Source organism: Carya illinoinensis, chromosome 2 (genome assembly GCF_018687715.1).
Source record: "Carya illinoinensis cultivar Pawnee chromosome 2, C.illinoinensisPawnee_v1, whole genome shotgun sequence".
Lineage (NCBI taxonomy): Eukaryota > Viridiplantae > Streptophyta > Magnoliopsida > Fagales > Juglandaceae > Carya > Carya illinoinensis.
The window spans coordinates 9,426,263-9,498,351 of NC_056753.1; the positions used below are offsets into that span (position 1 = coordinate 9,426,263).

General features: G+C 38.0%; 2 protein-coding genes across 2 annotated transcripts; both read left to right on the forward strand.

The window, feature by feature from the left end:
• Positions 1–26,695: 26,695 nt before the first annotated feature.
• Positions 26,696–27,128, forward strand: LOC122301688 (auxin-responsive protein SAUR32-like). Its single transcript, XM_043113083.1, has 2 exons — positions 26,696–27,022; positions 27,123–27,128. The coding sequence occupies exons 1-2, from the start codon at positions 26,696–26,698 to the stop codon at positions 27,126–27,128; spliced, it is 333 nt and encodes a 110-aa protein (XP_042969017.1).
• Positions 27,129–70,752: 43,624 nt separating this feature from the next.
• Positions 70,753–72,006, forward strand: LOC122294383 (auxin-responsive protein SAUR32-like). Its single transcript, XM_043103079.1, has one exon. It carries the CDS (start codon positions 71,176–71,178, stop codon positions 71,545–71,547), a length of 372 nt encoding a protein of 123 aa, XP_042959013.1. The 5' UTR covers positions 70,753–71,175; the 3' UTR covers positions 71,548–72,006.
• The last annotated feature ends 83 nt before the right edge of the window (positions 72,007–72,089 follow it).

The window sequence follows — 72,089 nt, forward strand, 5'->3', positions numbered from 1 at the left end:
GTATATGCATGTAGGTAACCATCTGACACGCACATGAATAGACTGCATGAAATGAGTATGGCATGGAGTCTAGGTAAGTATTACGTTCATACTCTTCTAGATTTTTCTAAAGATATAAAAATGAAAATGAAATGCTTTTCCTTTACGATGCTTTACGAAATGAAATAGACAACGTTTTATGAAACAATCCTAAGTATAAGTTTTCAAGTACACGTATGTAACGGCCCTCCTTGGCAACTCCTTTTTATGCACCCATAGTATTAAGTATATACATGTGAATGGATGTTATACATAGTAAGTATTGGATATATTTTCATGAAATTAAATGTGAGGCTGACACATCATGCTTTAATCAATGCTTTAAAGGACGCGAAGAAAGTGTTTTATGATGCCCCTATGAAAGATTATGCTTTAAATAATGCCATGAATTGATATTTTAAATGATGCCATGAAAGATGATGTTTAAGCTCATGCTTTTAAGTGACTTTTATGAATGAATTGACTGAAGGATTGAAAGAACTGAAAAGGACTGAATTGAATCAAAGGACTAAATGCTATGAAAATACGTAACGGCCACATAAATGTAGAATGGGTACCAAAAGACTGGACTGGGCCGATTGCTATGCCAGGTAAGTAGTACTGGTAGTGCACTCAGTGCTACACCCTAACAGAATGGATTTCTAACCCGTGGCTACGAGCGGAATCAAGGTCCAAAAGACCGCTAACCCTTGCACATGGGTCGTAACAGTGTACTACGACCAATGAAAGTGAAAAGAAAGAATATATGCATGTTAAAAAAAATGCATGTATGCTAAGACTCTTTAAGAAATGAAGGTACGAGATTTGGGGAAATATTTTACAAAAGAAAATTATTTTTCAAGAAAAACCCTGCCATGAAATGTTTTAATTGAACAAATGTCTTAAGTAACGTATGTATGGAGTGATGAATGCATGACTGAAAACCTATATTATGATATTTTAATTGTATGAAATAATGCTTACGAGTCTTTGACTCATTTTATTTTTTATGTGTGCCTTCACAGGGACAAGATGAATGGTACGAGTCAAGACGGACATGGCCCAAGGGGAAGAGCACTAAAGCCTAGGCACAATGTTTTATGCGAAAGACTTTTAATTATATAATTTAATGTTTACCACTGTAACTCTCTTTAAACTAAGAATCACAATTTATTTTATAAACATGGAGTAGTTTGTATCCTGGCATGGAAAGAAAAAGTTTTAAACAAACGGTAATTATGGTCGTCCTTCTTAAAATCATTTTCTAAAGGTCCCACTACAAGGACGGTTATTACACAATGCTCTCTCCCACATCTTAAAATGGTCACCCCTACACATTTCATCTAATTCTCTTTCACCCTACATATTTGTTAACAAAACGCATGGGACGTAGGGTACAAAGAACCAGATAACTTCAATATGACTTCATAGAAAAGCCTAAAAAAATCTACAAAAGTATAAACAACCTCCCAATCATCATCAATATGCTTTCCTAATCCTCCGTGCTCATTAAAGTATTTGACATATTGAATGTCATCACCCAATAATTGAAACATCACCTTATATTCTTACCCTACCTTCAACATCAATAAGGTTGAGTTCCATCTTGTAGGAACATTAGTACAAAGGCCTTTGTTATGCCTGCATTCTTCGCAGCATCCCTAAATTTCTCCAATCTAATAGGAAAAGATCTCACAAACCTCACAACCATTCTGACTCGTACAACTGAGTCATTAATATCTTTCAATCCATCAGTCATAATTAAATTCAAAATATTTGCAAAACACATCTAACATGCACAATCTTTTTGTGGCCTCCAAGGCCTTCCCAACCGTCTCACTCTTGTAAACAAAAATTTGACAAAACTTCACAATCCTTTTGTGTAGTGTCCAATCACAATCAATGAAATGCACAGTCGAAAACATATAATTAGAATTTTGGATGGATGTCCAAGTATCAATAGTGAGGCAAACTATCGAACTCGCCTGTTAGGGGGATTTTTGTCATAGGGCCCAAAATGATTCTCAAGGTCCAGCCCATCAAAGGGTCTTCACTAGAGGACAAAAGGGGGGAAAAAGAGGAGGGATGTAGAAGGAAAGGAAGGCAAGGTGCCGTCAGGATGTCAGGAGGAAAAGAGAGGAGGGGACCTAAAGAAGGGTAATGTGACATAAAGTAAGGGGGCAAGAGATTAAAGGGAAGGGACTTATGACTTGGGGGGATCGTCTACTTGGCTTTTGGCTAGGCTTTAGGGGCAAGGCTTCTTTAACCTCCAGACAGGGGTTCTAGCTATAGAGTTGAGACCTCAAAGAGAGACCTATAAAATCTATTGTACAATGAGGATGAGAGACTATATATCAAGCTTATGATAGTGGATTATTCCCTCTCCACGCCCCCGTGGACATAGACTCAGTGCTAATTCACATAAACTTATGTGTCTATCTCTCTCTATTTTCCCTATCTTTATCTGTTGTTCACCATCATGAATACGCACTAACACCGTATAGCCGCACTGGATCAGCTAGGGCCCCAACCAACACCGATCTAAGCCCAGCGCATCAAGGGCCCGCACAGCATTGGTCCAAACCACCTTCACCTCAATGCACCAGGGAGGTTTCCTTCTTCCCTCATGCTAAGTAGTAAAAGATTTTGGAGTTAGGATTAGGCAAGACATGGGGTTGACTTCACGAAGTGCGAGCGCATAGCTCGTCTCTGAGGGAGATAGGCTTGACCGAGCAACATGCAAGTGCCGAGCTTGGCTATACGAGAGATAGGCTCGACCTTGTAAAGTGAGAGCGCGAAGCTCAGCTTTACAGGAGATAGGCTCGACCCTGTAACAAGAGAGTGCAAAGCTCGGCTATGCGGGAGATAGGATCAATGGCATAACGTGGGAGCAAAGGATGGTTGGGCAATCAAGCGACCTACCAGCCTATTTGGGCGGCTAAGAGGTCGGGTGGTCCCTAACCTTTCTCGAACAGGTAGTGAGCACATAGCTCGGCTATGCGAGAGATAAGCTTGACCATGTAATGTGAGAGTGTGAAGCTCAGCTATAAATAGGCTCAACTGCATAATGTACGTGCCAAGAATGGTCAGGCAATCAAGTGACCTACCCACCTATTTGGGCACCTGGAGGTTAGGTGGTCCTTGACCTTTGCCAAACAGGGTGCAAGCACAGAACTTGGCTATGCATGGGATAGGCTCGATCTTGTAATGTTTGCACGAAGGATGGCCAGGCACTCAAGTGACTTGCCCACCTATTTGGGCACCTGGGCGATCAAGCGACCTTTATTGAACAGGGTACGAGTACAGAACTTGGCTATGTAGGAGATAGGCTCGACTACGTAACGTGCGCGTGAAGGATGGCTGAGTAGTCAAACGGCCTGCCTCCCTTCAGGAGCCTAGGAGGTCAGGCGATCCTAACCTTTCCCACCTGCTGACTTGTTCAGAGGTGGCTAAGAAGTGTGTTAAGGCTAAACTCGCTCTGAGTCTTAAGAGGAGGTCAAGCTGCAAGTGACAGTGGGGCTCGCACTAGACCTTTGGTAGAGGTTGAGTGGTGCGTAAACCTAGCTCGCCTTGTTAACCCTCGCGTTAGCGAAAGGGGACCTAGAGGCATGTAAAGCTGGGCAGGCCTAAATACTCTCATGGAGGTCAAGCGGTACATATGACCAGGCTCACATCATTGACCTTCACGCTTAGCAAAAGGGGCAGAGTGGCATGTGAAGTTGGGCTCGCCCGAATACTCTAACGGAAGTCAAGCGGTATGTATGACAAGGCTCACCTCATTGACCCTTGAACTTGGCAAGAGCGGGTGCTTATCGATGTTGAAAAGGTCAAACAAGTTAGTGTAACTAGTCACTGAAGTTTGCAAACCTGAGCTGTCTATCTAATGTGTAGTGAAGATGCTTGTTTGTCTGAGTGTCTATGTGATGTGTAGTGAAGATGCTTGTTTGTTTGAGCTGCCTGGCTGATGTGCAATGAAGATGCTTGTTTGTCTAAGCTTCCTAGCTGAAGTGCAGTGAAGATGCTTGTCTGTCTGAGCTGCCTGGCTGAAGTGCTATCGGGTAGCTTTAGGGCTGGACCCGCTCTCATCCGAGGGGGAGGTCAAGCTAGCCTGAGGCTAGTCCCACCTCTTGATCCTAATGTGGAGGTAGTCTATATGAGCAGTATGTCAGAGTGTACCTGCTCCCATACTTTGGTAACATGGGGAAGGTAGGTGAGGGTTGGGCCAATGCCATTCCCATTCTTTGTCATGGCAAGACAGGGTATTGTTCGGGCGGCCTCAGGGCCTGGTCCACTCTCCTCTGGGAGGGTTGAGATGACCTCTGGCTCATCTCCCCTTTAGCATACCGTGAAGAGGAAGTCTATTCGGTCAATCCCAGACTGGATTCACTCCCGTCGATTGCCTGCTTTCTGCCGCAAGAGGGATAAAAGAACCATAGGCATTACACCCATCACTTGGTACCCCGTGGAGAGGTAAGTATCGGAGGGCTGAGGGGCATCCGCTTCTTCACTGTGACAGTGATAGGGTAATGTTCAAGCAGTCTCAAGGCTAGACTCACTCTCCTTCATGAGGAAGGTTGCGCTAGCCCGGGGCTAGTCTCGCCTGTTGACCCACACTTGGAGGTAGTTTTTTCGAGCAATTTGCGATTGTACCAGCTCCCGCCCGTTGACGTCACAGGAAAGGTAACTAGTGGAGATTCCGTTTAGGGAGATTTCTTTAATGGTGTCTGAGCAGTACATAGCTAGCATTCCACTTCACAAGAAGCAATCATGTTAGCAAAAATACAATTCACATAAGTTTTGAGGAAGAAAAATTGAAGTATTTTGGTTGCTGTAGCCAATTTTTGCTCAACCAAAATTGCACACCACTGGTGTCACCCATTTTCTTCCTCACATTTGCTTTGCTCTTTTTTTTTTTTTTTTTTTTTTTTTATCTTCTTCTTTCTTCTACTTTCTCCTTTTTTTTTTTTAAATGCACGCTTGTCCCTGGTCTGAGTATGGCGACTGATGTCGATTGCTTGCTTGCACCTGGTAGGGGCTAAGCTAGTCCAATGTCACAAGGCAGTCAGTGTACATGCATGTGTCATGCTAAGTGGCCGAGGTCATCCATGTGGTAGCCAATCAAGTGAGGTAGCTTGCTATGAGCCATGGAGCACATTGCATAGTCCATGCAATGTGACTTAAAGGTGGCTTGCACCAAGTTAGTGCGGCTCATGGCTGCGGAGTGGCTGGGCGAGGTGCACATGCTTTTGGACGATGCCATAGACAAGCTTCTGACGAGTCCTTCATGATGGTGCTGCTGCCCATGAGCCTTCACGGAGGTCCCACTCGTGTTGCCCACAAGCTTTTCATGATGGTGTTGCTTGCGTTGCCCATGAGTCTTCATGGTAGTGCTTGAATTGTCTGTAAGCCTCCAAGGTGCCTATGCTTGGGTTGTCCATGAACTCATCCCACAGTCATCATGTTGCCCATGAGGTCTTCTCATGAGGTCATTGTGTTGTTCATGAGCTTTACATGGTTGTGCCCGTGCTGTCTATGAGCCTTCTCGGTGATCCCGCTAGTACGTTGTGTGCAGGCTCTTCATGATGGTTGAGGACCACTCTCTGTCTAGCAAAGGATGCTAGTGCCCCAAGAGATGGCCGTTGGTGGGGACAGAGGGCTCATGATAGTCTGTCGTGAGACTCCCGCCCAGCATGTGCAAGCCACAGGGCAGTGTGGCCATGGGACAGTTTGCTCCAGCCGTGGTTGTCAGAGGGAACACTAATGGAGGTAGACAATGTTGGTGGCCACCTCGCCTGCAGCACCATGGTTATGCTAGGCTGAGCAGCCCCTCGGGTGCAATGCACGTGCACCGAATGGGCAAGGCCTTCGTGAATGGATGCCATCTTTGCATGGACAGAAAACAACGACAGTCCATGTGGTGGCTACCAATTCCTCTCTCTGGGCTCGTGGCTGCGAAGCCTTAGGCTCACGCTGCACCTTGGCTTCTCGCTACGTGCACCATGTGCATTGTTGGAAGGTAATTCGAGTCCATAGCTGTGGTCAGCGACCCAACCAACAGAGATAAACGATGCTGGTGGGTCAAACGGTGGCCGTCGGCCTCCTCTTCCAGTTGCACCATTGGTGGGTGGAGCTGCTACCCCATGTGTACGACAAGGTGCACACGGGGGTGCACTGTTCATGATCCCCATGGACGGGGGCCGCCTAGGCTGCCTCCAGAAAATGCCAGCAGTTGAGGGTGGACCATCGGTGGGTCATCTGAGCTCATGCTCTTAGCCATTCATAGCCCATGCACAAGGCATGGCCCTGTAGGAGGGACACCACCCCCAACCCCCACTGGACAGAAACCTGTGGTCCATGGCACAATCCTAATGTGCATGGGTACTGTATGGTATTGTGCCAGGTGCACAGCCTGTTGCTCTTGTACTCTGTGTACCTTTGCATTTCATGCAGGTATTCAACACACTCTAAATGCATAGTTTTAAGTTGCCAGGAGGTTTGGGCTCCCAGTCTCTACACTATGCATAGGGCTGAGCACCGATTGAACCGGAGTCGGATTTGGCCTCCTCCGACTCCGACTCCGACTTTGTCAGAGGCCGAATCCGACCTCCGACTCTGACTCCGCTTACACCCTACTCCGCTCCGACTCCGACTCCGACTTGTCGGAACGGAGTCGGAGTTGGGCTTTTTGTTGGGCTTTTTTATTGGGCCTTTTTTTAGACTTTTTTCTTTAACCCAATTAACATTTCAATTTTACAATTTGCAACTCTAATCGGATTTGGACTTCTATATCAATTTTTTTTTAAAAATATAATTTGAGATTTCTAATTTATCTAACCAAAATCATCACATTAGAAAATAAAACTAAATTCAAAATCTATCACTATAAAAAATAAAACTAAATTCAAATGTGCAACTAAAATTAAAAACTAAATTAAAACTAAATACACACATTAAAATTACATAACCAAAATTACAAAATGTTAATTAAAAAATACATAACCAAAATTAAAACTTAAAATTAAAAATACATAACCAAAAGTCCAAAATTACAACCTAAAATTAAAAATACATAACCAAAGGTCCAAAAAATGTAATTTTTCAACTTGTGCCTGAAAAAAAAAAAATTAGTAAAGAAATAAGATATCATATAAATTTATAAAAATAAAGAAAGCAAAATTGAAATAAGATACCAAAAACAAGATTGTTAATCCTCTTCACGGAGTATGCTGGCCATAGAATTGGCTAATTCTGCATTAAGATGTTAAAGTATAGGAAATTAGTATTACAAAATGTTAAAATCAACTCATATAACAACTTAAAAAAAATCTCTAAATACATTACCTGAGTCTAGCTTATAACTCTCTGCATCATCAATGGCTTCAGAATAATTTTGACTCAAGCATATGGGAGTAGACTTCAACCAATTTTGCGAGCACACGAGAGCTTCTACAGTTCTAGGAGCCAAAGAGCTCCTAAACGGATCCAGGACACGGCCTCCTGTGCTAAATGCTGACTCAGATGCAACGGTGGTGATAGGAATGGCCAAGATATCTCTTGCCATTAGAGCAAGAACTGGATACTTGGTAGAGTTGACTTTCCACCAAATTAAAATATCGAAACTCCCCGTAGGAATCTCAATATTCTCCAACAAATACCGCTCTAACTCTGACTTACAATCCATCAAAGATGCTGTATGCTCTTTATGGAACTCCCTCAAAAAATCCAAGGGATCATAGTCTGTAACTGTACTACTACTCCCCATTGATGCACTAGCTTCACCGCTTTGAGTTTTGTTAGCACCAGTTACGCACCCACCACCAAACTCTACATATGCCTCATACAAATATTCCATATCCCTCTTGAGGAGTGCAACAAATTCCTCACCCTTCGCCTCACCCAATGTTTTCTTGAACCAATATGCTTGAGTAACCAATTTAAACCGCGGATCAAGAATAGCAGCAATAAACAACAACCGATTTATTTTTTCAAGATCACCCCAATATTTATTATACTTTGTCTTCATTCTGAAAGCCATTGAACTCAAACGTCGATTACTATTGTCACAAAAATTATTCAAGTGTTTATGAATGGCAATAAGCTCCTGGACATAATTATTTGATGTGACATATAGTGTACCAGAAATGCGCAATGTAACACCATAAAATATTTGAAGAAACTTCGAAAAGTTTCTTATGGTCTCCCAATCATCCGGCCCAGGAGCTCCTAGACCCTTTCTCCCATGTCCATCCTTAGACAAATAAACTCGTGAGTAGGGATCTTCATCAAGCAAAAGTTGGAAGGCTTTTTGATACTTCTCAGCCACGTCCAACATAAGAAAAGTCGAATTCCATCTAGTAGGCACGTCAAGAGTCAAAAAACTAGAGCATTGAACTTTTGATCTATCAACACAAGACTTGAAAGTGGCAAGTCTTTGGGGAGAAGACTTCACATACTTAATCAGATTTCGGACCCTTACAATTGAGTCATCAACATCTTTCAAACCTTCACTCACAATAAGGTTTAAGATGTGTGCCGTACACCTCATGTGAATAAACTCGTGATTTGCTATACAATCCGCACTTCCTATTTTCCTTGTTCTCAACCAATCAATAGCAGAGTCGTTAGAGGTAGCATTATCCACTGTAATTGTGAGGATTTTGTCAATGCCCCAATCAAGCATACACTCCTCCAACTCCCTCCCAATCGTTGCCCCCTTATGGTCGCTAATCCGAACAAATGAAATGATCCGCTTATGCAACTTCCAATTATTATCAATGAAGTGAGCGGTCACACACATGTAATTAATATTTTGGATAGAAGTCTAAGTGTCGGTGGTTAGGCATACTCTTTTTTTGGTGGTCAAAAACATTTTCTTCAAGCTATCCTTCTCTCTTAAGAATACCCTCATACAGTCACGCATTACGGTAAATCGAGAAGGAATAGGAAACCTTGGATCAAGGGCTTTAACAAATTCCCGAAACCCTTCTCCCTCAACACATCTAAATGGTAGCTCATCCACTATCACCATCCTAGCAAGGGCAGCTCGTATTTTTTTCTCATTATATTTGGCCATCCCTAAGGTCTTCTCCCCTTCCCCTCCTTCACTTCTTGCTTCCGGGACCAAGAATGTTTGACTCTTATCCAATTTACTCTTACGGTTTTTGGGGCAAAGTTGGATGTGTGTTTTCATGGCCGAAGTGCCTTGCCTTTTGGGATGGCATTTCCATTGCCTATGACAATGATTACAAGTAGCTATAGGCTCTTCAGGATCACAATCGGGCACTCTTGTGAAGTGGGACCATACCTCAGACCTATTCTTAATATTTCTACTACCAGGTGGAGGGCGAGGGGTAGAATGAAAGGCACTAGGAGTACCTACTGAAGAGCCTATTGGTCTGCTAGACTCATCAACTATTGGAATGGGAATATCAATCGGTTGTTCTGGGGCTGGAATGCCAGGACAAGATGCACCTGTGGATGTAGGAGTGTTTGTGCCTTCCATATCCATTATTTAATAACTAGAACTGTAGAGCACAACAAATAAGATAAACATAAAGAAAATAAATTCATGAACTAATGTAAAGATTACTCAAGTAACTTATATGATATACATATATACTTATATAGTAGTAATGAGAAAAAATGTCCTATGAATCTATAAATGTGGTTGCATCGCTCGACCCTCGCTCGACACTTCGCTCGAGCGAATTCAGGCAGAGTAATTCGCTCGACCCTCGCTTGACACTTCGCTCGAGCGAATTCAGGCAGAGTGTGCCGCTCGACCCTCGCTCAACACTGAGCTCGAGCGAATTCAGGCAGAGTGTGTCGCTCGACCCTCGCTCGACACTGAGCTCGAGCGAATTCAGGCAGAGTGTGCCGCTCGACACTGAGCTCAAGCGAATTCAGGCAGAGTGTGTCGCTCGACCCTCGCTCGACACTGAGCTCGAGCGAATTCAAGCAGAGTGTGCCGCTCGATCCTCGCTCGACACTTCGCTCGAGCGAATTCAGGCAGAGTGTGCTGCTCGACCCTCGCTCGACACTGAGCTCGAGCGAACTCAGTGCTTACTGGGTTAAAAGCTTCTGCGAATCTGCTTAGTGCTTACTAGAGGAATGGGAAAAAACAAGTAATAGCATTTCAGATCATCAAGGGCTACTGAAGGAGATTGATCCTAACAACATTTAGTGTATTTCATAGTAGATCCTAACAACAAATTCCAACAAATTCCATACTTCAATAAATTCTAAACCATTTGTACATTTAAACCCATGACCCCCATCCATCTCTCATGAAGAAAACCCATGGCCTTTCATAAATAGCACACAACAATCCTAAAATCCACAACTATCCAACGATTCCAGCACACAAACAAACCTAATATCCACAACTATCAAGAAAATGAACAAAAATAATGCAAAAATAGTTAAGATATACAAATTATAGAGAGAGAAAGAGAGAGAGAGGCACCTCGGTTTTGCAAAGAATGGGCTTTCAGAGGAGTGACGAAGGTCGGAGGGGCGACGACACGGCACGGGTTCAGATGAGAGGTGAGGCAATGAGGAGTGAGGAAGAAAATGATTCAGAGTCTCAGACTTTCAGTGAAGCTGTGAAGGCACTAAACACTGAAGGGGGAGGGGAAGGAATCGGGGGGGGAATGAAAAGTGGAAAACCCTAATGGGTTAGGCTGAAACGACGCCGTTTCAACCTAACCCATTAGGGTTTTCCACTTTTCACTTTTAAAAAATTGGGAAAAAAAAAAAAGTTAAAATACAAATTAATAATTTAGTAAAAATAAATTAATAAGTTAGTAAAAATATATTTAAGTTAGTAAAAATGTATACTAATAAATATATTATATATTAGTTATATACTAATACTAATACTATTAGTCTATTAATATATAGTAAATTAGTAATATTTATTAACTTATTTACTATGGTCTAATAACTAGATAGTCTAGATGTAATAATTAGTAACTAATAATATCCCTTTCAAAAAAAAGTAACTAATAATATCTAATAACACTAGTTACACTAGTACTGATAGATAATAACTTAAAGATACTAATTTAATATACATATAACTAATAGTATACTAATAAATATATTATATATTAGTAATGCACTAATACTAATACTATTGGTCTATTAATATATAGTAAATTAGTAATATTTATTAACTTATTTACTATAGTCTAATAACTAGATAGTCTAGATGTAATAACTACTAACTAGTAACTAATAATTTGTCCATAACACTAGTTACACTAGTACTAATAGATAATAACTTAAAGATATATATTTAATATATATGTAACTCAATAGTATACTATTGAATTATATTAGTAATTTACTATATATTAATAGTCTAATACTATTAGTCTATTAGTAAGTTAGTATATGGACTATGGTATAATAGTAAATTAGTATATGGTATAATAGTAAATTAGTAATATTTATTAACTTATTTACTATAGTGAATGGTCTATAACAAATATGTAATAACTAGATGTAATAACTAGTAACTAATTATATGTAATAACACTAGTTACACTAGTACTAATAGATAATAACTTAGAAGATATTAATTTAATATATATTAACTAATAGTATACTATTATATATATTATATTAGTAATAAACTACTACTAATACTATTAGTCTTTAATATATAGTAATATTTATTAACTTATTTACTATAGTCTAATAACTTATAACTAGATAGTCTAGATGTAATAATTAGTAACTAATAATATGTGATAACACTACACTAGTACTAAATTACTAATAGATAATAACTTAAAGATATTAATTTAATATATACAACTAATAGTATACTATTATATATATTAGTAATTTACTATATACTAATAGTCTAATACTATTAGTCTATTAGTATATAGTAAATTAATAATATTTATTAACTTATTTACTATAAGTTTATAACTAATAACTAGTGTTAATTGCTAGTATATTATTGGATTTAACTAATGATGTTACTATATTTATATTTATATGATTACTATATAGAAAAACACATATTTTTTACCAAACATGTACACTAGCGGAGTCGAAGTTGGAGTCGGAGTCGGAATAGGGAGTCGGAGTTGGAGTCGGAGGGGCGGAGCCGGAGTCGGAGCGGAGTCGGAGTCGGATCCGGCTGGACTCCGACTCCGACTTTTCTCTAGAAAAAACTCCGACTCCGACTCCGACTTGTTGGAGCCAGAGCGGAGTCGGGGTCGGAGTCGGATTTTCAGATTTTTGCTCAGCCCTAACTATGCACATAAAAGATGCAATATGCCTAGTTGACTGGGAGAGGGAAGACTCACTAGCCCATTCACTGTGGGAATATTGTTCATAAAAATAAAAGAAAGAAAGCCGGGAACACTCATCTGGAGAGCTTTATCTGTTCCTTTGGAGATTTATTGAGTGTGTCAGAAAATCCTCTTTCTTTCGCTGCCAGTGTAAATGGTAACTCAATCCCACAAACGGCGCCAACTGTTGATGCCATTTTTTGGCCCCTCAATAAATCTCTCTCTTTTGTGTAATGTTTTTTAATATCCTATGCCATAGTGTGGTGATAAGGAATATTAAATCTAGGTTTCAATGTATAGAAATATTCTTAGAACCATTTCCCCTCCACAAATTGGAAAGGTAGCTCGTCCATAATAACCATACGAGCTAACCTTCTTCTACACTCATTGGGATTATACTTAGTATACCCCTTCAACGTTGAACCCCCACAACTCCCATTCGCCATTTTTTTAGTCTAATCTCTAGTCTAGATTGACTCTTATCCTGTAAGGATGTTAATATTGAACTCTTCTTGCATTGTTCTTCTAAGTGGGCCTTTTAACTGTGATGTACTGTGTTTCCTATAATGACATCCATATATTTTATCACAGTTGTTACACTTTGCTGGAGGGTTATTGAGGTCACCACCCTCTAGTATGGTAAAGTGAGACCAAACTATGAAAACAAGTTTCTTCCTTTGTGTGGGCTTGGGGGTAGGGCAAGGTGTAGTATCCGTAGGATTAGGAGTAGGGTCAGTGGGGTTAGTGCCAGATGTAGTGTTAGGTGTTGGGGTAGAAGTAGGAGAGCTATCATTGAAATCTGCTGGACTAAACATTTCTGATTCTCTAACACAGTCAAAAATCAGAAATAAAAGCAAAACAAGACACAAGACATAAAAGCAACACAAGACACAAGACATTAAAGCAACACAAGGCACAAGACATTAAAGCAACACAAGGCATCTAACATGAAACCCACATGAAAGCAACATGTAGTGAATACTCTAAGGTTATAAATTTGAATCCCCCCCCCCCCCCCCCCCCCCCCCCGGCAAAAGAATAGGACATACTGCTGCTGATCATACTTTGGAGAAGTTGTATTTTTTTTTTTTTAAATTTATTTGGGTACTTTCCAGTTTTGAAAGTGTTCGATCTTTTTATTTTGGTGTTGAGGAGGTCTAGATTCTTCCATTAGTTTTGTAGATATGAAGGGGATAAGTGAATTGAAGAGATTTAGGAGGAGATATAAGATTATAAGCAATATTAAGGGCTAAAAAATATACGTCTTAACATTAAAAATGGAAGATTTTTGAGTTTAAAAAATAATGTTGAGATGCTTCTTTCCACCAAAAGACTGCAACGGATCTGTTATTGAATAACGAAAAATCAGCTCCTCTACATTAATTGTGTGAATTTCAAATAAATTTTTAGTTGTGGTACGTTACTAAGAACCACCAAAAGTACTGGAAGCCAACAAATTCTAGAAGGCTCCCTTTTGTGATGGAGTGTAAATGCAAATTGGAGTTTAAGATAATTTTAATATATATTAGATCCAGCTCAAAGAATAACTCAAACCCAAAAGCTTTATTTTTTAAGTTCAAATAGTGAAGTTCCAGTGTGCTACACCAAAATTCAATCGAAAAGGTTAGTGTTAATTGTAAAATTAGTATGTGGATTTTTTGCTCATTTGCAAAATGCCACATCAGATTTTAACATTTGCACATTAAGTTTTTTTTTTATAAATATTTAAGTACTTACTTCCATTAGTCTCCCATTGGAAAACATTGCCATGTGTCATTATATTAATGCTAAGTATCAACTAATAAAAAGTTGATAGACATAGTAAGTCAGATTAGTATTACAAAAAATAGGTTTAACAAAAGTTCTTTTAAATACTTACAATATTATCAAATATGAAATAGAGAAAAGTAAAAAAGGTCAAAAACCAAAAAATAACCAATTCAGCTCTAATCAATTAACATTGAAACCCTAAATCAATTCAATATTGAACAAAATTAATTTAGGGTTTCGGATTGAAACCCTGAACTAATTTAGGGTTTCCAATCTGAAACCCTACAAACTCACACATCAAAAATTCAAAATCACACAATCCGAAACACACAATCACACATCAAGATTCAAAACACATGAACAATCAATTCTCCATAGCACACAATTCACAAATACAATCTCGTCATTCCTCCAATCTCCATTCCATAAATCAACAAAAATCAAAATAATTGGACGAAGAGACACAAGATTCGATTCTTACCTTCGGCGACATAGATGCAAACAAATGGCGATGGCAACAAGTGACAGTGATGGAGATGAGAGATTGAGTCACTCTGAGAGAGAGAGAGAGAGAGAGAGAGAGAGAGAGAGAGAGAGAGAGAGAGAGAGAGAGAGATTTGAAAGATATGTGAAGGGGGGTCACGGGGGAGGAGGGATTCTTAACTCCCCAGGCATAAAACAATGTCGTTTTGTCTATGAGAAAAAAACGTCGTTTCATTTCGTCCCCCAACTCTACTAGAGGCCCCAGATACGGGTAAGGTCACCCGCCCCTGCATTTGCAGCACGGATACCCCACCCTGCATGGGTGGGGGCGGAGCAGTGGGGTGCGGGGCCCTGCTGCCCACCTCTAGTACTACTTTTATTTTTTCACTACCCATTTCCTTGACATTATTGCATCTTTCTTTCCACTATAAAATTTGGTCCCCAATCATGAGAAATCATAACTATGATAGTAGAGAACAAGGTCAACTATCCCACAAAGGTATCGAAGAATCCTCTTCAATGCTTGCCAATGAACAGGTCTTGGGTTACTCCAATAACAACTAACCAGTCCAAGTGTAAAGTAAATGTCAGGTCGTGTACACAACATAGCATGCATCAAACTTCTAATTGCACTTGCATAAGGAACTAAGATCATTTTTCTCTTTTCCTCATCATTCTTAGGAAATGTTCTAGGCTTACTATATAATCCTTTATCAAATGTTGTGTCTATGAGTTTGGAGTTGTGTATATGAAATCATTCTAGAATTTTCTTAATGTAAGTTTCTTGATACAAACAAAGAAACTTCCTATATCGATCCCTTAAAATTTTAACTCCTAACACATAATTTGCTTCACCCATATTCTTCATGTCAAAAGTAAAGGACAACCACTCTTTTTTTGTGACAATTATCTCCATATCATTTACAGCTAATAAAATGTCATCCACGTATAAAGAGAAAATTAGAAAGCTCTTCCTTGTACATTTGACATTTACACAATGGTCTTTATCTAGCATCTCAAAGCCAATTGAAGTAATGGCCTCATGAAATCTAAAGTACCATTTTCTAGATGAATGTTTAAGGCCATAAAATTGAACATTTCAGCTGGCATACTTTGCGTTGTCCTTCAACTGCAAAACCAATGGATTGATTCATATAGATCTCCACGTCTAGTTATTCATTGAGAAATACAATTTTCACATCTATCTAGAAAAATTCCAAATCTAGATGTGCAACTATAGTGAAAATGAGGCGAGTGAAAGCAAATCTCACCATAGGGGAGAATGTTTCTTCATAATCTGTACCCTCTCTTTGAGTAGCCTCTCACCACGAGCCAGACCTTTTATTTGGCAATTGATCTGTCTACCTGACACTTCATTTTTAAAATCCATTTGTTTCCAATACACTTGCACCAAGTTGGAAGATCAACTAACTCCCAAACATGGTTCTTTATAATAGATCTAATCTAATCTCTCATAATAGCCAGCCATTTATTTGAAACAAGTAAACCTAGTCTTCCTCATAAGAAGAAGAATCATCAAAATCACACGAAGTACACATGAAAGATTACTCTTCAATATCAAAACGATGACGAAGAATGGTTCCACGTTTACTTCTATGTAAAAGAGACTCTTATGAGTACTTTCTTGTGGCATAGTCCCACTAGGAGGAAAATCAATCCCATTATCTTTCACAATTCTTGGATGTGATAATTTTTTACTTTCATTAAAAGATACTATAACTCCCTTAAGTTCTTGCAACTCAAAAAGTCATTCTCAATAAATGTGACATCACTCAACTCTATTTCTATCGTTCCTCTGTTAGGATGTTCACTATGCATTACATAATCATTTGAGCTCTCTGAATATCTTATGAAAATATGCTTATTTGCTCTAGGGCCATGTTTTCCTTATTTATGGGGAGTGGTGTAAACATAACCCGCAGAACCCCAAGGCCGTGAATGTTTCAAATTTGGTTTTGCAATATTTCATAATTCATATGAGGTTGAATGAACGGACTTAGAAGGCACACAGCTCAAAATGTAAGCAACAGCTAGAAGATCATTCCCCCAAAATGATATTGGTAGTCTAGCTTGCACAATCATTTGATCGAACCATTTTCAATAAGGTTTGATTCCTCCTTTCAGCAACACCATTTTGTTAGATGTACTAGGAATCGTTAATTGCCTGTGCATCTCCTTTTGCTCACATAGTACCTAAAACTCTTTAGACAAGTACCAAGCATTGCCAACGTTCAATAAACACCAACACTAGTCCAAAAAAAGGCCGCTACTTCATTAACAACGTTTTTTTGCCCACGTAATCATACGGCGGTTGTGGATGGTGGCTATTTATATGTCTCGGTATTTGTTCAAACGCCGAGACTTGAAAATCTCATCTGCGACGTTTTTATAAAAGTTAGTGGCATTTCTTGAAATGCTGCCCCATTCCCTTAACTAATGGCGTTTCTCTAAACACCACCACTAATTTGTTGCCATCGCATTACATAAAATAGTGGCGTTACAATAAACGCCCTAGCAAGTACGTTGCCGTTACATCATATAAATTGGTAGCAATTATATAAACGCCACCAATAGTACATTGGCAACACATTGAATAAATTAACGGTGTTGATCAAAACTTGTTTGTTGCCATCCTATTGCATAAAATAACAACGTTACAATCAATGCCGCTACAAGTACATTGTCAGCACATCATATAAATTGGTGGCTTTTAAATAAATGACACCAATACTACGTTGGTGGCACATTAAATTTATTAATAGCGTTTATCTAAATGCTACCACAAGTACGTTGCCATTGCATTGCATAAATTAAAGGCATAATATAAAACGCCGCCACTAAATCGTTACTGACACATTTTTTAAATTAACTACGCTAATATAAACACCGCTACAAATACATTGATGGCTCATTGCATTAATTAATGTTAAATGAATGTTACCACTAGTATTTTGACAAAGTATTATATTAATTAACGGCATTTATCTCAATGCCACTACTAGTATGTTGCTGACGCTATATATAAACGTCACTAACTATATTTTCTCCCGTTAGCAGTTTATTTTATGTCAACGTTTATAATGTACACCAATAAAAAAATATAATATATAAATTAATAATAATATAATATAATGGGTCATTATTCATATAATAAAAGAAATCACAAATCAAATCACATGAAAGTTCTTCTTCATAGATAATTATTCTTCTTCACATTGTATTTGTTGATATATTTAATTTCTATATAAGTTTTGTCATGTTTGTACTATTATTTTTATGCTAGTTTGTGTTTAATTTTCTTATTTATTAGAGTTTTTATTTATTTTATTTAACTTTAGTCAGGAATAAATAAATTGAAGGAGTCATGGGAATTAAGGAGAAATTTTCCTTTTCAAATTCAAATTCTCTTCATCAAGAGTCCAATAAAACTTCCCTTTCTTGAAACACTTCAGTATTTTAAGTATAACTTTTGGTTGAGAACTCCAAAAAGGGCAATTTGAGTATCTATGTAAAGCTAAGACAAAACCCTACTATAATATATATTATACTACATATACTATAATATATATTATACTATATGTACTATATAATAGTATAATATGTAGTATATAGTGATATATACTATATATCATATAGTGATGTATTACATATATATACTAAACATATATATACTATCCTATATAATACTATAATATATAATACTATATTATAGTGATATATGATATATTATACTATGGTATATAATATATGATATTATAATACCATATCATATAATATACTATATTGTAATTATATAGTAGTATACTATATTGTAATTACCATTTACTAATATATATCGTACTATATACTAATATACTATACTAATATACTATATATATTATAACATACTATATTATAATTAGCATATACTAATTCTATATATTATACTATTTTTATATGCAATCACTATGTGATATATCATCCATAAAATATTATATAGTATATAATATATTAAGCATAAAAAATCTATTAATTTACTAAATTTTAAATAAACAACATTCGAACGGTGAATAATAATGTTCAAACAATGAGTAAATAACCGTTCGAACGTATAATTTACCGTTCGGTTTTGTACATATAAGGTATCGGGAGAGGCTTTTGAACACCATTGTCGACCTCCATAACAAAATGTCAAAAGTTAGAAAACTCCTTTTCAAATGTAACCCATAGTATATCGAATACCATCATCATTGCCATTGTCAGCCACCATTGAAGTCTCTCTCTATCAAGTGGTACGCTCTCTATAGTCTTTTTTTTTTACTATTTATAACATTACAATTTGTTATATTATTTGTAAAAATTAAAAAAACTATATGTTTCCATTGATAGGCTCCATAGGTGGCTGGAAATCCACCGTCAATTGTTTATAATTGATTGTTTAGATGTGATTTGTTGAAGAACAAAAAGAATCGGTGGATTTCTTTGGTTTTCATGGCCACTGAGTTGACTCAGTCATGGCTGAGTTCGATCCAGATATTGTTCGAATGGTGTCGTTTTCTTTCATACAATATGAACCCAAACGTCAAACATTTGATCGGTTCACTATACGTTCGAACGGTATTTAATATCTACATTTTAATGTATGTAAATCATGTTTGAACGATGATGCAAAAATTATCACCTTTGAACAATTATGGATTCGATCGAACAATTTAACAGAAAACAGTTTCTCATTGTTTTAATTAGTATATAATTTTCTGAATATTTATTTATTATATTTTATAACTAATGTTTCATATATATTTTATTTTTTAAATTTCCAGTTGATAATGTCTTGTAGGGGATGTTAGTGTGGCAGATCAGGACATCCTATGATCAAACCTATTTGAGAGAGGATAATTTTATTAAAGCGTCAGGTAAAAATTTCTAACTTTCTAACTCTTGTCTAGGAAGGTCATTCCTTGGCATCAGTTTTCACCGATCGTGGTTAGGAACCAATCCTATATTAGAAGGATTAGGCACAGGACTCCGTGTCTTATATTGACATCGTCTCTGAGTTCTATAAAGAGCTCGGCGGTGCCAAACTAAATGACGGAAGGGCATACACAATCTCACTCTGAGGAGCTTCAGTCATATTTTTCGGAGATAGACTTGCTAATTTTTATTGGTAAACCTAGATTGTGTACTGCATATCCAAACATGGTGCCTAGAGAGTCTCCAGGTTCGGGCTATGGAGAGATGGCTAAGGATGAGGGATCAATTTATATAGATGAGCTCAATGCCCTTGCTGATCGTGAGGTGAGGCACTTGGTTGTTTGTTCAGATGCTCCTCTATATGATGGGACGAAGAGCATTAAGCAGACAGATCTATTTGCTTTCTTCAAGATCATGAATTTGATAATTGCCAACAATATTGACCCTCCGTAGCACAAGATAGAGGTTGGCATGAATCGGAAGAAGTTTATGATATGTGTCGCTCGTGGCGTTCCTATCGACCTAATGGGTTATATATTTGATAGGATTCAATCATAGACCCTGTACATTCAATGAATATATTTCCATTTGGGATCTGATCACCCAATTTCTGCTACATGCCTGGGACCTATCAGATATTTTCAGGCACGTCTGGGAGCCAATGTGACTGATCAACAACTCTACCCAGTCATGAAGCACAAGACACTCGAGACTTCGTGTTCATGGACCTATTCCAAACCTGGTCAATACTCAAAAAGATGTATAGCTGAGAGATCGTGGAGTATTGGCTGGTGAGACATCCATGCAGGCAAAGGCATCAAGCACAACTACTCGTGAGGAGATGGCTGATATAGTGCATGTAGAGATCAACAGACAAATAGCAACGATGATCAATGTAGTGCATATGGAGGTCCGTGCTGCCATATCTAAGTTACATACAGAGATTAATGCTAGCACCCCTAACTTATGTACATAGATTAATGCGAGGTCTGCAACTCAGGTCATGATCAATACTCATCTGACATAGCTAGTGACATACCTAACTTTAGTCAAGGATGTGTGGAGAGAGTTGGGATTTTAGTAGTTTCTATCTTTTATTGACATTTTTTTTTTTTTGGTATGGACAATATTTGGTGTTTTGTAAATTTAAGTTAATTATAAATTAAATCTTTTTTTCTTTTCTAAATTAATCATTGATTTATTTCTATTACTTAATTGATAACTTTTGTATCAATTAAAAATATATCCATAATTGTAAAAATTTTGCAACTCTTCGAATGGAATATATCACGCTCGAATGCTTCTAATCATCATTCGAACACTTTATTTTACATTCAAACATTGATTAATGTATTTGTTCAAACAGTATAGTAATATGTTCGAACAGTAAGTCAATGTCCTACTAAATTTATTGACTTAATTTGCCAATTTCCCATTCAATCATATATAATAGATATTCGAACATTATTTAACCTTGACGTTTGAACGTTGTTATATGTTGTTCGAACGATAAGTCAATGTCCCGCAACAGGCCAAATTGTCATTCGACCATATATAAGTTTCGTTTGAATGTTTATCTAATGTTGTTTGAACATTTTTTGTGAATGTTTGAAGGGTTATTTTATTAGGGATAAAATTTTTCGTCCCTACTATTTGAACAGTAAACAGCTCCCACCATTTTTTAAAAACAAAATTTGAAACTCGTCCCTACATCTCATTTTATGGGACAATTTTCATTTCATCCTAAGGAAAAATTGTCCTGATAACTCATTTTTGTTATAGTGTATAAGCTGACAAGACACTTTGATGCAGTGGCGGAACCAAGAATTTTTTTTAGAGGGGGCTAAATTTTCTAATGTGTGACATATTGAAATTTAAAAATGATAAAAACACACACACATATATATATATAATTAGATTTCGATAATTTGCAATATACGCGTAAAAAAGAAAATTTTAAAAATAACATCTTAAAATATGTTTCAGGTTTTTGATGATAATCTTTCATGAAATAATATTTATTTATTATTATTTTTATAATGAAATATTTAGAATTTATTTACTTCATATAAACTATCAAGTGATTGTTTAGAATGACATCTTTCATTCTAATATATATGCAAGCTATTTTATTAAATTTTATGTAAATTCTAGATATTTTTATATTACATTAAAGATCCACGATAAAAATCATTACTTGAAACTACTCGGGAAGGTCCCCTTCTCTCTGTTAACCCCCCCTAATCGCCCCCGACCAAAAGCCGCACTACCGACGAGGGTGGGAGCTTTGTCTCCCGCTCCCCTCCCTCTCTTGCTTTATTTATTTTATTTTCTTTTGTCTGTGTTTGGTTTTTCAGGTCCAATAAGGGAGGATTACCACTCCAGTCTGTCCAGCCGCCAACCGGCAACGCTCGCCTCTCCATGTTACCGTTTAGAAGCTGATCTATAAGCCCACCGAACGTGGTGCCGAACGGAGTGGGGAGTTGGCCGTACGCGCGGGACGAAGCTTCGGCTCTCTGCGGCGTGTGGCTGTCACGCGACACCAAGGGGTCTTCTGCGGACGTTTTCCTCGGTGTGTTTTGGATCCTCAGTCTTCGGTGGTCAGTTTCTGTTCAGCGGTTTTCCTCCCAGTCGTTGCCCGCCGGTTGTCCTTTTTCCTTTTTTTTTCCTTTGTTTTCGGTGTCCTCCCAGCGTGCTCTCTGGGTGGCGGCCGGAGCGGGGGAGACGCAGTTTGTTTTGGGGTTTTTTTGCTTTCGATTATGGTTTTGTTTCTGGTTTTTTCTATGCTGGTCTCCGGTTTTGTTTCTGGTTCCATTTCATCTAGCCGAAGTGGTGTATGGGCTGGTGGGCTGGTTATGGTTACGGGGATGAAGCCGGCGACGGTGAGAAGCCCTTGTGATCTTGATCGGTTTTCTTGCCTTTTCAAAATGATGGGTTGGCAATGATGACGGGATGCAGTCAGTGGTTGGTTTTTGGCTGGTTTGTTGTGAGAAACCCTTGTGCAGGTTATGCGTGGTGCAGGCTACCCGTGCGTGGTGCACTACCAGTGCGTGGTGCAGGCAGACAGATGAGCAGAAAGTGGATGGGCAAAAGGGAGTGAGCGTACGGCGCTGAGGAGAGCATAAAATGTTATCAGTTTGATTTTTTTAGTCTGTTATGGGTGTTTTATTTAGGTTTTAATAATTTTTTGAAATAGGCAAGTACCTCGTCTCTTTGAGGATAAGGGTTGTGAGTCTTCTCCTCTTACAGAGGGTGAAGGTTGGATAGTGCCTCTCCTCCTTTGGAGGGTGAGGGTGTTTGGTGTTGTTTTCTCGTAGACGAGTCGAGATGAACACTTCTGTTCTGACAGTCTTTCATCTCAGTATGGCGTCTTCATTAGAGAGCACAGAAGTTGTAGACACAGTCCGGCGCAATGGAAATTGCGTACGGGAGAGCGTACAACTGTTGGGTAGTTGGCTTGTAATCGGGACTTGGTACCCGTAGTTATTGGTCACAGATGTAACTTTCTTCATTCAGTAATGAATTGAAATCTATTTAAAAAAAAAAAATATTACATTAAGCATATAATATTGCAATAGATATCTAAAATAAAATTTTTCTTGCTCAATAAAACCTCCCAATTATTTTTCATATAGATCACCAATTAATCTTAAATGATTTTCTTGTATTTTTACTTTAAATTATAAATTAAGAAGCCTAATATTATTGTATAACAAAAAACTTAAGGATCCATATTAGTAAGTTTATTATTTCTCCTAAACTTAATTTTTATTTAACTTTGGTGAAACCACACTCTTAAAAATAAATAATATATAGGATTTGAGACTATAAGAAAAAAATTGAAAAGAAATTTCTAAATATATTAAAAGTTTATAGAATATATAGAGATTATAAATTTTGTTGAGATCCCATTTTCTTTATTTATAAAATTATGAATAAAAATTAAGGCATACTTTAATTTTTCAAAAAATTCCTTAGATGCATGCGGTTCCGTTACTGCTTGGACATGTTCAAGAGTTGCTTTTGGCTGTCCGTGGAGTTATTTTCTATGTAACCGCCATCTTGCCTATGATTCTAAACCCAACTTTCATGATATCATTTATATGTCCTTCCATATTCCACTCAAGATAAATGTATACTATCCTACTTACAACATAAAATCACACTCTTGCCACTACATTAAAATAAGCTAGTGTCATTGAGATTTCTTACCATGAATCAAATCAGGAAATAACGAGACAAACGAACAAGATCTATAACGATCTACCAATTGGACTAACATGGGCATTTTTGGGAGGGGATCCTTCTAGGCCCATTACACTTTTTATATATCTCCTCGTAATGTGAATTGATATTACTAAAAAAGAATGATAAATAAATGTATATTCAAAAGAATTATTCTATTCTTTTTTTTCTTTTCTTTTTTTGAAATAAATCTTCCTTTTGTATTCACTATCAATTGAAACAAAGTTTTCATGAATGCCAACGCTAACTATCTCCTCAGGTACACTTTCTATCAACACACATTCATCATTTATATTCAATGAGTATCTAGCTAGATTGTGAGCTACTTTATTACTTTCTCTTTATGTAATGAGTTTTGTTACATACAAGCACAGCCGCACAATAATTTGTATACCAATTCTGATTTATTCATACTTAAAATTTAAATTAACACTGTTTTCAATAAAATCTACTTTTTGACCAATCACATCATATTGGTGCACAGATTAGTGCACAATTGTGCTTGCAACTATATTTTTCCTTATGTAATATGTACCACCCAATTGGGTCTATTCTTCAAGATCACTTTAATGTCTTCAATCATTTGTCTAGTCCATTCCCAATTCTCCTCCCTTCCATTCACAACTTTGACAACACCCAAAGCATTCCCTTCCAACTCCACATTTGCAAAGTTAAGCTCAGCACACAATTTCAATGCTCTCCATAGCACATGGATCTCTGCAGCAGTTGGTTTAATCACCCACTTCTTCAAGCCATAGAGTGAAGCTAACACCTCTCCCTGCTCATCTTCAATAACTACTCTCATCCCCATCTTCTCTTCCTTTTCTTTTAGAGCCACATCCCAGTTGGCTTTCACTGAACACAATGCAGGTTTCTGCCATCTGCTCACACTCCTCTCTATAGCACTACCTCCTTGGTCACTAACTATATCATCTTGAGCCAACTGAAACTCCGCTAGACTATCCATTGCCTGCTTGAAGAGAACTTTAGGGGTCAGAAAACGCATTCTCAAAAACAAAGTTATTCCTCCTCAACCATATTTTTTTCATTTCTGTTACTACCAACTCAAGTTCTTCCTATGACAAACTCTTAACAATCTTTTTCCAAACTACAAAGAGATTCCCTTCACTGCTACCCCATTTCTGCACTAGACTATCTACCTCAGCCCACACATCTGAAGCACTCACACAGTTCCAGATAGCATGGCTAATAGATTACTTTTCTGATTCACATATAGGGCATCAAGATTTCACCACTATCTTTCTTCTTACAAGATTCTTTCTGGTTGGCAAGCTGTCATTGAGTGCCTTCCACATAAACATTTTCAGAACCCTCGAGATCCTTAGACTCCACAGCACCTTCCACCCTTCATCTTCTCTTCTCAAAAACTCCCCCTTAACATTCTTTTTCGTTCTCATATCAAGATGGCATGCACTTCTTACACTAAAAACTCCATTTTTTGTTAAGGCCCAAATCAGTTTATCTTGCATACCTGTTTGGCTTATAGGTATTCTACACACCAAATCAACATCTTCTTCGTTCAAAATGGCTCTACCAATTCCTTCTTCCATGTTCCACCATCATCCTCAATTAATTCCATCTTATAGAATTCTGTCTCCAGTATAAGAATTATTCTATTCTTAAATTGATGTGTAGATTACGTCATTTGTATCATTAAAATGATAAGATTTTATCAGTAAAAATCAAATTTTAAAATTTATATTTCAAATCAAATTATGTCATAGAAATACTTTAGCTTTACATGACACCAATTTGATAATAAAATTTTTCTAAATCAGTGAAAAAAAAAAAAAAAAAAAAAAAAGGAAGGGCGTGGACCTTGCTTCTTGCTCCAAACACAAAAGCTCTAAGTTTATATAATTAGAAAAATACTAATATGTCTCATGAATTTGTTTTTTTATTTTAATCGCTTATGTATTTTAATTTTTTTTTATTTACTTAATAGTTAAGAAAGTGAATATTAAATATATTAGTATATAAATATATTTTTTTTAAAAAAATATTTTAATATATTTTAAAATATAAAAAAAAAAATTAAAAGGTGAGATATAACCTATAACTAACGTGAGCGGAGTAACATTACTCTAGTTATACCCTTTGTAAAAAGTGAGATTTAACGTATGACTAACGTGAGCGGAGCAGCAGTACTCTAGTTATACCCTTTGTACCTCGTCTTTTATTTCGAATAGGTTGTAAAAGCCCGTTTCCCGAGACCGCCAAGACCTGGACAAATATCTCGGGCCCTTAGTCACAAATATCCAAGAGTCCAGAAACTACTTAGGCAGAATATAACAAGGAATAAAGCGAAGGATCCGATTAAAAGCTACCGTTCTTTTCTTTTTCTTTATTTCTCTTTTCTTTAATAATTAAGAAAATTTTGTTTAATATTATTATGAATTTTTTTAAATATTTAAAAATATTAAAAAATGATGTAAAAAAAATTAATTATTATTATTTTATTTTATTTTTTTATAAGACTAGCGAAAGCAGTGGCTCTATAAGGTTCCACAACAAATTCTACTTTTACTTCGTAGGAAGCCTCAACACACTTTCCTCGACTGTCAAGAGTCCCAACTCTCTTCCTATATATCCGTTTCTCTCTTTTCTGGCCTTTATGCACTTTGTATTAGAGCGAACGTTTATTAGCCATGACCAACGTCCCAAGCTCTTTGAGATGCTCCTTCCTTACCCTCTTCAAGCAAGGCATCGGAGCCTCTGAGCCTTGGGCGCCTCTTTACCTTGTTTTCTTATAGAACGTGTAATAATCGGAGACAAAAGATCGGCAAGAAACTAGCTTGCAAAAGCAAGGGCTACGTACGGACGTACTCCTTTGTCTTTCTTTGTGGATCTTCGTTTGCATGACTTTTGCAAATATGGGAAGTGGAGATCAGAAAACTGTGAGAAACTTTCACCCAAACCTGCCTCGTCATCTTCAGCAGCATCACCAAGGGAAGAAGCAAGAGATGAGAGATGTGCCAAAAGGGTGTTTGGCGATCAAGGTTGGTCAGGGTGAGGAGCAACAGAGATTTGTGGTGCCTGTTATGTATTTCAACCACCCACTGTTCATGCAGCTCCTGAAGGAGGCGGAGGAAGAGTACGGTTTTGATCAGAAGGGGACAATCACAATCCCCTGCCATGTGGAGGAGTTTAGGAACGTTCAGGGAATGATTGACAGGGAAAAGTCCCTTCATCATCGTCATGTAATTGGGTGTTTTGGCCCTTTTGGGGTTTGATCAAAGCCTTGCTTTTTGGCACCTGAAATGCATGAATTTTGATGCTGCAATCTTTTGAGTTCTGCAGATTTAGAGTGTTTGTAGGTTTTGTATTTCCCTTTTTCTTGGTAGTTGTGTGTCTTGATGATGGTGATAAAGATGAGATGATGACGACAGCAAAAGTGTTGCGATTGTAATGACTTTGTTCTTATGTAATTAGGACAGTAATGATAAAAACAGAACTCATTCGGATCCGTTTGTTTTATTTTCTTTTCTTTTCTTTCTCTAATAGAATGAGTATCTGCAATTTGATGGTAAAACGAGAATGGACAAGGCCGAACAGAAGGTGGGCCAGAATCAAGTTGGCAGCTTTAATTAATTAAGGCCGTGAAGTTCGTAATTCTGAATAAAGCATGCAATTGTGGCATAGCTTTCTTTGAAGGAAAGGAATAATATCACCATTTTACAGGGTAATGATCTCTTCTAATTATATATTCTCCCTCTTGGATTTGCTATTTCATGTTATTGTTAAACTCTTATTAATTGGTGGATCCTAATTAATTAGTTTGCTATGCTTTGAGAACTCTTATACATTGCATTTTTACATTTTATTTTTATTTTTTAAAATATTTTTTAAATAATTAAAAAAATTAAAATAGACAAAGAGAGAAAAATTAAAAGGATAAGGGTAATGATACCCTTCTAACTGGTTAACAACCGGTTCATAATTAAGATATATAAAATTGATAAAAATGTTTTTTATTATTATTATATTTTACATATATTTTTAATATTTTTAATCATTAAAATAATTTAAAAATATATATAATTTTATTAAAAGTCATTTCATTAATTACTACTAAGTAAAATAAATAAATAAAATACTCTAATAATAACTTTAAAAAATAATAATAATTAGGTTAAATAATATTTTATTTTACAAAATTATAAAATAAATTTACATAATTTTTATTAATTTTTAAAATTCAAATTATGAACTGATTGTCAACTAGTGACGAGTGTATCATTATTCAAAGGACAAACCTGTCAAGATGCTATCGTTGTTTGGTCCACAAGCAATAAATGGGTAGGTGCAGACAAATCCCATATACAGTACTGCAGCGGCTCACAGAGGCATATACACGTAGAGAAATGTGTGTTACTGTGAGAGAGTGAGTGTGCATGCAGCTCCACGTTAGGAGAGCTTTCCGTCCGTTGATACCACCAAGGGTTTTTACAGCGCATCATTATTTTTAAGTATTTTTTTTATATTCTATTATTATAATAAAATTTAATATTTATTTTTTATTAAAAAAATATGGCCCAATCAATCATATTTTTGTAATCCCCTAAAATTCCAACAAATTAACAGTTTCCACCCTTTTCAGATTCATCATGTATTTAGTTCCTCATTTATTTTATGAGCAGGCATTGAGATGGATTTGGATTTTTCTTTTCTACTGCAAGATTCTGTGAGCTGTTACTGTAATAATGACAGTCGATCAATTTAATATATCCTTCGGAACTATTTTATTTATTTATTTATATAATTAAAAAAAACATATACATCAATTATATATACATACTATTTCCACTAAATATTATATAAATATATTGACACACAACTTTAGTCCGACGACGACATAGAGTGGGCCGCCGCTTAATTTAGTGGGTAAACCACCATATGAGGTTGTCAACTCGTAATGAATAGAACTACTACAATGGCAATAATTTTTATCAAATCAATTCAGTCATTATATATACATGACTATTTATTAAACAAAAAGAGAATTGAGACTGCAAGATCCATGCCTTTTCGTTTAGTGCTAATTAAAAAGAGTGCATGAAGCACGCCATCTCAAAGCAAATCACTAATTGTCATGTCCATCTTCCAAGTTGAAATACTCAATTACATGTACTACTAATTTCTAGCTAAGGATATGTACAAAGTCTATACATAAAAAACGAGAGAGTAACATTATATATATATATATACACGTGCACACACACACACATGGAAAATTAATTGGGATAAACTAGGATTTGACTACAGTTTTGTGGTAGTAGTAGAAGTCTCAGTGGAGGGTTAGCCTTTATGTGGAAAGGCAGTATGGACTTCAGTTTAGAGAATTATTCTCAAAGCCACATTTCGATGACCTTGTCTCATCAGGAGAGTAGACAGCAGATGTTGCTCACTGGCTTCTATGGTTCTCCTAAAACAGCAAAAAGAGGGGACAGTTGGAACTTATTGAAGATGATCAGTCCCAAAGAGAACAAATCGTGGCTATGCTTTGGAGACTTCAATGAAATCTTGGATCACCATGAAAAAGTAGGTGCAGCCAGTAGACCAAATTCTCAGATGGAAGCATTCAGAAGTGTTCTGGATTGGTGTGGCCTAAGTGACCTAGGTTATGAAGGCTCAAAATACACCTGGAGCAATAATAGAGAGGGAGTCCAGTTCACCAAAGAAAGATTGGATAGAGTCCTGAGAAACTTGCTATGGACTAGTATGTTTTGTGAATGCAGTGTCAGTGCTCTAGCAGCTCAAACCTCTGACCACTGCCCCTTATTGATCAATGTAAGAATAAGAGAAAGGTGGGGGCCACTTATAGAGACTGAAAGAGAGAAGATTTTTAGATTCGAAGCAAGCTGGAACCTTCATGAAGCCTGCAACATCATCATTAACTCTAGTTGGTCTAGCCAGGATACTCAACAGGGTTTTAAGATCTATTCAGTCATGAGGAAGCTTAATAGATGTAAGGACTCTCTAAAACATTGGAGCTCAACTCTCTAGAAAGAAAGGAGGGACATTCAAACTAAAATGAACCAACTTTCCAAGATGCAAGATTCAAACACTAGTTCAAATATAGCAGCTATCAAGGCCCTAAAAGAGGTAATCGACAAAGCTCTAGAGGAAGAGAATTTGAAATGGCAACAAAAGGCAAAACAGGCATGGCTTAAAGATGGAGACAGAAATTCTAAATACTTCCACAGGTGTGCTAACCAGAGGAGGAAAAACAATGGAATTCAAAAAATTGTAAAGGATGATGGCAATGAAACTACTGATCTGGGAGAAACTTCAGCCTTATTTTCCCAATATTTCCAAGAGCTATTTACCTCCTCAAGTCCAAGTGGTATGGATGTATGTTTGGGTCATGTCCATCATAGAGTGGATAGAGAGATGAACTCCAATCTCTCCAAACAATTTACAGCAGAAGAGGTAAATGCTGCACTATTTCAGATGAACCCTATGGGTGCTCCCGGCCCAGATGGTTTTCTTGCTTTGTTTTACCAATCTCATTGGGAAGTTGTAGGAGAGGATGTCACTAAAGCAGCCCTGGAAGTCTTAAATGAAGGTGGTGAGATTGGTCCTATTAATAATACCTTCATTGTCTTAATACCAAAAGTCAAAAATCCACAAAAAGTTTTGGAATTTAGGCCTATCTCTCTCTGCAATGTCATCTACAAAGTGGTTTCAAAAGTTCTCTCCAATAGGCTGAAGGAGATCCTTCCTCTCCTCATTGCCCTTACACAAAGTACTTTTATTTCCAGGAGGATGATCCTTGATAATGTCATTGTAGCTTTTGAAGCTTCACTTTATGTCCACTAAAGGCAAAGGGCAGCAAGGCTATATGGCTATCAAGTTGGACATGAGTAAGGCCTATGATAGGGTAGAGTGGGAGTTCTTGAGGAAGGTCATGGCAAAAATGAGATTCAACAATAGATGGATAAATCTGGTTATGCAATGTGTCTCTACTGTATCCTACTCTATTCTTGCTAATGGAAATACTCAACGTAGCTTTAGTCCATCAAGGGGAATTAGACAGGGAGATCCCCTCTCTCCCTACTTATTCATTTGGTTGCTGAGGTGTTAAGTGGTTTGTTCAACCATGCTGAAGTTTCCAAAATGATTCATGGCTTTCCAATTTGCAGGGGGAAGCTTAGCATCAACCATTTATTTTTTTGCAGATGACAATTTCCTCTTCTGTCGAGCAAATGCAAGGGAGTGGTCCTCTATCCATCTTCTGTTAAACCTCTATGAAGAAGCTTCTGGCCAGAAACTTAACAAGACAAAAACATCTATCTTCTTCAGCCCAAACACAAGATCAGCAACTAAAGAATACATTTTGAGCCTTGCAGGTACTAGATCCTCATCTTGTTATGAAAAGTACCTTGGTTTACCAGCTCTCATAGGTAGATCCAAGAATGCTGCCTTCAAGAGTATCATCGACAGAATCAAGTCAAGAGTAGGAAATTGGAAGAATAAGTTCCTTTCTCATGCAGGCAAGGAAATACTCCTTAAGGATGTGATACAGGCCCTCCCTACTTATTGCATGGGGGTCTTTAAACTACCTAAATCCTTATTGAGTAATATCAACAGAGTCATGCATCATTTCTAGTGGGGCCAGCTACAAAATGAAAAAAAGGTGCACTGGGTGTCTTAGGGACAGATGGGAAGATCGAAATTTGCAGGAGGGCTGGGTTTTAGAGACCTTGAGAATTTTAACTTGGCATTGTTGGCAAAGCATGGGTGGAGACTTGTTCAATACCCTAACTCTCTAGCTGCTCAAGTCCTTAAAGTGAAGTATTACCCACAACATGATTTCTTCCAAGCCAAGGTGGGAAACAAACCATCTTTCATATGGAGGAGTTTCTGTGCTGCAAAAGGAATACTGGTAAAAGGCTCATTGTGGCGTATTGGAAATGGTCAAAAAACCAGAATATGGAAAGACAGGTGGCTGTCTCAACCTACTACATACATGGTTCAATCTCCAGTACATATCCTACAGGAAGATGATAAAGTGGAAAGACTGATAAACAGTGAGACTAAGCAATGGGATAGAGGCTTGATTACAGATGCTTTTGGTTCTGATACAGCTGCAATGATACTAAAAATTCCCATCAGCTCCTCGGGTATCGAAGATAAACTAATTTGGTTGGGCACAAAAGATGGTTCATTCACTGTCAAGAGTACATATCATATGCAGAAAGAGTCTACCGAAATGCTAAAAGGACAGTCATCAAGAGGGACACAAAAACAGAGAAGTTGAACTGAATGTTGGAAGATGCAGGTTCCTAATGCCACTAAGACTTTCCTCTCGCGAGTATGTCTTGAATCACTTCCCACCATGCTCAACCTTTTTAAGAGAAAGATAGTGGATTCTCCTATATGTCCTATCTACTGTAGGGAAGAGGAGTCTACCGCCCATGCTCTATGGAGTTGCAGTTCTGCTATGGATGTTTGGAGTCAAGGTCATATTTTCTTTCAAAAAAGCTCTCTGAGGGAAGTCAACTTTAAAGAGCTATATGAACATCTCACTATGTTGTGTGATCAGAAATTACTTGAATTGTTCTCAGTCATTGCTAGGAGCATATGGTTAAGAAGAAACAAGCTATTCTTTGAAGGGTCCTTTTTGCACCTAAATCTGGTTTTGAAACAGGCATCTTAGTCCCTAGAAGAGTTCAAGACAGCTCAAGTTAGAAAGGTGATGACAACTCAGGTGGCCTCTATTCATCCTTCGGTGTGGATCCCTCCTCCAACAGCTTGTATCAAAATCAACTGGGATGCTGCTGTGAATGTGCCTCAAGCTAGAATTGGTATAGGTCTGGTGGCCCAAGACCATGAGGGTTCTATTTTGGTCACAAAGAAGCTCTCTATTTCCAGCTTTACTAAGCCTGTCTTGGCTGAAGCCTTAGGAGCATTTCGTGAGGCTACCTTGGCAAAGGAACTAGATTTGAACTCGGTTATCTTAGAAGGTGATGCACTCCAGATTGTGAATGGAATCAACCACCATGCTGAAAGATGGGATAGAGTGGGTATGATTTTGTTAGACACTAAGGTGTTACTCTCTAGTTTGGTCAGTGGAAAGTAGCTTTTGTTAAGAGAAGTGGTAACCAGGTTGCTCATGGTCTAGCTAAGGAATCCTTAGAACTATTTGAGAACTCGGATGAGTTGGTCGTTTGACCTCTTTGTAGTCATGTTCCATCTTTCCATTGAAGGTGTATGAAAGTATGATGTTTCATTTCAAATAAAAAAAAAAAAAAAAAAAGAGATGGGAAATTAAAACATATAAACTTGACAAGCCCTCGATATTGGAACTTTTTAATTATTACAAGTTTAATGTTCCAGCCCAGGCTAATAACAATCGTCAGATGCATGTACAGTGTTTTTTTTTTTGTCTCCATTTTTCTGTAAAACAATATATTTACAATCTCGCTTATTGATAAATCGTCCAAATTCACTAATGCCAAGTTTATATATTACCTCGTCCCTCCTCCTTTGATTAGTAAACTTCTTTCTCAAACTCTCCTCCATTAAGAAGGAAAAAAAAAAAAAAAAATCCAATCCCATGAGAGGAGGAAAGAGCTTATGATCAAGCCTTATAACCAGCTCCTCCCTCTCTCCCCTCCCATAAAAGGCCCATTTTGCAATTCTCTTCATCAACCACTGATATACTAGTATATATAGGTTGTATTCAGTTCCAAGTTATGCATGTGCCCCAGATGTGAATTTCACATTTTGTGTGAGATCCATGCACCCCCATACTTCTTATTCCATTACCTACATGGGCCTCAACCTGTGTTTCCCGATTTCTAATTAACCTATTTAGACCATTAATGTTCTAGACCTCTTGGTGTGTAAGATCATACATCATAAGTATAGTGGTGCAAGCAGTAGGGGTGGGTGGCGAGCCTCACTCTACCCCCCCTCCACTATTTGAGTCCTACTTGAGCGAAGTGGGGGCCTTGTCTATCAGATGTGGGTGGCAATGTATTCATTGACATCTATGAGTCCAAAGGAGAGGAGGGGTAGGTTGGACCCGGGCCTATCCATTTATTCCCCCATCTACCTGCTTACACACACACACACTTACTTACAATGAAATGACATCAGTTTGGGTATCCCCAAATGGCATCATTTCATTAAGCCCAACTAATGTTCCCCCTCATCCTCGTGTCGAGTCTCAGTCACTCTCCTATCAAATCTCAGCCTCTCTCGTCGTCATTGTCCACAGCTCACATCATTTCCAATCACCAAATCTCCTTATCTCTCCATCTCTATAAGTATTCTGAAACCCCTCATGATTTTTTTTTTTCCATTGGATTGGACTATAGAGGATGGGATTGATCAAGGGATTTAGAGGATGTGATTGTGTTTTGTCTCTATGGAGGATTGGATTGTGTATGTTGATTCAATGGTTGATTGTAATTTGTAAATTTGGGACTAATTTAGGCTTTCAATCCGAACCCCTAAATTAGTTTAGGGGTTTGGATTGAACCCCTCGATGAATTTATGGTGTTGGATCCGAATTGAAACCCTAAATTAGTATAGGGTTTCAATTTGAAACCCTAACTATGATAGGGTTTTTGATTGAAACCCAAATTAGGTTAGGGGTTCATATTGAAACCCCTAACCTAATATGATTTGGGGTTTCAAAATTGATGCCCCAATCTGTTTTGGGGTTTCGGTTTGAAACCCCAAACATTTTTAGGGTTTTAAATCTGAAACTCCCATCAATTGTGATTTGTATGACTGTTTGATTTTAATTGTTATGTATTTTTGCATCATCTCATATATTTGTGAGTTTGTGACTCAACTCAAGGATAGTGGGTCAAGTCCGAATACTAGCAATAATAATAGCTCCCTTACACCTACCACTACCCCTATACCAACTCCTATCCCTACACCCATGGACCCACTAAAGAAGAAACCCGCTTCAGTTGTATGGAATCACCTCAAAATGTTTGAGGATGGTGACCATAATGACTCACAAGCCAAGTGTAACCAGTGTGGTAAGATGTATGAATGTCACTACAAAAGGTATCATACATCTCAATTGAAAGTCCAATTAGAAAAGCAATATATGAAGAGACCAATTAGATTTATTTATTTTTTAATATAACGAAAGAGTCAATCTAGATTAGAGATTGAACTTAAGAAAATTGTAGATGACAATAGTGGGGAGATGTTGATGGAGAATACCAAGTATGATACAGAGGGGTGTAAGAGTCACCTAGCATGTATGATCATAACAGACGAGCTATTCTTTCAGCTTGTGGAGGGTTCCAATAATATTCTAAGTTCTTGAGACTTAGATTTAACATTCATTCTCACCACAAGGATATTATTACATTATATGATGTAAAGAAACATTTTTTGAGAAACCAATTGAGTGGTCAGAGAGTTTACCTCACCGTTGATATATGAACATCGATCAATCCAAAACTTGACTATATCTTTAACTGCCCATTTTGTTTATTATGATTGGAAATTAAAGAAAAATACTATCTGTGATGACCTGCTTTCGCGTGTATTTTTACTGAATAGTTGTTTTTATTTTAATAAATATATTAGTTTATTTATTTGAATTTATTGCGTTTTAAAACTTGGTTTTTATTTGTTGATGATGTGTTTTATTTCTTTTAGTCTTTTTGCTGTTTTTAATCTCGTTTCGGCGGTTAGTTTTGTTTTCCCGGAATGAGGATTAGACCTCATCTTTTTTTCCTACATCTCTTTTTTTTCCTTTTTCCTTTTTTCTTTTTCTCTTTCTTTTTCTTCTTTCTTTTTCTTTTTCTTTCTTTTCTTTTTCTTCTTTTTTCTTTTTCTTCCCCGTGCGCGTCGACCCCGTCTCTCTCTCTCTCCTCCTCTCCCACGCCGGAGCTGCTTCCTGCCCTTGACCCGCCGCCGTGCGGCACACCGCCCATACCGTTCGACTCCCCTCCCTCCGGCGCACCTCCCCACCAATTTCCAGCCCCATCCGGCCGGCTGTTTGGCCGGAAAACCCCCTTAAAGCTCCCATGGTTTTTGCCTCGATCCGCCGCTGTGGCTCCACCTCCGGCCACCATTTCATCACCGGTCCCTTGCCGTCCTAACCCACCTATTTTCGGCCTCCAATGGTCACCGGAATAGCTCCCACGAGCTAGCTTTCCTTTTTGGGAAATCCGGCCTCTCTCCGCCGTTTCTGCCGCCACCCACGGCCAACCACTATTTCCAATCGCTTCATAATCATCCTTAGGCCATTCCCTACCAATCCTAAGCCCTGGTTTGTCCCCGTTCAAAAGTGGGTATTTTACAACCCACGGCCACAGTGAATTTTCACTGTAACGTTGCTTTTTCTCCGCCGTTTGCAATGCCGAGTGTTTTCTAAAATTACCGTATAGCGCTGTAAGTAATTTCCAAACCCTATTTTCAGATTTAAATATATATTGCTCGTTCAATAATTTTATCTGCTGGTTGGTTGATTCCGGACTGAGTCCGAGGAGTTCGGGGGTCGGATGGATGGAGGATGGAGTTGCTTGTTTTATTGAATTATGTTGGTTGATTATTTTTGTGCATTGATATGGCATTTACATGGTGCATGCACGTGTGTTTTTGTTTCTTTGTGAAAAACCTGTTTATTGGCGTAAGTGGACTTACGGGTGCGTGTGTATCACGACCCCAAACCGGGATTGGGTATTATCTCGGTGGAGCTCATCTGGTCACTCGGGAGTGGAATAAACTGAGTGATGTCCCCTGGGTTGTCGTTGGGCGACGACGGGAGCGGGGACTAGGGGTTGCTTGGCTACGAATGCGCCGGGCGCGGAACCGGGCATCGCCCTACGCACCGACTCCGTGGCCCTTCACTGGTGAGGGCTAGAGGATGCTTGGCTATGAACACGCGGGGCGTGGAACTGGGCATCGCTCGTTAGGTGTCACATGCGTGTTGGTACTCTGCGGTGTGGCACTGGAGTCAAGGTGTGCGGATGACCCCTAGGGGAGATCATGGTGCATACGAGTAAAATGGATTTTGGTGTGAGACGGTTATAGAGGCCAAATGTGACTTTTGGCGTGGTTTTTGGAAAATATGTGTTTTTGGGCCAAATGAGATTTTTGGCGTGTGTGGAAAATTATGTTTTATGGGTTTTGTGCATTGGGCATGCTTCATGCATTTTGTTTGAGTTTTATGTATTTTTATCTAGTGGTGTTTGGGTTTTACTTACCTGCGGTACTATTTTTGGTTCCGTAGCTTTTGATGCAAGTTTTGAGGATGAGGAAGAGGAGGCTGAGCCCGAGGATGCGGCTCTGCCGGGTTGCTGATGTTATGCTTTATATTTGGTTTAAAACTATATTTGTGTTATGTAATATTTTATTTATGTATGTTTAAACAGCTTGTAATACGTTAAGAAAAATTCTGGTACTTAGTTATATGGCTTTCGTTATCTGCTGCGTGTTTTTTCGTGCACATATGTTGCCTTTGCACACACTTGGCACCCGTTGTTAGGGTGGTGACCCGGGTTGTCACCATCCGGACGTCTCGATTTTCCCGCGTCCGTGCGTGGGGATTTGGGGGCGTCACAGGTGGTATCAAAGCGGTTTGGTTCTGGGTAAAACTACATGTCCCATAGGTAGTACCAGAATGTTTTTTAAAGTTGTGTTTTGGAAATTATGTTAAGTACAGTTATTTAATTTGTTTTATTTGTTTGAGCTTGTTTGTTTGTTTTTATTTATTTGGTTATGTTTTTGCAGATTGGTTTCTTTTGTTTTATGTGATGTGGTGTTGGTCTGTGGTTCTGCTTTTGTTTGTTGTTGGTTATTTGTTTTTGTTTTCTGAAATGGGGTGAAAGGTTGTGGTGACAGGAAAAATGGGGAGACCAAGGAAATCTACTCAGGAGCCACGGGACAATACCTCAAGGGATGACTCCATAGCCGAAGCAATACGGCAGATGACGGAGTTTATGCAGCAGAATATTAGGCCACAACAGATAGGGCCTTGGCCACAACAAGGACCTTGGCCACCACAAGGACCTTGGCCACCACAAGGGGGTCCCTGGCCACAACAAGGAGGGCCTTTTCCATAGCAAGGAGGGTTTTGGCCACAACCAGGAGGTCCTTGGCCACATCAGGGAGGGCCTTGGATGTACTCGGGAGGGTCCAGTAGCATGGTGCAAGCCGGATGCACCTATGAGAAGAGGATCCCACACTTCACTGGAGAAGAGGATCCACTTCAAGCTGGAAAATGGATCAAAGATCTGGAAAGAACATTTGAGGTGTGTGGTCATGCCGAGGCGCAACAGGTACTCTATGCCAGCTATCTCTTGCAAGGCACTGCGTCTGATTGGTGGGATACCAAGAGGGTGATGCTGGAATCAGAATTGGGGTCTTTTGCTTCTGTGACCTGGCAGCACTTCAAGGAGTTTAATGACCGCTTCTTTCCCGCAGCGGTAAGGAAGCAAAAGGCAAGAGAGTTCTCAAATCTGGTCCAAGGGGGCACAACAGTGGAACAGTACACCCGAAGATTCATAGAACTTGGGCGATTTGCTCCTCACCTTATCGTCACAGAGGAGATGCGAGCTGATCGTTTTCAGGAGGGACTACGCCATGACATACGCCGTATGGTGGTCAGCCATCGGATATCCACTTTTCAGGAATTAGTGGATGTGGCCACCCTTGTGGAGCGAGAAAATAATCTAAGTATGGGCTCCCCTCCAGGCCATAAGAGGCGGAGTTTTTCTGGTGAAGGAAGCAGCTCGGGTTCGCCCCAGAAATTTGTTCAGCGGACCAGAACTCAACCTCAAACGTCCTTAGGTGTTCGTATGGGAGGACGGGTACCAATTTGTGGAGCATGCAATAGAGCTCATGAGGGCAAGTGTCGGGTGAGTAGTGGACCTCAGTGTTACCGGTGCGGCCAAGTGGGACATATTGCTCGGGATTGCCCCGTTAGAGTTCAAGGAAGCCGTGGAGGTAGACACGGTGGAAGAACCAACCCGAGACAAGCAGTGCAAGCCCGGGTTTATGTTGTCACACCCGGAGAGGTGGATGATGAGGCACCAGCGACCCATGATGCTGGAGTAATTACAGGTATGGATTAATTTAATTTTAAGTTGGATTTAATTTTTGGTGTATTTGGTTTCTCTTTTGTTTTTTGGATTTCATGGGTTGTGTGTTTGGTTCAAGAAGAGTCCGTTTGTATGAGTTTTATGCTTGTACTTTGTTTGATTCTGGTGCGTCGCAGTCATTTGTATCTTCCACGTTTGCTTGGGTGTATAAATTGGTTACGGAACTGTTGCCGAAGTCTATGGTAGTAGCTCTACCCGATGGTGAAATGGTGTGGTGTTCCAAGGTTGCTTTGGGATGCCCGTTAAATTTTGATGGAAGGTTCTTGGATGCTGATTTAGTGGTGTTTAAGCTGTTGGGTTTTGATATCATCCTCGGGATGGATTGGCTATACCGATATTCTGCGAGTATTAATTGCAGAAGTCGGGTAATTACCTTTCAGCTTCCAGATGGTGATTGTCTGGAATTTGCAGGGAGTAAGTGATGGCTTGCAAAATTTCATATTGCAGATTTTACAAGTTCGCTCGAGCGGAGGCTTTTGGCCGCTCGAGCGAATTCAGGCAGATTCAAACGCTCGACTGCCGCTCGACAGGGAGCTCGAGCGGGTTGCTGAAAAACGAAGATCGCTCGAGCAGAGACATTGGCCGCTCGAGCGAAATCAGGCAGAGTCGAACGCTCGATGTGCGCTCGATAGGACGCTCGAGCGAAATCAGGCAGAGTCGAACGCTCGACGCGCGCTCGACACCCCGCTCGAGCGAACATCGTATTTTGACAGATTTTAGGTTTTCCGCCGTGGGACCATATAAAAGCCATTTTTCACTCTAGAGCCGCGAGTTTTGACTGGAGAACACTCTTTGGGAGAGAAAAACATAGCTAGAGGGATTCAAATCATTTGTTTTGGAGACGGAATTTCAATTTATTGCACGTACGTTGGATTCATACACGAGCACGGACGGGAGAAAAGCGTTGAATCGTTCCCTTGAGCTTTTGACGACGAGTTGAGGCTGCAAGGAGGATTTTTCAGTGTTTATTTTCTTCTTCCCATCTTCTCAGAACAATTATGGTGAATTCGTTTATGTTGAATTCCATTTCTAGCATGAGCTAAATTTTCTTTATTCTAGGAAAACGATGTAACCTATTTCCGAACTATGCTTGTTTGTCCATGCTAATTTAATGCAATTCTCTCTTTGTTTATCTGATTTATTCTGAGTTTAATGCTTCTAATTAACTGGCCATTGATTAGATGATTATTAATCTTGTGATTTGCTATCGAAAGAGGGAATCATAGGGTAGATATTGGATATTTCAGCATAGGTAAGTATAGAGATCGAAAGACTTGTATGAACCTGTGTAGTAATTAAATCATTGGTCTTATTGCGTTCTTGATTATTTAATTTGCATACTCTTGTGTGAATTGATAAACTAGAATCACTTCCAATTGACTATCGAAAGAGGCTTTTGGATGAATTAGAGATTTGCTAATAGACAAAAGAGGTTTAAGTTAAATTAGCTGGATGAGAAAAGCATAGTGAAGAATTATGGTGAAATCGATTTCCTAGAAGTTTTCTTCCTCATTGAATTTGATCTTTGAAAGTCAGTTTTATTTTCTTTGCTTATTTCTCTTTGAGTTGATCTAAGTTTATTTGCAACTACAAAAACCTTAGCGATTCCTCTAGATAAAATTGAGATTAGTATAATTTTGGTATTTGGCAAGAGTAAGGTACCAATCCCTGAGGACGATACTCTACTTATTACTTTACTATAAAACTACGATACTGTGCACTTGCAGTTTTGCACCGGTCAGTAAGTTAAAAGAAAAGTCGGTAATTATATCGACAATTCAAGCAAAAAGGGAGATTGCATGGGGAGCGGATGCATTCTTGGTTCAGATGGTGTCCACGCCGTTCGAGGAGAAGTCTTTGGCAGACATTCCAGTTGTGGAATAATTTCCCGATGTGTTTGTGGATGACTTGCCCGGACTACCCCCTGTGCGGGAAATGGAATTTGTTATAGACTTGGAACCTGGAGCGGCTCTTGTGCATAAAGCTCCTTATCGCATGGCACCGGCTGAATTAAAAGAGTTGAAGACTCAGTTGCAAGAATTGGTAGAGAAGGGATTTATTCAGCCTAGTACTTCACCGTGGGGTGCACCAGTTTTATTTGTTAAAAAGAAAGATAGAACCCTCTGTATGTGCATAGATTATCGGGAATTGAATAAGGTGACCATCAAAAATAAATATCCTCTCCCGCGGATAGATGATTTATTTGATCAGCTTCAAGGAGCAGCCGTGTTCTCTAAAATTGATCTGAGGTCGGGATACTACCAGCTGAGGATCAGAGACAAGGATGTGCCTAAAACTGCCTTCAGGACGAGGTATGGGCATTATGAATTTAAGGTGATGCCGTTCGGATTAGCTAATGCCCCTGCTGCTTTCATGGATTTAATGAATCGAGTATTTCGACCTTATCTGGATTCATTTGTGGTAGTATTCATCGATGATATTCTGATTTATTCCCGAGATGTGGAAGAGCATGTGTATCATCTTCGTCTGGTACTTGGGAAATTGAGAGAACACCAATTGTACGCCAAGCTCAGCAAGTGTGAATTCTGGTTGGAAGAAGTTAAATTTCTTGGGCATGTAATTTCCCTAGACGGAGTGGCTGTTGATCCTAGTAAGGTAGAAGCCATTTTGTCATGGTAGCGTCCGACTACAGTGCGCGAGATCCGGAGTTTCTTGGGGCTGGCCGGATACTACCGAACATTTGTAGAGGGTTTTGCTCGCCTATCCGGACCTCTCACAGCTTTGACTCGGAAGAATACAGAATTTGTTTGGTCAGATAAGTGTGAGAGAAGCTTCCAAGAATTAAAGAACAGGTTGACGACGGCACCAGTGTTAGCGCTCCCAGAACCGCATAAGCCATTCGTAGTCTTCAGTGATGCGTCTAAGTTTGGTTTGGATTGTGTCCTTATGCAGGAAGGGCGGGTTGTTACCTATGCATCTCGTCAGCTAAAGGACCATGAGAAGAATTATTCGACGCACGATTTAGAATTGGCTGCGATTGTTTTTGCCCTCAAGATCTGGCGGCACTTCTTGTATGGGGAAGCTTGTGAGGTATTTACTGATCACAAGAGCTTGAAGCATTTGTTTTCCCAGAAAAATCTGAACATGAGGCAGAGGCGATGGCTAGAACTAATCAGTGACTATCAATGTGAAATCAAGTACCATCCGGGGAAGGCCAATATAGTTGCTGATGCTTTGAGCCGGAAGTCGCACTTGGAAGATGAAGTCGAGCCGTCAGAATTGGATTTGTTGCTTTGTGGGATGAGAAGGCTCCTTATTGAGAGTTCGCAGCAAGAAGAGATTTTATCTTCAGTTCTGGATATTCGGGTAACCGATTTTGAAGAATTGAAGACTCTTCAAAGGAAGGATCCGAAGCTGCTGAATATCAGAAAAAGAGTCAGAAAATCTCGAGGGCCGTTGCATTATAGCATGGATAACGATGGGATACTTCGGTTTCGAGATCGCAGAGTGGTCCCAAAGGACTCAGAATTCAAAAAACGGATCATGGCGGAAGCTCATGCGGCCCCTTATTCAGTTCATCCCGGTAGTACAAAGATGTATCGGGACCTGAAGAAAAATTACTGGTGGGATGGAATGAAGAGGGATATTGCCTTATATGTTGAGAAATGTCACACATGCCATCAAGTGAAGGCCAAGCATCAAAGACCTGCAGGTATGCTCCAACCCCTCCCTATTCCTGAGTGGAAATGGGATGACATCACAATGGACTTTGTAGTGGGTTTGCCGAGAACGCCTAGTGGGAAAAATTCTGTTTGGGTGATTGTTGACCGGTTAACGAAAAGTGCTCATTTCCTGCCTGTTAATAACACCGACTCTTTGGGTAAGTTGACCCGCTTGTATGTCAAGGAGATAGTGCGGCTACACGGCATACCAAAGAGTATAGTGTCGGATCGAGACCCGAGGTTCACGTCGCAGTTCTGGAAGAGTTTGCAGGCAGCTTTGGGTACTAAGTTGAAGTTCAGTACTGCATATCACCCGCAGACAGACGGCCAATCAGAGCGCACAATACAGACCCTTGAAGACATGTTGCGAGCATGTGTCATGGAATTTCAAGGGAGTTGGGAAAATCATTTGCCGCTCATCGAGTTTGCGTATAATAATAGCTTCCATGCAACCATTCAGATGGCTCCCTATGAATCTCTTTATGGGAGAAAGTGCAGGTCGCCCTTGTGTCGGGGTGAAGTCGGGGAGAGTAGGATAATTGGACCCGAAATAATTCAAGAGATGCAAAGCCAAGTCCGGATCATCAGAGATAAAATGGCGGCAGCTCAGAGTCACCAGAAAAGCTATGCTGATACCAGGAGGAGAGAGTTGTCTTTTGAAGTTGGTGATTGGATTTATCTCAAAGTCTCTCCCATGAGAGGTGTTAAGTGTTTTGGTAAGAAGAGGAAGTTGGATCCGAGGTATGTCTGCCCTTTTCAGATTCTGGAGAAGGTAGGGTCCGTCGACTATAGAGTTGCTTTGCCAGGATATTTTGGGGATATTCATGATGTCTTCCATGTATCATCCCTGAAGAAGAGCTTTGGACAGCAAGAGCCACACTTCGTCGACCCAGCGGGTATTCAGTTGCAACCGGATCTCACTTATGAAGTTGTTCCGTCGCAGATCATGGATTGGAAGGAGCAACGGTTGAGGTCCAAGACGATACCTTTGGTTAAAGTGGCTTGGGGAGATCCGTTAGCACAAGACTTCTCTTGGGAGCGAGTAGCGGACATGAAGGAGCAGTACCCGTACTTGTTTGAAGGATGAAGGTATGTATCCTAATCTTGGTCACAGATGGTTTGTGTGTTTTTATGTGGCTTTTTTAAATTGGTGGTTGATCTTGCAAATTTCGAGGACGAAATTTATTTTTAAGGGGGGAGGATGTGATGACCCGCTTTCGCGTGTATTTTCACTGAATGGTTGTTTTTATTTTAATTAATATATTAGTTTATTTATTTGAATTTATTGCGTTTTAAAAATTGGTTTTTATTTGTTGATGATGTGTTTTATATCTTTTAGTCTTTTTGCTGTTTTTAATCTCGTTTCGGTGGTTAGTTTTATTTTTCCGGAATGAGGATTAGACCTCATCTTTTTTTCCTACATCTCTTTTTTTTCCTTATTCCTTTTTTCTTTTTCTCTTTCTTTTTCTTCTTTCTTTTTCTTTTTCTTTATTTTCTTTTTCTTCTTTTTTCTTTTTCTTCCCCGTGCGCGTCGACCCCGTCTCTCTCTCTCTCTCCTCCTCTCCCACGCCGGAGCTGCTTCCTGCCCTCAACCCGCCGCCGTCCGGCCGCCGTGCGGCACACCGCCCATACCGTTCGACTCCCCTCCCTCCGGCACACCTCCCCACCAATTTCCAACCCCATCCGGCCGGGAGTTTGGCCAGAAAACCCCCTTAAAGCTCCCACGGTTTTTGCCTCGATCCGCCGCCGTCGCTCCACCTCCGGCCACCATTTCTTCACCACTTCATCACCGGTCCCTTGCTGTCCTAACCCACCTATTTTTGGCCTCCAATGGTCACCGGAACAGCTCCCACGAGCTAGCTTTCCTTTTTGGGAAATCCGACCTCTCTCCGCCGTTTCTGCCGCCACCCACGGCCAACCACCATTTCCAATAGCTTCATAATCATCCTTAGGCCATTCCCTACTAATCCCAAGCCCTGGTTTGTTCCCATTCAAAAGTGGGTATTTTACAACCCATGGCCACAGTGAATTTTCACTGTAACGTTGCTTTTTCTCCGCCGTTTGCAACACCGAGTGTTTTCTAAAATTACCGTATAGCGCTGTAAGTAATTTCTAAACCCTATTTTCAGATTTAAATATATATTGCTCATTCAATAATTTTATCTACTGGTTGGTTGATTCCGGACTGAGTCCGAGGAGTTCGGGGGTCGGATGGATGAGGACGGAGTTGCTTGTTTTATTGAATTATGTTGGTTGATTATTTTTGTGCATTGATATGGCATTTACATGGTGCATGCACGTGTGTTTTTGTTTATTTGTGAAAAGCCTGTTTATTGGCGTAAGTGGACTTACGGGTGCGTGTGTATCACGACCCTAAGCCGGGATGGGGTATTATCTCGATGGAGCTCCTCTGGTCACTTGGGAGCGGAATAAATTGAGTGATGTCCCCTGGGTTGTCGCTGGGCGACGACGGGAGCGGGGGCTAGGGGTTGCTTGGCTACGAACGCGCCGGGCGCGGAACCGGGCATCGCCCTACGCACCGACTCCGTGACCCTTTGCTGGTGAGGGCTAGAGGATGCTTGGCTACGAACATGCGGGGCGTGGAACTGGGCATCGCTCGTTAGGTGTCACGTGCGTGGTGGTACTCTGCGGTGTGGCACTGGAGTCAGGGTGTGCGGATGACCCCTAGGGGAGGTCATGGTGCATACGGGTAAAATGGATTTTGGTGTGAGACGGTTATAGAGGCCAAATGTGACTTTTGGCGTGGTTTTTGGAAAATATGTGTTTTTGGGCCAAATGGGATTTTTGGCGTGTGTGGAAAATTATGTTTTATGGGTTTTGTGCATTGGGCATGCTTCATGCATTTTGTTTGAGTTCTATGTGTTTTTATCTAGTGGTGTTTGGGTTTTACTTACCTGCGGTACCATTTTTGGTTCCGTAGCTTTTGATGCAGGTTTTGAGGATGAGGAAGAGGAGGCTGAGTCCGAGGATGCGGCTCCGCCGGGTTGCTGATGTTATGCTTTATATTTGGTTTAAAACTATATTTGTGTTATGTAATATTTTATTTATGTATGTTTAAACAGCTTGTAATACGTTAAGAAAAATTCTGGTACTTAGTTATATGACTTTCGTTATTCGCTGCGTGTTTCTTCGTGCACATATGTTGCCTTTGCACACACTTGGCACCCGTCGTTAGGGTGGTGACCCTGATTGTCACCATCCGGACGTCTCGATTTCCCCGCTTCCGTGCGTGGGGATTTGGGAGCGTCACACTTTCAAGTTTTTTTAATTGTCAATGACAAATGTGAGACCATTGGGAAGGTCTTAGAAGCAAAAATAATACAGTGAGTGTTGGAGCGAGCTTTTTAAAAAACAAAAAAAATTAAAAGTGGAATTCCCTTGTTTTATTCAAAAACCTCACATTTGGTAGAGGAATGCCATTAATAACAAAGCACCGAAAGATTAATGTTACAAAACTAGGACACAAACTGAAGCAAACAAATAGAAACTAGCAACATAAAATTACAACAAGACACAAGTAGAAGAAAATAGCTTGAACCTGTCAACGCCAATAAATGGCAGAGAGACCCCATTTATCCATTCTAATCAAACCATGCAGCTGCCTAGGCATATCTCACACATATGTTGCCACCCTGAATTACCCTCCATCACACCATATTTAGCTAACCAATTGGCTATAGCATTTCCTTCCCGAAAAATATGTGAAACTGTGTAATCCATAGCAGGAAGGATCCCTCTTTATTAAATTGGAGCGGATTGTGGCAATAACGGTTGATAATACCCTGTCTAACAATTTGCAGTTGAGTATCTTAAAAATAAGTTTAGAGAGGACAATAAGGGGTCGTTTGGAAGAGGTTTCATCTCATTCCATCTCATCTCATCTCATCCCCAAATATCACTCAAACACAAATACTTCCAATTCCAAATATTCAACTTTTTTATCTAATCATTACGTAATCATTACAAAACAAACAAAACAAATAACTTAACCTTTTCAAATCTTAAAACAAATACAATATTAAAAAACTATATTCTAACAATATTTTAACTTTTCAATATTTTTATTTAACATTTTCTCTCTCCTTTTACAAAACCCAATAAAACATCATAACTCAAAGTATTTCACCACTATTTACCTATTTCTCATCTCATCTCATTCTCCAATCATCTCCTAAGTCAATCATGGGTAGTGAGTATTTACATATTCGATGTGTTGTACATGTCCAAAATCTTATTGTGACTAACAGTTTGAAACATGTTCATTATTTGGTTGTAAGAGTTAGAAGTGCGGTGAAGTTTGTGATATCTTCTCCGGCTAGGCTTCATAAATTCTATGTGTATGTTCTTGCTGCAGGTATTGAATGCAAGAATGATTGTGTTTTGATATTTCTACAAAATGAAACTTAACCTTCTTGATGTTGGAGACGATCCAATATTATAGAAAGACCTTGGCCTCATGGTTGACAAGAACATGCAATATATAAAACACCTTGAGGATGATGGGGCATTGGGCCAACACAAGGATGATGATTAGGATGTAGTGCAGATTTTTGTATAATTTTTGAAGTTTTTCTACGAGATAACATGCATCATTTACAGGTTTAGTACCTTACATCCAAAGAATATTGTCAGCAAGTATGTCAGGTGAAAGAACAATTGGATCAAATGTGTTAGTGTTGATCCTACTTTTCAAAATATGGCAACGGGCATGAGGAAGAAGTATAAGAAGTATTGAGGACATTTGAATAGGATCAACATTTTCCTATATGTGTCTATAGATCTCGACCTGGTATGAAAAATTGATGGCATAGTGTATAGCTTGGAAATGGTCAGCGGGAAGGCATGGACGGATCATATTGCAGTAAGGGTTAAGGAAACTCTCAATAGATTGTTTGATGAGTTTCCTGCATTTAGGAGTAGTAATATTCCAACATCTACACCTACCACATCTCCTCCCAAAGTTAGGATGGCGAAAAGAGTAGGTAGGCTCAAGGTATGAGCACGTTTCCTAGCTTCAAAAGACTTTAGAAGGCTAACCGAATTTGAATAGATACTTAGTAGTGGAGAGGCACCCATTTAAGTTACAGTTTGATATCTTACCTTGGTGGAAGGTCAATTCTGTCAGATATCCCATCCTTTGAGAGATAATCCACAGTATTGTGGTCATCTCTATTACTACTATAACCTCAAAATCCTCATTTAGAACCGAGAGTTAATATTAGATCCATTCCAAAACTCATTATTTCTTACCACTAGTTTTGATTTGTACTTAGAATTAGATTAAAGGGAAGCCAATTCATATTCCAAATGTGGTAGACTTTGAGAAGACCAACGGGAAGGAGGGTGGTGATTAACCTAGATGCAATAATCACTCTTAATTCATTATTTTGCTTTTGCTTTTAATATATTGTGTAATATTTATTTGGCCGCACTTAATTTCAAATTCAATTGTTGTAGTGATAATTTGGAGAAATGAAGCTCTAACTCAATCTACATTGGCCACAATATGACTTTGATCCACCAATTGCCATTGCTTTGTAAAGTTTTTCTCTTAATTATTTATAGTTTTTTACATATGTATATAATATTTGTAATTCTTTTTTTTTTTTTTCGTTCTTTTCTCTTCAAGTTTTATAGTCTCACTTGTCCATCTCTAATTCCAATGATCTCATCTTGATAGAAAGGTCCACAACAAGCTTATTATCTCATCTTGGTTTGTAGGTTTAAGTTTTTAACTTTCTTACATATGTATATAATATTTGTAATTATATTTTTTTTCCTTTTTTTAAAGTTTTATAATCTCACTTTCCCATCCCTAATCTCAATTATCTTATATTGGTATAAGCCTAAAACTACAGGCTTATGATCTCATATTTTTGAAGATGTATTTCAATTTTAAAAACTTAGAATTGTTTTTGAAACATTGTTATTCATTCAATTTATTTGACTATTTATAATATTTTTAGATTAATTTATAATAGCTTTAGATTAATTTGTAATAATTTATGATTATTATTTAGAACTTAGAGTCACTAGTTAGAACTTAGTAACTTTCTTAGATATCATTGAATTTTATGTTTTAGCTTTAACTTTTAAGTTTAATTTTATGTATTATTTATTTAATTGTTTTTCAATTTCATTTTTGTTGAATTAGGTACATAAATGAAATTGGAATTCCCAGATTCAAGTTCTAGGCCAGTGGGCCAATTGGCCCAGTGGGGGGCTCAACGAGACAGAGGACGTACCAGTAGGCCAATCTGCTCCCTGGCATGCAAACAGGGAGCCTGCCCATGGGGTGTAGGGCCGGAGTCTGGGGTTCTATAAAAAGAAAAAGTATAATTCAAAATCTTCTAAAATTTCAAAGTTACTATTCTATCATGGTCTATGTATTGATCTTAATATTAATTTAAAATTAAATGGTTTGGATTTTGCTCTACCAACATTTATCACATGATTTATATGACTAAATGCAAATGATTTAATTTAAGAAAAATGATCTTGTTTATCATTAATTTTGGCATATATTCTTAGTTATATATAGTTGATGTTATTAATTTAAAGTGTTTTTCTATTTAAAAACTATATATGAAATTTTTAAAGGACGTGTCCCACCACCGAATGTAATTTTCAACCTACAAGTCAAAGATGAATGGCACTGGATGCCTGTGACCACTCCGATGGCTGAGTCAGTGATGAGTGATATATATAGTTTGAGTATCTAGTCAAAAGTAGTCTTAGAGTTTTCTATTACCCATATATATAGGCATAGAAATTCATTGGATCAATACTGTGATTAGATTATTTTCACACGATATCAAACTGTAATGTTTATCCCTAAATAATTGGAATGATCTAATCGTCATATCATGGTTTATTAACCCTATTAACCAGGGGGCCAAACAGTTTATTCGCATATCTGTTATCCAAGAATTGTAGGTAGTCATGGGCCTTTAGTCTGCAATTTGGGCTAGACCAATATTAGACCCTTCAAAACAATTTAAGTTGCATGCCTACACCATGTTTCCTTTTTGTCAAAATGTAAAAACAAAATTTCAGTGGACCCACAATATTTTTTTATTTTTTTTCCCCTTCAAACACACGTAATTAATTGCTTTGTCTGTCAAATGTGTAAAACGAGCAATCTTAGAGGTACAAAGGTAATTGTGAGGGGCACATGCACTACATTTCCAAGGTTTTTATACAAACACTAGCCATTTGTTTGGATTTTGTGTACTTTCTTTATGTAAATCCAAGGCTTTGGGACGTGGTACTTCACAACAATGAAGTTTCCTACTAGAGGAATAACACCATATGTATAATGTGTTTTTTCCCCTTCTCATAGATCATGTCTCTGACAATTCAATCCTCTATATATAGTGGGGTATTATATATGTGGAAGAATCATCATGAGTGGAGGGAAAATATTCTTTTTTCACTTGTTATTGTGTTGACTACAACTTTCATTATTTCAATCTTCCAAGTTCCATATATAGTGTATTGATTGAGAGCCTAACCAATCATGTACCATTTTCAAAGTGTTTGCTAGTTTCTCATATAGTTTCTTTCGTTTGCTTCATATACCTTTCATACTTTTTTTTTTTAAATGAAACTGCACTTTATTCAGTACTGAAGACTTACATCAATCTACTTAAAATAGTGGACTAAATACATTGAGAAAAATCTTCTAAAACATACATGTCTTCATCAAGAACAAGAGCTTTTACCCAACCTATGAGCTGCCATATTAGCATCTCTATTGGTACAAAAAACATACCAAGAAGCAAAGAATTTTAGAACATTTTGAGCATCCTCAATCAATAATCCTCCTAAGCTCAAATCTGTTGCAACATGATTCAGCATATTGACCACTTGCAATGCATCCCCCTCAAGAATAATATTAGATTAGCCTGAGCAGTAAAAGGATTCTCATTCATGCTTCTAGGAGCTTGAAAAGTGCCAATAACTTGACCCTTGAAATCTCTAGCTATCACACCAATGACTATCACCCCATTTGCATTTTTAGTTGCTAAATTCCAATTTACCTTGTAAACACCCTCAATAGGTTTCTGCCATCTGGTATGTGAATGGACTAGTCTGCTTGACATCTTCTTGTGTTGGATATTGGCATTTTTAAAAAGCACCACCTCCTTTTTAGCAGTTTTAATAAGCACATTAGGTGTTTGAATCCCTTCCAGTGAGTGAGTTCATTCCTTCTGGTCCAAATCAATCTATTAGTCACAACAACTTCCTCAAGGTCTTCCTGGTCTAGACTTTTGGTCAGTGGTTCCATATGTCCAAAAAACTCCTCATTTTAGAAAGCCATTTTTTGAACCTTCCTACAGCTTAGACTCCACACATTCCTGGCAGCTTTACAACCCCAAAATACAGGGCTTGATGTTTTAGAACATAAACCACAAACTAGGCAAAAACTATCCTCCACAACCTTCCTCTTCATGAGATTGGATAGAGTGGGAAGGGCTTCACTACGTGCTCTCCAAATAAACAATGTCATAGTATTTTAAGTCTTCAACTTCCAAATTGCTTTCCATCCATCTTGATGTCTTCTACCTCATTCACCCACTGAACTTGCCTCAAGACCTTTGTGAAGATGGTATGCACTCTTAACAATGAAGATACCATTCTTGGAGTATAACCAAATCAATTTACTTCTCCACCCCCTATGCTAATTGGTATGGATTTAATCATCTCAACTTGATGTGATTCAAATAACTCTATCAATGAGTTTACCTTCCAAACTCTCAAGTCAAGGTCTATTAAGTCAGGAACAAAGTGGTATCTTCCAGATGACACTTTAGGAGATAAAACTTTGTGAGAATGAATTCTTGGGATACACTTGTCATCCCAAATCTTCACTCCTTTACCATCACCATTAATTCTCTAGAACAAACCTTTTTTGAGAAGTTTCAAACTACTAAATAAACTCCTCCATGCATATGAAGGATTGTAGCCCATCTTAGCCTCCAACAAATTGCCATCTTTGAAATACTTATGTTTAAAAGCTTGTGCCATAAGTGATGAAGGTTTCTGAATCATCCTCCAGCTTTGTTTAGACAGCATAGCAACATTAAAAGCTTCTGAAGTCTCTAAAATCGATCCTTAGAATGGCTTACCTAACCCCATTGCGCCCATTGGATCTTTGAATGATCCTTATGGTAACCCCACCAAACTTTCTTCAAGAGCTTGTTGAGTCTTTGAGCAATAGAGAGGGGAAGTAGAAATATACCCATAACATACATGGGAATGGCGTGAAGAACAACTTTTATTAACACCTATTTACTAGCAGCATAAAGAGCTTTTATTTTTCAATTTGATATCCTATCCCGAGTTTTATCAATAACTGAGTAAAAGGCAGTAGTTTAGATCTTCCCACCTCAGCAAGCAGCCCAAGATACTTCTCAAAGGAACCAGAAGATTTTATCCCAAGTATGTTCAATATAGACCTTTGATAGCTTTAGGAGTATTTCTACTAAAAAAATATAGAGGTCTTCTCTTAATTTAAAACCTATCCTAAAGCTTGTTCATAAAGATCAAGGATCTGTGAAATTTTATACCACTCTACAACATTAGCCTTACAAGAAAGAAGGCTGTCATTAGCAAAGAATAAGTAATTGATCTTGAAAGGACCCTTCCCAATTGGAACACTAGTGATGCTTCCACTAATCTCATCTTAGAATAATAGGGAAGATAAGGCTTTTGCACACATTATAAACAATTAATGAGAGAGGGGATCACCCTGTCTAAGTCCCCTTGAAGGAATGAAACAAGCGTGTGGCTTACCATTAAGCAAAATAGAATAAGACACTGACATAATGCAAGCCATAATAAGAGAGCTCCATCTTTGAGAAAATCCCAATCTGGCCATCACTACTTCAAGAAAACCCCACTCAACTTGATCATAACCTTTACTCATGTTAAGCTTAAGAGCCATAAACCCTGCTTTCCCTTTCATCCTACTTCAAAACACAAACAGACAACCAAGAAAAGAGAAGGGATTTTGGATTTGATGAAATGTTTCCACATGAGCAACACGTGCGCACATACACACACACCCTCGGGTAGTTAGGGTTTTCTTTTCTAAAGAATGAAAATCCAAACCTCATTTGCTTATAAGAATGGTTGTCTTTGAGAGGGAGAAGGGCCACGACCTAAGCACTTGTTTAAAACTAGGGTTTTTATTTCATGGAGGTGTGGGACTTATGGAAGGGAGCTCAAATATTGGAGATTATTTCTTGTTTTGAAGAAAAGCCAAGAACACGACACTCACTCACACACGGATTAGGGTTTTTAAATGATCGATTCTCATGAATCTTAAACTATATTTTCAGCTTGTTTATTGTTGGATATTGGATTCTGGTAAGTAGACCTTAAACTTACTCTCAGATATTGCAAGTATATGATACATAAACTTATTTGGTTGTGTTTGATTTGATGAAACTTTATTATGTCTATATTAGGATCTTTGAGTAAATTTTACTATGTTATTTGATTGGTTTGTTTCTATTTTATTTATACCATGAAAATGAGCTATGATGCCACATCTAGTATTCAGATTCACATGCTTTGATGCACATGTTGATATTTGATACCTAACCGAATTTATTAGAAGTTTTAAGTCCAATAGATGATTGCATATTCACATGTACATTCACAAGCATGATTCGGCCAAGTGTATGCATATTAGTGTTGCTTAACCAAGTGTATTAGAAGATTCCAAGTTCATTAGAAGATTGAATATTTGTGTATACAATTGTTGATATGTTTCGGTCATGCCTATGTTTGATGCATTATCAATGTATGTTTGAAGCTCCAAATGCATAAAATAATTGAATATCCATGCATATTAAGTTTTGCATATTTTGGCCATACATAGTCTATGTGGAAGTGTAGTTGCTTTATTCCTTGTTTGTTGGTTAAATGTTTTAGTTTAATTGAATGAGAACATGGTCACATGTTCTTATATTTTCAAGTCATAACGTGGAATGTATATGTTTCCACATAACTACATGATATATGATTTGCATGAAGTCTTTACATACATGGTTACATGTTTCAATGTTTTATGAAGTGTGTAAGGAATCAAAGTCCATGTCACATGTATTGGGTTTGTGAAATTGTTTTTAAAATAAAAGAGTCTTTTAAGTTTTGTCATGACCCCAATAGCTAGGATGGGGGAATGCCCTAGAGGAACTCCTCTATCCACTTGAGAGTGATTAAAATAGAGTAGTATCTCCTAGGTCGATGAAGGACAGTCGACGAAACTAGAATGGTTCCTAAAAGGGAAAGGATATTGGAACAAAGTTGTACCTAAAGCTAGTGGGTGTCATACAGTGAAGACAAAAATGTGAACTGCCATACTATGTACATTTAAGAATAAGATATAGTCACCTAGGTCAAAGTGGGTCATTGGTTGATGCGATAACTAACGGGGAACACAAGGTGCGTAAGGGAGCCATGAGGTATCCAATCAAATGTTTATAGTTAAGCATAAAGCTTTGAGCTCCAAGATATGCTATGTTATATGATCAAGAACTCGAACTCATATGTTACATGTTTAAGAACCAAGAATGAAAATATGAAAAAATGATTTTCTGAAAAGGTCAAAAGGTCTAAGTTGCACGTTATCTTTTGAAAAGTCAAAGTTTTATAAGTAAAGTTCATGTCTATGCATTTATTATGGTTTGCTTTCATATGCTTATGATATCTATTGTATGTTAATTGTTTACTTATTGAGATTTTTCGAAATCTCACGATAATAGTTTCCACTGCCATTCCCCACTCGGAATTGTAGAAGTTATAGCAGGAACGCAAGGAGACCAAGGGAAAGAGCAAGAGGCCAGCTCCTTAGATACCTAGGGAGACCTCGAAGAGCTATGAGAGCTCATCAGAGCCGATTTTGGATAGGTTAAAAGCCGTCGGCCAGTTTATTACTGAAGTGTTACACATTTTCGAGGAGCTATGGACGATTTTGAACAAAGATAAGACCGAATAGGAATGACCTAGCAAGTTGATATTTTGACAAGAGATTACAAAGACAATGAAAGAAAGAATGTGTTTTGATGACTTTAAATGATGGTCCTGTGTTTTTTGGAGTTTTTGAAAAATAACTATGCTTTAGAACATTTTTATGAGATTAAATCTTTTGGGACTATTGTACTTCAGTACCATGATATTTATTTTACCACCCGACCTATGTAGTAAAAGAATTTTTCTGCTATGATTTATTGCATACTGCTGAATAATAAGTGCATTGCATCTTATCTGTCATGTACGAGGGGTATGTAGTCTTATGTTACATGTTTTAATGCTTCAATCACCATCCAATCTTAAAAGAGGGCTGGGGGCATCACATCTGAACAAAAACTGAGTCCATATCCTTCCTAACAACTGACTTGCCATGTAAATATGAAGAGAGTGATCAGATTTGAAAGCAGGTAAAACACAACAATTAGTATCTGGGAATAAGTTCTATCTTTCTTGGTTTGCCATGGCTCTATCAATCATTTCCTTGGTAAACTCTCTTCCATGTCTATTATTAGACTAAGTGAACTTTTGGCCTAAGGTAGTTAAATCATTCAAAGAGCAAACTTCAATTGCATGTCTGAAAATCTCCATCGTAGTTTTAATCTTATTATGTCATCATCTTCTAACGTGACATTAAATAATTATTAATTATGTTAATATGTCGTAATGAAAAATAATAAAAGAATTATTAGATTTTGGACAACAGTTTCTTATTTTTTTGTTATAGTTTGGGGGCTATTGCAATGCTCAAATGACTACATTTATTTATATGTGAAAATAAATGTGATCAAATAATTCAAGCAATACCCACAGAGCATGGCCGGCCAGCCGGCCTGCGCCCCACCCTTTCTCAGGTCAACTAGCTAGTTGACATGGTCTATGGGAATATCTATCAATTGATTGGTGATTTCTATCCGCTGGTAAACGTGGTTTCAACATTTGGATGAGACAATGTCTTGGAAGCTAAAAAGCTGCAAGATCCAGATATCTTCCAACTTTGAAAAGTTGAGCAACTGTGCCTTCACCTCTTAGACTTTCACGGAGTAATAAATTATATATAATACTTGTTGTCTAAACACCGCTTGGTGGAATTTATTATAATTCTATTTAAAAAAAAAAGACTCAAAAAAAAAAAAAAAAAGATTTTAATGTCAACTGATGTAACAAAATAAAAATAAGTTGCATACCAAGCTTCTTCTTTTTTCGAAGAAGTAATGAACGTATCAAGAAAATAAGTATTGGCTATCTATGTGTCAGTAGCTGCGACATTACAGAATTATCCGGAATAGACTTGTAATACAACTGATATGGTGATAACAGAGGGTGAGATCGTGGATTCTAGCTTCAGCCCGAAATAAAAAAGAAACATAAAAGCCCGTTTCCCGAGACCGCCAAGAACATGGACAATTTATTTTCATTTCTATAATTTAATTTAAAATCATATTTTTTTAAATTTTTCTTTAAATTTTATTTTTTTTAAAAAACCTCATACATCGCATTCTCCATCTATATTTCTATTCTATTAAATATTATTTTTCTATTTTTTATTATTTTTTTCTTTCACTTCTATTTACAAATTTAACTACTCAATATTTTTTCTTATTTTTTGAATTATTACTCTAGTAAATATTTTAAACAAAAATTTAAATTATTTTTTTGTGGGTATGATAATATTTTTAGAATTAATTTTTTTATACTTTTGTAATTATTTAAATTATTTTTAAAATTATTATTTAAAATTATAATAAATATGAGTATAATAAAAAGTGTCGATAATTAGAAATAAATAAATATAATAGAAAGTACAAATAATTAAAATAAAATATTAATAAAAAATAATATAAGAATGTACAATAATTCTCCAAATATGAAAATATGCCAAAAGATGAAAATATGCCAAAAGGATGTTTGGCGATCAAGGTTGGTAAGGGTGAGGAGCGACAGAGATTTGTGGTGCCTGTTATATATTTCAACAACTCACTGTTCATGCAGCTCCTGAAGGAGGCTGAGGAAGAGTACGGTTTTGATCAGAAGGGGATAATCACTATCCCTTGGTATGTCGAGGAGTTTAGTTACGTTCAGGGAATGATTGACAGAGAAAAGTCCCTTCATCATCATGATCATGTAATTGGGTGTCTCGGGGTTTGATCAAAACCTTGCTTTTTGGCACCTCAAATGCATGAATTTCGATGCTGCAATCTCTTCGGTTCTGCAGATTTGGAGGGTTTGTAGGTTTTGTATTTTCCAAAGAAATACAAACCCAGACAGTATAGTATCGTTGTTTGGTCCACATTGGATAAATGGGGGAGGTGACAGTCAACTACATATACATAGTGCAGCTCAGAGAGTCATAAACATAGAGAAATGTGTTATTGTGAGAGAGTGAGTGAGCATGAACCTCCACGTTTGGAGAGCTTTCCGTCCGTTGATACCAAGGGTTTTTGTAGGGCATCATGTTAATCCCCTTGATTTTGTATATTCAATTTTGCATACTCTTTGCATACTTTATTACTATGGTAGAACTCAACATTTATTTTATATTAAAAAAAGTGATGCAATCAATCATATCAGTAGAATGTATAAAAAATAATAAAAAATGACTGCACATAAAATTTTTATAATCCTCATCCATACATAATCCCAACGAATTAACATTTTGTAGCTTCCAATTAAGCAATTCAGTCATTGTATATGCTGTAAATGTTATTTATGTTTGGTTAAAATTAAATGAGCCTGTATTTAAATTTGAATCATGGATGAATGTGAGTTTTAATAGGATACTAAGATTGCATCCGATAAGGATGAGTTTTGAATAAGAAGGTATGTGATAAGGATAAGTACTCGGGTTGTAAGTCTTATCAAATCTTGTTTAAATTATAAGATAAGAGTTTACAAAAGTCCTATGTTAGTTTAAGTCTAAAAGTCAGTTGATGAGATAAAGACGCAAGCTTTATTGAAAAAACTGAAGCAGATCTGAATTCAATGCGATCCAGAAGAAGTGATCCAGTTCGAGATGTTCGCAAATAGTTAGCAATGTATCTAACTGAGATTTTGGATAAACCTGTCAGCAGAGTCCTTTTCAAATCAATCACCACATTGTTTATTTATAGAGGAGTTGGATGAGGGTTTAGTAGAAAACTTGAACAGAACATATTCACAAGCATTGAGATCTTGAAGATCTGGGTAGAATTTCAAGAGATCGTGTATGAAAAAATTCTTGAGGGAAGGATTTTCCAAAAAAGCTCAATCCGTGAGATTAAGTGAGAGCATACTCCAAGGGGGAGTTGCAGTGCTCGAGTTCAACCACTGGAGGTTCCAATAGGAAAGACAGATTGAAAAGTGTCAGAGGTTCTGACTACCTATTGTGGTAGAAGACAAGCAGGTAGCATGCCTTGGGCAAACATGTTTGTTTACAAAGGTTTTGTAAACATTTTACTTGTAATATTTTCAATCAATAAAATTGACTTTCCTGGATTTGGTTGTCCCGTAGGGTTTCACCTTTGAGGAAGTTTTTCAAAGGGTTTCCCTTTATAACCAAATATTGTGTTAAAGTTATTAATATATATTGGTTACAAATGGTGCTAATAGTTTGTGTTGAGTGTTAGCATGCATAATCAAGGTACTTTGAAAATTTCAATTGGTATCAGAGCGTGGTTCACTCAATCTGAGTGTGATCCGTTCCCCTGGAAGATCATGGCAACATTGTCATCACCACCTTAATTCGATAGTGATAACTATGCCTACTAGCAGGTAAGAATGAGAGCATTTTTAAAATCGCTTGATGAGAAAGTATTGTTAACCATGGAATCAGGATGGACAAGGCCCATATCACTTGTAGAAGAATGGACCAAAGAACAATCTAGCAGCTGCAATTGGAACAACAAAGGTCTAAATGCCATTTTCATGGTAGTTTCTCCTAATGAATTCAAGAGAATCTCTATATATGAGAATACTAAGGATACTTGGGATATTTTGGAAACTACTCATGAAGGGACGAGAATGGTGAAAAATTCCAAATTGTAGACATTGACCTCAAAGTTTGAGAAGATAAAATGGTGGATGATGAGAGTTTTAATGAGTTTTATGCTAAACTAAATGACATTGTAAACTCTGTGTACAATCTCAGTGAGAATGTGAGGGAGGCATGAGTTGTGAGGAAAATTCTAAGATCCTTGCCTAAAAGGTTCCGACCTAATGTGACAGCTATTGAAGAAAGTAAGGATTTAGACACAATTTGGATAGAAGAACTGGTAGACTCTTTGCAAACCTATGAATCTACTCTTCCACAACAAAAGAAAGGTAAGTCCATCGCACTCAAAACTACTAAAGAAGAAAACCCTCATCTGACCATGGAGAATAAGAAGAACAATTTGCAGATATTGCTTTCTGATGTTGCCACAGAAGTTTCTGATCATGAATTAAGTGTGCAGGAAGCATATAAGGATTTATGTAAGGAGTTCATGAAAATTCAAAAGGTAAATAAGAAGTTGTACAAGAATCTAACCACCATAGAGAATGAGAAGAACAATTTGGTGGAGGCACTGAAACTGACAGAACTGGAATTAACAAATATGCGTGACCAAAAAGAGGTGGTGGAAAAGGAGTTGGCAGCGTGTCAGGAATTCAAAGAAAAAACTCCCACTCAAAATTTAAATGAACTACTAAAGGTTCAAAGAAATAGTTCCGATCGCATAGGGTTGAAATACATACTTCTAAAGATTTATATCATAAAGCATCCACTGCCTACATCCAAATGTATCACCTTTGTAAAAGGAATTAATACAGAAAATATCTCAAAAAATTTTGTTAACAAAGGCAAGTCAATGATGATTTCTCTAGGTAAATCCAAAGATATGGTTGTTCCTACTTGTCATTTTTGTGGAATAATCGGACACATCAAAACAAATTACTTTAGACTTAGAAAAGAAAAAGACAAAGACAAGAGAAAGAAGTTTTTGAGTAAGGATAAGAATCTAGAATTTAAAGTAGACAAATTGAGCAATCGAGTAAACATTCTAGGTAAGAAACTTTGTGAATTATCTTAATTATGTTTTCCAAAAAATTTAAAGAATATGGATATCAAGACCAAGTGGATAGTAAAAGAAAAAACCGTATGTCTAATAGCACACACAACACTCAAAGCAATGGAAACTCACATGTGGTATTTGGATAGTGCTTGCTCTAGACATATGACAGGAGACAAAGGGTTGTTTAAGATGATTGAGTCCACCAGTGGAGGATCTGTAACTTTCGATGATAGAAGTACAGCGACAATGGAAGGAAAGGGAAGTATAGATGTTCCTGATTTACCTACTCTTGATAGTGTTCTTTTTGTTAATGGCCTCAAGGCCAATCTGTTAAGTATTAATCAGTTTTGTAATGATCATCTTTCTGTGCAGTTCTCAAATGATGAATGCAAAGTCTACAATAGTGCTGGAAAATGGATCTTGAAAGGCACTAGAACTGCTGACAACTGTTATGGAGTCACTCCTATGGACACAGTACATTGTCACATAATACAGCTGGATGAAATTGAGTTGTGGCACTTCCATCTAGGTCATATCAACTGCAAAAAATCTCTAAGAAGGAAGTTGTACGTGGACTACCTAAGATGTTAAAAAATAAGAAGATGGTGTGCAGAGCTTGTCAGGAATGAAAGCATACCAAAGCACAACACAAGAAAATAGTTGATATTCTGACCTCAAGACCACTTGAGCTATTACACATGGATTTGATGGGTCCTACTCAGAATGAGAGCCTCGACGAAAAGAGGTATATAATGGTGATCATGGATGACTACTCAAGATATACATGGATCATTCTGTTAAGAGACAAGTCAAAAACCTTCGATCTTGCAAAGGAACTATTCAGACGACTACAAACAGAGAAGAATTCCTCTATCTCTCGTATTCGTAGTGATCAATGTAAAGAATTTGAAATACTAACTTCTCTTCTTTTTGTGATGAACAGGGGATACATTAAGAGTTCTCAGCTCCAATCACTCCACAACAAAATGAAATTGGGGAAAAGAAAAATAGAGCAATACAAAAGATGGCTCACACCATGTTGAGTAGCAAAAAGTTGGCTTTATACTTTTGGGGAGAAGCTGTCAACACTGCTGGACACATTTTGAACCGTGCTGTCTTTCATCCAGGCACCAAACTCACCCCTTATGAGTTATGGAATGTGAAGAAACCCATGGTAAAGTACTTTAAAGTGTTCGGGAGTACTTGCTACATTTTGGGAGACAGAGAGAATACCTAGAGTATCCATAAATTTGATAGCAGGAATGATAAAGGAATATTGCTGGGATACTCATTGAACAATAAGGCGTACAGAGTTTACAATCTATAGACTAAGACAGTAATAGAGTCAGTAAATGTAGTTATGGATGACAATTCCAAGGAGATGACCACTAAGGAAGTTGAAAACCTTATAGAGGAGTTGGCTGAGGGTTTGGTAGAACACTTGAACAACATATATTCACAAGCATTGAGATTTTGAAGATCTAGGTAAAATTTCAAGAGATCGTGTAAGAGAAATTCTTGAGGGAATGATTTTCCAAAAAAGCTCAATATGTGAGATTGAGTGAGAGCATACTCCAAGGGGGAGTTGTAGTGTTTGAGTTCAACCACTGGAGGTTCCAACAGGAAAAACAAAGATTGAAAAGTGTCAGAAGTTCTAACTACCTATTGCAGTAGAAGACAAGCGGGTCAAATGTCTTGGGTAAACATGTCTGTTGACAAAGGTTTTGTAAACATTTTACTTGTAATCTTTTCAGTCAATAAAATTGGTTTTCCTGGGTTTGGTTGCTCCGTAGGGTTTTACTTTTGAAAAATTTCTTCAAAGGGTTTCCTTCGTAACCAAATAGTGTGTTAAAGTTATTAATATATATTGGTTACTAATCGGTGCTAATAGTTTGTGTTGAGAGTTAGAGTGCTTAATCAGGGGTACTTTAGAAATTTCATATACAAAAATTGAGACTGTAAGATTCATGTCTTTTCATTTAGTCCTAATTAAAAAAAGCGTATCAATTAAAAAAATGACTAATTATGTCAATCTCCCAAGTTGAAATACTCAATTACATGTAATACCGATTTCTCATTCAAAATTTGTACAAAGTCTATACATAGAAAATAAGATAGTGACATAATATATATACACACACACACGGAGGCATGGGAAATTAAAACATATAAACTTGACAAGTATATTGTCCTCGATGCCATAACTTGTTAATTACAAGTTTAATGTTTTAGCCTCAGACTAATAACAATCGTCAAATGCATGTATGGGTTTTTGTTTTGTCTCCACTTCTCTCTAAAACAATATATTCTCACTCTAACTTTTTGATATATGACATACCATTAATATGGAAGCACACTTATACATCACATATTTATATAAAAAAGATATTTGTGTTCTAATAATTTTTATAATGGTAATATCTCAAATTTAGCTCGTCCAAATAATGCCAACTTTATATATTACCTTCTCTCTCCCCCTATGATTAGTAATATTCTTTCTCAAACTCTCCTCCATTAAGAAGAAAAAAAATCCAACCCCATGAGAGGAGGAAAGAGCTTATGATCAAGACCTATAACCAGCTTCTCCCTCTCTCCCCTCCCCCACAAGACCCATTTTGCCATTATCTTCATCAGCCATCGATATACTAGTATATACATTTTGTATTTAGTTACAAGTTGCATGTGTGCACCAAATGTGAATTTCCAATTCTGTGTGAGATCCATACACCACTATACTTCTTACTCCATTACCCACACGAGCCTCAACCTATGTTTCCCAATTGCTAATCAACCTATTTTGACCATTAATGTTCTAGACCTCTTGGTGTGTGAGACCATACGTCGGTGTAGTGGTGCAAGCAGTAGGGGTGGATGGCCGGCCCCACTCTGCCCCCCCTCCACTAATTCATTCCCACCTGAGTGATGTGGGGGCCTCATCTATCATATGTGGGTGGCAATGTATTTGCTAACATCTATGAGCCTAACAGAAGGGGTAGGTTGGACATGGGCCTATCTGTTTATTCCTCCATCCACCAGCTTACACACACACACAGACTTATAATGAAACAACATCATTTTGGGTATCCTCAAATAACGTCATTTCATTAAGCCTAACTAATGTTCCCCCCTCATCCTCGTGTCAAGTCCTAGACTCAGAACACTCTCTTTGACCTCTCTCTCTCTCTCTCTCTCTCACACCCTGTCGCACGTCACTCTCCTCTCGAATCTCAGCCTCTCTCGTCGTCGCTGTCCACAACTCACGTAATCTCCAGTCATCGAACCTCATTCTCTCTCTCCATCTTTATAAGTATTCTGAAACCCCTCTTTATTTTTTTTCACTGGATTGGATTATGGAGGATTGATCAAGGGATTTAAAGGATGTGATTGTGCTTTGTCTCTATGGAGGATTGGATTATGTATATTGATTAAATGGTTGATTGTACTTTGTCACTTTGGGTCAAAGTTAGGGTTTCAATCTGAAGCCCTAAATCAGTTTAAGGGTTCAAATTGAACCCGTAGATGAATTTATGTGATGTCCCCAGTCCCTAGTTGGAATTGGACGATGACTGAAGCATCGGGACATGTAACATGAAGCTACATATCCATCGTACATGACAGTTAAGATGCATGCTCCTAAATATTTTTAGCGGTATGCAATAAATCGCAACAGAATAGGTCATCTCATAAAATGTTTTACCAGAATAAAACTAATATCCCAACTTCATTCATAGCTTTTTAAAATCAAACTTCTTAGTAATGGAGTATCAAACTCCTTGTTACACATTAACATAACAAGTTTTGTCTAAAAAGCCTTAACAAAGGAAATCATTAAGGCATCCTTCTAATCTCAGCTATCTTCAAGTAGGTCATGACTGAACCTGTTCATTCTCTAAGTTGAGCACATCCTTGGCCTTGATCATCATCCTAACTCACTACTCCTGGTCCTGTCACAACTTCTATCATTCCAGGTGAGGAATGGTAGTGGAAACTACCACAATTAGATTTCGAGAAATCTCAGCAAATAAGCACACAACATACACTAATTAATATAAGCATACAAGTGGCAAATCATGATATGCATGAGTACACATGTGCGTGACACATGATGTGACTGAAGACTTGATTTCTGCACTTGACTTTTTTTAAAAGACATGTAATAGAATCCTTTGACTTTTTGAAAAAACATACTGTTGTCATCATTCATATCTTGTTTAATCACGTGATCCGGAACATATCATATCATATCACATGATTCACATCATGTGATCCATAACATATCATGTAGGCACGTGGCCTCGTTCTTATAACACTTGTGGACACATCACAGCTCCCATATGCACTGCGTGTTCCTGCTAGTTACCGCACCACCAACGGTCCGTGCACTGTGATAAATATGTCTTAAACATATTCCTATCGTAGTAACATAACAATACTTCATTGAGTTACTTGCCTTAGTCATAACACCCACTAGTTTAAAGTGCTACCTCACTCAAGTATCCTTTAAAAAGAATCCATTCGAGGCACACCAACGGTTGTTTGTCAACTCAGGAGTAACCACTCCATTCTTAAGTGGTCATAATAGACGAGCTACTCTTTCAGCTTATGGAGGATTCCAAGAATATTTTAAATTTTTGGAACCTTGGTTTAACATTCCTTCTCGCCACAAAGATATTATTAAATTAAACAATGTAAAGAAAGATTTGTTTTAAGAAACCAATTGAGTAGTTAAAGAGTTTGCCTCACCACCGATATACAAACATCAGTCCAAAACTTGAACTATATCTTTAACTACCCGTTTTGTAGACTATGAATTGCAATTAAAGAAAAATCCTCTCAAGTTTTGTTTAATTGTCAATCACAAAGGTGAGACCATTGAGAAGGCCTTAGAGGCAACAATAAAGGAGTTAGTGTTGGAGCAGGTTGTGACAATAACGATTGATAATGCCCCGTCTGACAATACTGTTGTGACGACCAAGATTTTTGTTAACCTTTTTATTCATTTTATTGTGGATTGATAATTTGGGCCAAGAGAGAACCCATTGAGAAATTGGGTTGGTTCGGCCTTATAGTGAAACTAGGGTTTGGAGCCCATGGAATTAGGGCACATGCCTATCCTAGGGGAAAAATATCTTTCTTTCCATGTGTCATACATGCAAGTAGGGTATAGTTTCTAGAGGAAGATGAAGAGGCATGAAAGTTGGTACTTGAGGGAAGCCCAAAGGGTATGCACAGCAACCATAGGGAAAAGATTTGGTTTTACCATTTGTCATACATGCTAAAAGGGAAAGTGAAGAGTCTTGTATTGGGAAAGGGCAAGATCTTGTCGGGAAGAAAAGGCTACAAGCCTACTAGGGTTTTTAGAAGGAATCTTATAGAGGATCCCTTGAGATGGATGGCTAGGGTAAGGAAATTGGTGCAAATTGCCACCCTTGTGACTAATCACATAATGTCCAAGACATTAGTGGAAGAAAATCTCTTTGGGAAAGATGGGTGTTTCGGCCACCCTCCTCACACCCACACTCCTCACATGCCACTTGGCACACATGCACACATGTAGGAGATTGAGGAAATCCTAGTTAGATAAAAAGACTATTTTTCCATGAGATTCATTGAACCAAGATACAACATGAAGGACAAAAGTGGAATGGAGGTTTCAATTTTGGAGTAGGGGATGCCACTTGTCTAAAAGTTCTATTGTATTCCCAACACAATCAAATGATGGGGAAGGGGAGAAGGCCTTAGGGTGAGGTGCCACTTAGTATCCATGCAAATGAGTTTGGGTTGTGCAAGAAGCCTTTCATGTCTATAAAAAGGGGAGGGTGCCAAAAAACACATTCTTTTAGTCACATAGAGGTTTTCTTTTGTGAAGCATTCGGCCACCAGATTTCTCTCTACTTTCCATCACTTTCTCACCATCTAAACTCCATTCATGTTGCTCTCTTCTCTTTCAAATATCATGTTGAGGGCAAGTAAGGCTAGAAGATACTTCTAAGGAGAGGATCACATAATGTATGAAGCCAAAACCACACTTCCATTTCGTCTCACATACATGGCCATGAGAGGCAAGTTTTGGTTTTTAGTAAGTTCATCATGAACTTATGCTCTCACACACACATATTTGAGCTAGAGGAAGTTAGCTCAAATATGTGTCCACACAGGAGTGTCTAAAATGGAGTGGTAACCCCTAGGTCAATGAAAGTATAGTTAGTGGACCTCGAATAAAAGATAAGATACCGGAGTGGGATTGCACCTAAAACTAGTGGGTGCCTACGGTGAATGTGAAAAGTGAACTGTCGTAATATAAATGATTAAAAGTAAGACATAGTCACCTTGGTCAAAGTGGGCCAATGGTTGATGCAGTAACTAGTAGAAAACACAATGTGCATAGGGGAGCCATGAGGTATCCATTTATATGTTAAAAGTCAAAGATTAAGGCCTTGAGCTTCAAGTCATGTTATGCTATGTTATATGAATAAGAACTCGAGCTCACATACATGTTTCAATGAATAAGTATGAAATGACGAAAAAGGTATTTTACAAAAAAGTTATGAAAATTTATGATGCATGTGGTATTTTCAAAAGTCAAATGCATATGTAAAGTTTTATGTCCATGCATTCATTTTGAGTTTGCTTACATATGCTTACGATATCTGTTACATGTTATTTGTTTACTTACTGAGATTTCTTGAAATCTCACTATGGTAGTTTTCACTACCATTCCTCTACCTAGAATTGTAAAAGTTGTGACAGTAACGTAAGAAGATAGTCATGGGGAAATGCAAGAGACTGGCTCTCTAGATCCCTAATGAGACTTCAAAGAGATGTAAGGTCTCTCTGGAGCTGTCTATTTTGGAAATGTTAAAAGCAACCAACCGATTCACTACTGAAGTGTTGTAGCTTTTTGAGCGGTTGAGGACGATTATGAATTAGAGCAAGGCCAAGTAGAATCAACCTCACTAAAGGACTTTTGTTATGGGACCCTTTTGAAGATGGATGAATTGTTTTGAAGACACTTGATGTGATGGTCCCATGTTTTGTGAGTTTCTTTCCAAGAAATTAAGTCTTTTGATGGTTATTATGAAAATTTATGTTTTGGGATATGTGCTTCGGTACCATGATATCTGTCTTGTTTTAATTGACCTAAGTAGAATTTTCATTGAGATATACTACATACTATTAGATCAAATAGGTGCATTGCGTCTTAACTGTCATGACAAGGGGTATGCAGCCTTGTATTACATGTCTCAACTCTTCAGTCACCATTCATTCCCAAACAGAGGCTAGGGGAGTCATTGAGCGGTGGTATTAGAGCAGTTACGTATTTGGGTAAACCACATGTTATCCTAGGAATACATGGTACCTGATGCTAGGATTGAAATCTAATAGTTATAAGCTTGAACTTTATAACTATAGATTTGAATCCTTAAGGAGGCACGATCGGAGGATAAGTATGCAGTTTGAACTCAATTCTAAAGTGAAGAAAGAGCAAGTCTCTACTTTTAGGAGGAGCTGATAAGCATTGGTTTTGTGCATTTTAGGAGGAAATGACTCAATGGTGCACAGACAACGTGATGATGTTTCTCCAAGGTCGCAAGATCAAGAGGCCAGGAACCCTCCATTGGAAGGAGGTCAGGCAATCACATAAACTATACAGCAAATGACTGAAGTAGTGAGATACCAAATGGAGCAAAAGCAGAATGTGAGGCAAAAGCAGCCTAGAGGTGAGAATCGAGGATGCCCGTTTGAGAGATTTATGGTATATAGGTATCCGAACTTTATGGGTACAGAAGGAGCTCTAAGAGTTAACAACTGGCTTATCGACTTGGATAGGACATTTGACATCAGTGGATGTACAGAAGATTAGAAGGTCCAATATGCCAAACACTTACTTCAGGGTAAGGCTGGCATATGGTGGGATACAAAAAGGCAGCTTCTAGCGCAAGAGCTGGGAGATGTCGCCACTCTCGCTTGGGAGCATTTTAAGAAGGAATTTGATAGTCATTTCTTTCTAGAAACAACCAAACAGTATTAGAATTTGCAAACCCGATTCAAGGTAATATCACATTCGAACAATACGCAGCTCGATTCATGAAGCTAGGAAGATTTGCCCCTCATTTGGTCAGTATGGAGAAAATGCAAGCTAGGAAGTTTTGAGACGAACTACAACCAAGGATACAAAATCAGGTTGCCTACTTGTGGATTGAGAATTTTCAAGAGTTAGTGAACATTGCTTTGATAGTAGAGGCGGAGCAGTAGAGTTTGATTTCTCAAGTTTATAATGATCGCAAGAGAGGAATGTCCTACTCTCTGGGAAAGAATATAGGGAAGAAAAAGATCCCCTATACTTTGGATAAAGGGAAAGGGAAGATAGTGGGTAATGTGGTGCCTATTATGCCACCACCATGTCATGGTTGCAGGTGAAGACACAATGGTGAATGTTGTTTCACCATGGGAGTGTGTTTTAGATGCGGTAAGACTGACCATATGATTTGAGAGTGTCCACATAATACGAAGAGAGGAGCAACAAGACCAGGAAGCAAATGAAAGACCCCCGTAAAGGATAAAGTCTATGCAATCACTTCAGGAAAAGTGGACTTGAGCAAGCAATAGATGCTAGAGTAATCATTGGTAACATTCCAACCCTACTATAGTTGGTAGCCTGTGTTTGTTAAGAATTCCTAAGTAACCTTAGTTACCCTTCTAGGTAAGGTTAAGTTGATGCAACAATTGGCTTTTGCTCTATTTGATTCTAGAGCATCACGTTCTTTTGTGTCATATGATTGCTTGAGAAGATGTAAGTTGAGTGTGGAGTCCTTGTCTCATAAAGTTTTAGTAGCTATTCCGGATGGGAAGATGGTTAGATGCACTTGCATAGTTAGGGATTGTCCGTTGGAAGTCACAGGATTGACCCTGACTGTGGATTTGATCGTCTTCCATTTAATGGAATTTGATTTTATCTTAGGAATGGATTGGCTATCTAGGCACTATACCAAGATAGATTGCCAAAGAAGGAAGGTTATTTTTGAGTTACCCTCGAAGGACAAAATTTGTTACATGGGGAAGTGGTAAAGTCGATTCTGTCAACCTTAACGGTAGGATGAGTAAAGAAAACTTTGAAGGAAGAAGCCGTTGCATATCTAGTGGTTATAACTAGTGCAAGAGAGGAACTTAAAGGAGTCGAACGGATTCCTATGATAGAAAAATTTCCTAAAGTTTTTGTCGATGATCTGCTTGGATTATCCCCAAACCAGAAAATGGTGTTTGTAATTCAGTTGTAGCCAGTTATGACCCTAGTGCACATGGCACCTTATCAAATGGCCTCGGCTGAATTAAAGGAGTTGAAGATTTAGATTGAGAAACTCCTCAAAAAAGGATTTATTTGCCCAAGTTCGTCCCCATGGGGTGCACCAATCGTATTTGTGAAAAAGAAGGATGGGATTATGAGGATGTGCATTAACTATTGGGATTTGAAACAGGTAACCATTAAGAATAAGTAACCCTTGCCATGGATGTTGGATCAGTTGCAAAGAGTATTTTCTAAGATAGACCTACAATCAGGGTATCATCAATTGAAGATTAAGGATCAAGATATACCTAAAACGGCCTTTTAGACTCATTATGCACACTTTGAATTTTCAGTAATGCCCTTCGGATTGATGAATGCCCTAGCAACATTCATGGATTTGATGAATCGGATATTTAGGCAGTATTTGGACAGCTTTGTAGCGGTGTTCATTGATGACATTCTGATTTGCTCCTAAAGTGATGAAGAACATAGGGAGCACTTGAGGATAGTGTTGAAGACTTTACAAGAACATCAGCTTTACGCTAAACTCAGCAAGTATGAGTTTTGGCTCAAAGATGTGAAATTTTTTAGACACGTTATATCCAGTGAAAGTGTGGTTGTATACCCCTTTCATCATTTTCTTTTAAAATGTTATTTATCGTGGTTTTAATCTTATTATGTCATCATCTCCTAATGTGACATTAAATAATTAAATAATTATTAAATTAACCTATGCCATAACGAAAAATAATAAAAGAATTATTAGTTTTAGTACAAAACAATTTCTTTTTTTTTTTTTTTTTGTTATAGTTTGGGGGTATGCTTGAATTATTTGACCACCCAAATTATAAGTGGCAATTGCCATTAGCATATATAAATAAATGTGGTCAAATAATTCAAGCAATACCGACAGAGCATGGAAAACGTGGAATATGAAACAATGCGCCACACTCTTTCTCAGGTCAACTAGCTAGCTAGTTGACATGATCTACGGGAATATCTATTAATTGATTGATGATTCCTATCCACTGGTAAACGTGGTTTCAACATTTGGATCAGACAATTTCTTGGAAGCCAACAAGCTGCAAGATTCAGATATCTTCCCACTTTGAAAAGTTGATAGCGTAATAAATTTTAATTCTTGTTGTATAAACACCGCTTAGTGGAATTTATTATAATTATATATAAAAAAACTCAAAAACAAAAGATTTTAATGCCAACTGATGTAACAAAATAAAAATAAGTTGCATATTAAAATTTTTTTCTTGAAGAAAAAGAAATGAAAGTATCTGAAAAATAAGCACCGGTTAACTATGTGTAAGTAACCGCGATATTACAGAATTATCTGGAATAGACTTGTAATGCAACTGGTATGGTAGTAACAAAGGGTGAGAACGTGGATTCTAACTTCATCCCGAAATAAAAAGAAACATAAAGAAAAAATGGTTGGATTATGCATAATTTTAGACAAAAAAAGTCAAGTCTCCTCCAAGACATCGAGGTTGAATTTGTCCAACATGCCACTGTTGATCGTGGAAACACTCATTATGTTGTGTTTGGCCCACCTCTACTAGTGTTAGTTGCTTCCCTTTCATCACAGTCCAAAAGCTTTCCAAGTTGAAATCGGACTGCATTTTCGATAACAAAACCTAAAAGCAGGCAATCCGATGAATCACAACCTTACAAAGGATATTGGCCTGCACAAATATTATTATAATATAAAATTATCTGACTTGTAGTTCAACTGGTACGGTAGTAACAAAGGATGAGATCGTGGATTCTAACTTCGCCCCCCAATTTATCTTGGCCACAAAGATCCAAGGCTCCAGAAAGTTAGAAACTACTTGGGCAGAAAATAACAAATTACTTTTACAGCTTAGGAAGCCTCAACACACTTTCCTCGACTGTCATAGAGTCCCAACTCTCTTCCTATATATCCAATTTTTTCTTCTTCTGGCCTTTATGAACTTTGTATTTGGGCAAACGTTTATTAGCCACGGCCAACGTGCCAAGCTCTCTGAGATACTCTTTCCTTACCTCTTCAACCAAGGCATCGGAGCCTCTGAGCCTTGGGCGCCTCTTTACATTGTTCTTGTATAAAACGTGTACTAATCGGAGGTAAAAAATCGGCAAGAGAACTAGCTAGCAAAGCAAGGGCTACGTACGGACGTACTCCTTTGTCTTTCTTTGTCGATCTTCGTTTGCATGACTTTTGCAGATATGGGAAGTCGAGATCAGAAAACTCGGAGAAACTTTCACCCAAACCTGCCTCGGCATCATCTTCAGCTGCATCACCAAGGGAAGAAGCAAGAGATGAGAGATGTGCCAAAAGGATGTTTGGCGATCAAGGTTGGTCAGGGTGAGGAGCAACAGAGATTTGTGGTGCCTGTTATATATTTCAACCACCCACTGTTCATGCAGCTCCTGAAGGACGCCGAGGAAGAGTACGGTTTTGATCAGAAGGGTACAATCACTATCCCTTGCCATGTAGAGGAGTTTAGGTACGTTCAGGGAATGATTGACAGGGAAAAATCCCTTCATCATCATGATCATATAATTGGGTGTTTTGGGCTTTGATCAAAACCTTGCTTTTTGGCACCTCAAATGCATGAATTTCGATGCTGCAATCTTTGGGGTTCTGCAGATTTGGAGTGTTTGTAGGTTTTGTATTTCCCAGAAAAATACAAACCCAGACAGTATAGTAACGTTGTTTGCTCCACATTCAATAAATGGGGTAGGTGACAGACAAATACCATACACATAGTGCAGCTCAGATAGGCATATACGCATAGAGAAATGTGTGTTATTGTGAGAGAGTGAGTGAGCATGGAACTCCACGTTGGAGAGCTTTCCGTCCGTTGATACCAAGGGTTTTTGTAGGGCATCATGTTAATCCACCTCCATATATAATCACAACAAATTAACAGTTTGTACCTTTCTCAGATTCATCATGTATTTAGTCCCTCATTTATTTTATGAGCAGGCATTGAGATGTATTTGGATTTTTCTTTTCTAATACCATATCCTTTGAAACTATCTTATTTATTTATATAATTAAAAAAATAGATATATCAATTAGCAGGTCATCATGCAATATTTATTAGAAAATGATAAGCTTA

Bases quoted from the DNA above. Each gene is read 5' to 3' on its own strand.
- LOC122301688 (XM_043113083.1), top strand. From the start codon at position 26,696: ATGGGAAGTGGAGATCAGAAAACTGTGAGAAACTTTCACCCAAACCTG.
- LOC122294383 (XM_043103079.1), top strand. From the start codon at position 71,176: ATGACTTTTGCAGATATGGGAAGTCGAGATCAGAAAACTCGGAGAAAC.